Raw genomic sequence first — 72,089 nt, 5'->3', positions numbered from 1 at the left:
GTTGTTCAACCAATCATAACCTATTATACTACTCATGTTGATGATTCTTCAAACCCAGTTCAAGCTGAGTTATCAAATCCTGATTCTAAAAATATAATCTCTGATAAGCCAGAACTTACTTTTGAAGAAAAGAGAAAGTTACTATGGGGAAGCAAGAAACCCGCACCTAGAAGAGATTCCTATGAAATATTAAAGAAGATTTACAGTGGGAGTTTTCATGCTAAAAATCCTGGAATCACAAGTGGTCTGGGAAGGTTAAATGTTGATTCATATGTACGTGATGCTTTGATTCTTAGGAATCATGCCAATCTGACAAAAATTGGAGATAATGTGATGTTTGAATACTTATAGAAGATCATATCAGTACAAATTATTATTAATCTTATTGGAGAGAAAATGATTTATTTTCTGGAGTCTGGGAGAAGATTAAGGTTGACTCAAGAACATTTGAGAGACAAACCATGGCCAGAATTAGAACTTGTTGCTACAATTCTTAAGGTAACCAATCCTGCAACTTCTAGATGGTCTACATTTATATAGAACCTGATACAGTTGAAGCAGAGAAGGATGCCTTACAAATCAAACTACATTCCAAAGTATATTGATCAAACTGAATATGCTGTTGATATGCCTATTGGAGAAGCTAAGATAGAAATGAGTCTAGGAAGGAAAGTTTTAACTTTTAATCCTAATGGAAAGAAGATTGGATTTCTGGAACTGGATGATCTATCTCTTGGAAATTCAAAGTTACATGACCTTAGGGCTGCTATCTATCAGAATGATGAATCAATGAATGAACTGAAAGAACACAAACATAGGATGCAATGGTACTTGGATGTAATTGAATAAAATCTGTTGAGAAAGTTTCTTGAAGAAGCTCAGGATTGTGTTAGAGTTCAGAATGAAGAATAAAGTCTGATAATCACTGTCTGTAAGATTGTATATGGTTATCTGATTTCTGTATTTAGATAGTCTTGACATCATCAGTTAGAACTTGTACATATTTATATAATGCATAAGTTGGCGGAGATTGTTAGATATAATTGATGATATCAGAAGATAAACTATTAGGAGTTAATATCAGGATTTACCGAAGGTGACGTCATCAGTACTTGTCTATCAGTACTTGATGATCAACAGTTGATGTCATCAGGACTCAGTCACTTTAGTAGATATTCGAGAAGGAAAAGGATTGCAGAATTCAAGGCGGTGAATAACTTTATTTCAGAAGCAATCATACATGGATATGTATTAGGTTACCATATTGTAATAGAATAGGATTCCTTATTGACTGTGTAACTGTGCACTATATAAGCATAAATTAGGTTTACATTATATGTGTTACAAATTGTTACATCTTTCATATAACCTAGTAGCTCTCAAGGATAATTATTTATCCTTTTAAAGAGTACTTGTGTAACAGTTTTTATCAGATTAATATAAAAATTGTTGATTCTGTTAAAGCTTTATCGAATTGTTTGCATAAACTGTATTCACCCCCTCTACAGTTGATTACAGACCTAACACTCTTGAGTATTAAGGACATGGATAAAGCACAAACTTTCTTGTACACAGTTAAAGCTCATCCTGAAAAACTGAACCCAATCTCCTAAACATCCGGCTCTTGATTGTAACACCCCCAGATCCGGGGTCGGGGATCCGGGTCGTCACGAGTTCCATTTCCCTTAATAACATCCAATCTTAATAATTACTCAACTACTCTGCATTGTGACCCCACAATAAACACACACACCACACGTTATAGTCTCAGAGATGAACATTCAAAAAAAAAATCACAAGTCGTTTTATTCCACAATTATATGTCAATACACCTTAAAAAGGTTTCTGAATAGATTTACATTTCTTTGCCATTATTACAATTGATAAAGATACATAAGTCTGGTACATTATTAGTTGAAAACTTAGCCTATTGGTAGTTCCCACCTTAGCTACAGCGACTTCAATGCCTATAGGAAGCTGCAGAATGTTTCCTATCCGCTCACGAATTGGGAGCTTGGTCCTGTTCATCTTGTCTATCTGATGTTGTGTGATGAAAGAAGAAAGCAAGGGTGAGCAGCAAGCCCACCAAAATAATATGTATAATAATTTACAATATATGAGCCTTCTCATAATACTCATGAAAGTCTTGGTCAAAAGAAATGAACCAAGTTGATATCTTAATGCGATGAAGTCGCAAAATATTCAGTATATATATATACTTTTCAAAATATTGGAAGTCCTCTTCCATGCATAATACACACAGAGTTCCAGTGTATAACCGTATAAAAATATCGTTGCAAGGTGATCTCATATATCTAACCTTGTCTCAATGTTTTTCTGAAAATCTTTGTCATGCATAAGATAATCATTTACTAGATATAAGTTAAAAAAAATGAAGTTACAAGATACTCCAATATACTTTATATCCAAATACTACTTGAACTACCACCGTTCAAGTTATAATCAGTTTCAAAGTTCATCACCCAGATGAGACTACAAGATAAGACTTGAATAGATTCAATCTTTGAAATATCATTATAAATAATGAAGTTACGAGATACTTCATTAAGTCCTGATATATATATCCATATATATATATATATCATACATTTCTTGAAAATCTCTGTCATGTAAAGTATGAACAGAGTTTGAAACATCCAATGAATTTTGGAAAGGAAAAGAATTTTGGCATAAACCAGATATCTTGCTGATCAGGCAAAGATACCAATAAGTAACCTTTTCTACTGTAGATGGATGAATTCCTCACCGGTCATCACCCTGGCCGCATTAGGACCTCACGCTAGACCGTTACCCGGCCACTCACGCGTTGATGGACTGCCACCCAGCCACTTACACTTTCATAGACCGTACCCCGGCCTGTCGCTTATGCCGACTCAATCAGATGGACTTACTTCCCGAACATTGGGCAAGTAATCAAATTGTTTTCTCAAAACAACAACCATGTTGCGAATATAAAATACACCACAAAGCCGGATCCCCAAGATTTTTGAGCGAATATTCAAGTCTCCTTCGAAAGGAAGATCTTAAATCGGAAAACGAGTTTTGGGATCCGCTCTAACTTTTAAAATCATTTTGAAGACTCGAAAACATTTTTAAGAATGTTTGGAGTAAAGCTGATTTAATGAAATAAATCAGTCCCGATATATTAGAAAATATTTGAATATTATTATTTAAATAATATTCCCATAAAGAATAATCTTTATAAAAATAATTGAAGTAGAAGTTTTAAAACTTATACTTGAAACGAGTATTAAATAACCAAAGATACACTTATATGAAAGTATTATCTTTATTTGAATAATCGAAAATAAGTTTGATTATCGAAACATTATTCTTTAATAAAATAAAGAATATATCTCAGCAAATAATCGGAGTCATAGATCCTCAAATGAATATTCAAATAATATTCATTAAATAATATAAACTGAGTCATAAGCCCTCGAATGAATATTCAAATAATATTCAATAAATAATATAAAAGAGTCATAAGCCCTCGAATGAATATTCAAATATTATTCAAATAATAAAATAAAAGGAGTCATAAGTCCTCGAATGAATATTCGTAATAATATTCATTAAATAAAATAAAGTTATCGAATAAACCTTATTCGATTAATAGTTTAAAAACTATATCAATATATATACATAAATATATATTATACTCGGGAGCCTCGCCTCCCGGTTTAGAAATATGTTCACCTTTTATCCACTATACTAAGGGTAAACTCAAATACCGCTTATCTCTAGCATAGGTATTATGCAACTATAAGTATTTGAACCAACAGATATATAAATCAAGAATATGAAACAGGCATGCATATATTCCATATCACATGCTACAATATATCGCAAGAATTTGCTAATAACCAATATGCATTTATCGCAAGATCATGCATATACTCATATACATCACAACAACAGTTATACGGGTAGAAAACTTGCCTGAGCGACTTGGGGTGATAAAAGGCTCGGGACGAGTCTGGTAACCTATAAATAACAAGTAAGTTGGAATTAAACCAAAGTCACTTGTAAATCTATACTTTAACTAACTTAGACTCTAACGCTTGTTTTGCGCTTACTGATTTGCTTAAGTCACCCGGGTACCCTCGGCTCCACCATTTTTAATAATTTAATCCTTTACGAGTTTTTAAGGCGATTCCTTTGCGAGTGTCTTACCAACTGCCTAATACACTTACCATAAATGTTTCATGCATTAATTAACCATTTTTGGTCTTTAAGCTATGTTTCAAAGTAAGGCGAGGGGAAAAGTTTCGTTCGCGAAACGCCGTTACTTGAAACGGTCGTTTCTCCTAAACCGTGCATCGGAATCGAACGAACTATATATCAAAACGAAGCTCGTAACATGAGCTATCTAAACATGGTAGGGTCATAATCTAGCAGGGGGTTCTCGGGTCCTAATGCTATGCAAAAAAATAGTCCAAAGAAAATCGGACGTTACGACGGCTATGTTTACGCGATTTCCAATATTTTAAACCATTCAAAACCCTCCCAATTCAACCTCAAATCCAACATACAACCAACATCCATCCTTATCACATCATAACAACCTCAACCAATTCAATTTTTAACATTCATACTTATGCCTAAGCTTAACTTTAACCATACTTAAGTTCTTTTAATCAAAACCACAACATTTACCATTCCATTTCACTACCATTTCAATTCCCAAACTCTAATCACAACAACAAGCTACAATATCATTCTACTAATCCAAATCATCTTATAATACATAGGAATCTAGGGTTTGGAGATGGTATACCTTCCTTGAAGTGGTGGGAGGAGCTAGGAAGCCTTAAGAAGCTTTGAGAAGTCTTAGGAATGCTTGGATCTTCAAGGAAAACAAGAAAAACTTCAAGTTAAAAACTTGAAAACACTATTCATAGCCTTCTTCTTTGATTAAATGGAGAAGATGGGGAAGGAATTGATGGCTTAAACTCATGATATAGCCCTAACTAAGCATGAAGATGATTAGGGAATTAACTCACCAATTTAGGAAGCTTGGATCTTTGATTTTGAATTTCTTGCTCTTTTGAATAGTAAAAAGCCGAGAGCTTCTTCAAGAACAAGCCTTGGTTCTTTTTGATTTTGATGAAAATGATTTTACTTGGCTTGGTTGCTTTATTTTTGTGTTTGATTTAGTCAATTACCTTATTGCCCTTAAATTTGTGTGGTTCTCATTCAACCACACCTCCTTCCTTCCCATGTCATGCTTGTGTCATCCTCATGATGTCATCCTCCCCTCCTTGTCCTCTTTCTATTGGTTGGATGACATCATCCCCACTAATCCCCTTGATTAACTTCCTAATCGTTTGCCTAATGACCGCTGATCTGTTATACGGTTCGCTTAACTTTCGTTTTCGTTTATCGTTTGAGGGATCATACCCGGGATCTTATTACTTAGGTTCCCTTAACCTTTCTCAATATATTGTATTCCTTTTATGATCCTCTCTTATAATCCTTTAATTTAAATCCTTTTTATCCTGTTACCTTATACTCAATTCTTTCCGTATCTATTGGATTTCCGGGAAAATCAAAGTGTTCGTAATTGGATTCTGACGATCTTTACATACACTTATATACCACATAGAGTACTAATAATATTCCATAAGATCAATAACAGAACCCCTACATAGCGTGGCATGAAATTTTTTCTCATTCAGCAAAAACACTATTCATAAGGGTTTCAAAAATTTCCAAAAATTGGGGTTATTACATTGATAAAGGAGAATTCTTGATGATGAAGATACTCCTAAACATAGAAGAGCACAAAAGGATGTCCAAACTGATGACATCCCAATATAAACAGGCGAACATCCTTTAATAATTTGTATATAATTGACAAGGGTGAACCTTAAGCTCAGCTAACAAATAAAAGAATGGATCGGGAACCTCAACCTAGTCACGGAGGCTCATTTAAAAACACATAGCTTCACTCGATCCCAGTTACAAATTTTGTCGATATTGCTAAGCTCACAAACTTTATGTACAACTTGAAAAACTATACTTTTCCTTGAGTTCTCTCACATCCGACTCACTCATTTTACATGAACTCTACCTTTATTTGACCTAGCCTTGCCTCGTTTGGCCATCATCTCAGCCATGACGGCTAGAGGTGGTTTAACTTTTTCAGACATCATAGCAAACTAGAACTGAAAATGACTTCTGGATTGAAAAATCTTAGAGATTTTGACATAAATGAATTCTATATGAAGTTCAAGGCCCGTTACGAACACGAACGTGGTAATTCATGATCAAGGCCCATCACGGATAAGACCGAGACATGTTGTCCAAAATCTCAAGGTTTAACCTTGATCAAAGATTAACTGCATTAATCGTCAAGATTAGTAAAAAGATGAAGATTCGAGTTATTGGCCAACCACAACCAAGTTGGAACCTCATCGGTCACGACCAAAGGTCATTGAAAAAAGGCCAATTAGCCTCCTGGGAAGGCCTTCAGCCGACCAAGTATCCACAATCACGGTCGAAAGTTCTTGACCTACTAGGATGTCAATGGCCACGACCAAGTGTCCATGAACACGAACACCACCACGATCAAAGTGGGTCATGGGGATAACGAATAAAACTCCCAGAAGAATGGACTCAGCCGAATAGGCTCATTGAAATGCTACTCAGCCGACTAGGGCACCTACTCCGCTTACTCCCGGAAGAGCAGAGTCAGTCGAGTAGGCTCATTGGAAGGCTTTTCAGCTGACTACGATACCTACTATGATTACTCTCAGAAGAGTATGATTACATTTGAAGGATTTTCACTCGTGGGTATGACCTCGTATATTCTCGGAAGAGTGGATTCGAAAGAGTATGATTACCTTTAAAGGCTTTTCAGCTATGAGTGTGACCTCGTATACTCTCGGAAGAGTAAGTTACATTTGAAGGCTTTTCAGCCGTGGGTATGACCTCGTATACTCTTGAAAGAGTGGTCTCGGAAGAGTAGGATTATATTTGAATGCTTTTCAGCCGTGAGTGTGACCACGTATACTCTTGGAATAGTGGACTCGGAAAAGTAGGATTATATTTGAAGGGTCTTCAATCATAGGTGTGACCTCGTATACTCTTGGAAGAGTAGACTCGGAAGAGTAGGTTTATATTTGAAGGCTTTTCAGCCATAGGTGTGACCTCGTATACTCTCGGAAGAGTAGGATTATATTTGAAGGCTTTTCAGCCATGGTAGCCACCTTGAATACTCTCAGAAGAGTGGACTCGGAAGAGTGAGGTTATAATTAAAGGCTTTTCAGCCCAATAGAGCATCACAACCATGCCGAAGATCTAGGTTCAAGTACCCTTGACCGAGTAGGCTTCGGGGGATCCTCTTCGCCAAGTATTAGAAAACCACCCAACAAAAAATGGGTTTTTTTTAAAAAACAATTTAGCCAAGGAGGCCACGACCACACTCCCCGGCCGAGTAGGGGGCATGGTGCCACCCCTTGGCCAAGTGAAGTGAGCCTAGAGGCCTCCAGAGAAGCCCCTCAGCAAACTTGGCCTACACGGAGACAAAAAAAGATGGGAGTTTTTTGAAAAAAAATCATCCAAGGAGGCCATGGCCACACTCCCCCAGCCGAGTAGGGGGCATGGTGCCACCCCTTGGCCGAGTGGAGTGAGCCAAGTGGGCTCCAGAGGTGCCCCTCGACCATTTTCACCTACACGGCGATGAAAAAAGGATGAGGGTATTTTTTTAAAAAAAATCAGCCAATGAGGCCAGGACCACACCCCCGATCAAGTGGGGGCGTGGTGCCACCCCTTGGCCGAGTGGAGTTAGCCGAGTGGGCTCCAGAGGAGCCCCTCGGCCTCCGTCGCCTACACGGTGATGAAAAAAAAGTCGGGGTTTTCAAAAAAATTAGCCAAAGAAGCCACGACTACACCCCCCGACCGAGTAGGGTGTAATAACCCCAATTTTGGAGAAATTTTGAAACCCTTATGAATAGTGTTTTTGCTGAACGAGAAAACTTTTCATGCCACACTATGTAGGGGTTCTGTTATTAATCTTATGGGATATTATTAGTACTCTATGTGGTATATAAGTGTATGTAAAGATCGTCAGAATCCAATTCCGAACACTTTGATTTTTCCCGGAAATCCACAAGATACAGAGAGAATTGAGTATAAGGTAACAGGATAAAAAGGATTTAAATTAAAGGATTATAAGAGAGGATCATAGAAGGAATACAATATATTGAGAAAGGTTAAGGGAACCTAAGTAATAAGATCTCGGGTATGATCCCTCAAACGATAAACGAGAACGAAAGATAAGCGAACCGTAAAACAAATAAGTGACCAAGAGACAAGCTTGTACAAGAAGCCAGGGACTGTGACATCATCAAACCACAAGGTGTGGACAAGTGGGAGCATTATGACATGTGCAAGGTGACATAGGCATGACAAAAAAGGAAGGAGATGTGGTGACTTTTTAACCACACAAAATCAAGGGCAACTAGGTAATTTACTAAATCAAACACAAAAACAAGCCAACCAAGCCAAGCAAAATCATTTTTCATCAAAATCAAAAAGCAACCAAGGCATGGTTCATCTTTGCTCTCGGCTTTTTACTATTCAAAAGAGCAAGAAATTCAAAATCAAAGATCCAAGCTTCCTAAATTGGTGAGTTAATTCCCTAATCATCTTCATGCTTAGTTAGGGCTATATCATGAGTTTAAGCCATCAATTCCTTCTTCATCTTCTCCATTTAATAAAAGAAGAAGACTATGAATAGTGTTTTCAAGTTTTTAACTTGAAGTTTTTCTTGTTTTTCTTGAAGATCCAAGCATTCTTAAGACTTCTCAAAGCTTCTTAAGGCTCCTAGCTCCTCCCACCACTTCAAGGAAGGTATACCATCTCCAAACCCTAGATTCCTATATATTATAATATGATTTTGATTAGTAGGATGATATTGTAGCTTGTTGTTGTGATTAGAGTTTGGGATTTGAAATGGTAGTGAAATGGAATGGTAAATGTTGTGGTTTTGATTAAAAGAACTTAAGTATGATTAAAGTTAAGTTTAGGCATAAGTATGAATGATTAAATTGAATTGGTTGGGGTTGTTATGATGTGATAAGGATGGATGTTGGTTGTATGTTGTATTTGAGGTTGATTTGGGATGGTTTTGAATGGTTTAAAACATTGGAAATCGCGTAAACATAGCCGTCGTAACGTCCGATTTTCTTTGGACTGTTTTTGTGCATAGCATTAGGACCCGAGAACCCCCTGCTAGATTATGACCACTGCCATGATTAGATAGCTCATGTTACGAGCTTCGTTTTGATATGTAGTTCGTTCGATTCCGATGCACGGTTTAGGAGAAACGACCGTTTCAAGTAACGGCGTTTCGCGAACGAAACTTTTTCCCTCGCCTTACTTTGAAACATAGGTTAAAGACCAAAAAGGGTTAATTAATGTATGAAACATTTATGGTAAGTGTGTTAGGCAGTTGGTAAGACACTCGCGAAGGAATCGCTTTAAAACTCGTAAAGGTTAAATTATTAAAAATGGTGGAGCCGAGGGTACCCGAGTGACTTAAGCAAATCAGTGAGCGCAAAACAAGCGTTAGAGTCTAAGTTAGTTAAAGTATAGATTTACAAGTGATTTTGGTTTAATTCCAACTTACTTGTTGTTTATAGGTTACCAGACTCGTCCCGAGCCTTTTATCACCCCAAGTCGCTCAGGCAAGTTTTCTACCCGTTATAACTGTTGTTGTGATGAATATATGTATTTGCATTATCTTGCGATAGATGCATATTGGTTAATTAGTAAATGATGCAATATATTGAAGCATGCTGCTATGGTATATATATATGCATGCCTGTTTCGCATTCTTTCCATATATATATCTGTTGGTTCAGTTGATAATACCTATGCTAGAGGATAGCGGTAACTTGCATATACCCTTAGTATAGGGACCCAAAGGTGAAAATATTTTCTAAAACCGGGAGTTGAGGATCCCGAGTAGATTTTGTATATATGGATATGGATATATATATATATATATTTATATATATATATATATATATGGTTATAGTTTTCCAAACTATTAATCGAATAAGGTTTATTCGATAACTTTAACTTTATTTTATTATTGAATATTATTTCGAATATTCATCCGAGGACTTATGACTCCTTTATTTTATTATTGAATATTATTTCGAATATTCATCTGAGGACTTATGACTCCTTTATTTTATTATTGAATATTATTTTGAATATTCATTCGAGGGCTTATGACTCTTTTATATTATTATTGGATATTACTTGGATATTCATTTGAGGATGTATGACTCCTTTATTTTATGAATATTATTTATAATATTCATTCGAGGTATTATGACTCCGCTTATTACTGCAATATATTCTTTATTTTATTAAAGAATAAGGTGTCAATAATCAAACTTATTTTCGATTATTCAAATAAAGATAATACTTTCATATAAATATATCTTTGGTTATTTAATACTCATTTCAAGTATAAGTTTTAATACTTCTACTTCAATTATTTTTATAAAGATTATTCTTTATGGGAATATTATTTAAATAATAATATTCAGTCATTTTCTAAATATTCTGGGGACTGATTTACTTCATTAAATCAGCTTTACTCCAAACACTCTATAAAGTGTTTTCGAGTCTTCAAAATGATTTTTAAAAGTTAGAGCGGATCCCAAAACTCATTTTTATATTTAAGATCTTCCTTTTAAGGGGATTAAATACTCGCTCAAAACCTGAGGGATCCGGCTCTGTGGTGTGTTTTATATTCGCAACAAGGTTGCTATTTTGATAAATGAATTGATTACTTACCCAACACTCGGGAAGTAAAATTCTTGGAACAAGTTAATCCATTAACAGGCATCGCCTGGGAAATATCGGTGAGTTCTCCTTTCCAAATAGATACGACTTCTTGGTGGAGCCGTATCAACAAGTTTCTACTTGGGGAAAGTGGGGACGAGCTTTACGTTTCAGAGTCATGGATTTCATCTGAACTAGGAGTGGCGTAAGTAGCCGAGTAGCGCCGGCCCAGCCTTATTATATTGGCCCAAATGGCCTGGAAGTTCCGCTAAGGCGGTCTATTCCTTAGGAGTTCAGTGTTCGGTTGACAAGTAAATCCGACATGTTCTCCTCTATATGTAGAAAATGGTGGGGTTGTACTACTACGACTGATCATCGTGAGTGGTCTTCCTGGCGCGGCAAACTCCCGTAATGAGTTCATCATCCAATTGGATAATTTCTGCAATACTACCCAGAGCACTTCGATAGAAAGGCTACGGTTGGGTGATTGTTGGGTGTTGGCAGGGTCAAGTTTTCAAAATGATGTTTACATCAAATGAAGTATCTCATAACTTCATTTTATTTTGATAATATTTTAAAGATTTAATCTATTCAAATCTTGTCTTATAGTCTCATCTATGTGATAAACTTTTGAAATTAATTATAACTTGAACGGTGGTAGTTCAAGTAGTATTTGGAAAAGATATAAGTATATTGGAGTATTTGGTAACTTCATCTTTTAAACTTATATCTAATTAATAATTGTCTAATGTATGACAAAGATTTTCAGAAAAACGTTGAGACAAGGTTAGATATATGAGATCACCTTGCAACGATATTTTTTATACAGTTATACACTGGGACTTTGTGTATATTATGCATGGAAGAGGACTTCCAATATTTTGAAAAGTATATATGTATATATATATACTGAATATTTTGCGACTTCATCGCATTAAGATATCAACTTGGTTCATTTCTTTTGACCAAGACTTTCATGAGTACTAAGAGAAGGCTCATATACTATTAATCATTATACATATTATTTTGGTGGGCTTGCTGCTCACCCTTGCTTTCTTCTTTCATCACACAACAACAGATAGAAAGGATGAACAGGACCAAGCTCCCGATTCGCAAGCGATTAGGAGACGTTCCACAGTTTTCTAGAAGCATTGATGCCGCCGTAGCTGAGGTAGGAACTACCAATAGGCTAGGCTTTCAACTTCTAATGTATCAGATTTATGTATAATTATGAATTGTAATAATGGCAAAGAAATGTAAATTTATTCAGAAAACCTTTTAAGGTGTATTGGCAGATAATTGTGGAATAAAATGACTTGTGGTTATTTTTGGATGTTCATCTCTGAGACTATAACGTATGGTGTGTGTGTTTATTGTGGGGTCACAGTACAGAGTAGTTGAGTAATTATTAAGATTGGGTGTTATTAAGGGAAATGGAACTCGTGACAACCCGGATCCCCGACCCCGGATTTTGGGGTGTTACATAGGGGGCATGGTGCGCTGGAGCACCTCGGCCACCGTCACCTAGTCGACGATGAAAAAAAAATGGAAATTTAACCATGGAGGCCACGACCATGCCCCCATCCGAGTAGGTGTCCACAGATAAATCCCCTAGCCGATTAGAAGAGGCTAAATAGGCTCATGAAGGAAGCCTTCAGCCCTTTGTCGCGGCCACAAACAAAATTCTTTCCTCCGTCACGATCACGAACAATTTTGGTCTTGAAGACTACGAACAAAGTAGGTTGCCGCGACCTCTCAGAAGAGTAGACTCGGAAAAGTAGGCTCCAGAGCCTCAGCCCTCCGTCGCTTTGACGGTGGAAAATCAGGTCGCCGTTACGACCACGAACGAAAATTTTGGCTCCCCAAGGTGAACACTGACAAAATATTTTGATGATTTTTTGCCGAAAAAATAATAATTTCAGATTCAGTAATTAACCCCGATTAGCCGTGATTAAGGCCAGTTAACGAAATATAATTTATAATTAGCCTATATTAAGGTTAATTAACAAATTACGCTCGATAATTAGCCCCAACTAGGGTCGATTATTAGCTGTCACCATAATATTAACCTTTGTTAATGTTAAAGGTGATCAACACTTAATTATTAGCATGATTAGGGTTGATTAGCCGCTTTTAAGGCCAATTAGCGTAATATAGGTTATAATTAGCCTATATTAAGGTTATTTAACAACTTACGCTCAATAATTAGCCGATTAGACTCGATTAAAGCCAATTAGCGTTATATAGTTCAAAAGTAGCCTATACATAAGGTTAATTAACAATTTACGCACAATGATTAGCCCGGATTAAGGCCTATTAGCCCCGACTAGGGTCGATTATAAGTTGTCACCTTATAATTAACCTTTGTAAGGTTAAAAGGTGATCAAAGCTCGATTATTAGCCTCAATTAGGGCCAATTAACCCCGATTAGGGTTTGTTAGTGGCTTTCACCTTATAATTAACCTTAACGAACGTTAAAAGGTGATTAACGCCTGACATATAGCTCCAATTAGGGCAGTTTAGCATAAATGCTATCCAATTAGACTTGTAAAGGCCTAAAAATTGAAATATCATTTAATAATGAATAAGTCACTGTGAATTTGTAGGTCGCTCCACACTTTATAATATAACTGAACCCAAGAAGGGATGAAACTACCCCCGAGTCACGATTAGACCGTTATAACTTCCATGAAAACTCGAAAAGTTTTTCCGGAAGTTGGTGGCAAATGATATGGATGAAAAATAATCCGTAAAGACACAATTAATGCTGCATTAATAGTGTCCTAAAGTTGATTGGTCAAACCTGTGATGTCACAGCCCAAAGTAGGTCATCACAGCCACGTCCCAACATCAGTCTCGACAATCCGAGCAGACTGTGACGACCATGACCCAAAGTGGGTCATGTAGCCCACGGCCCAAAATCAGCTACATGATAGGCCCGCCGAGCAAACCTGAGAATGACACCAGAGTCTTATCCAACATGGAAATAGACTCCTCGTAGGAAGGATCCAGAATCCACCGTCTAGAGGAGTCCTACTTACCATCTAAGTAGGAGATTTGTCCACCAAGTCTCCCTACCCTAGTCTAACCCTAAACTCTGTATCTATACAAAGAGCTCTACCTCTCAACTTAGAACTATGTTTTTGGCTTGATTCTCTACAACACAGAGTTACGTAGGCATATTGCGAGGACAACTGGTCCCCACCGCGAGAAAAGCCATTAAAGCTAGAAGCTCAACAACCTTAGCATTAATTGCAATCAAAACCCTAATTTTTATTCCACATCACAAACAATATTGAAAATGATAACAATAAAGTGGATTTCTTATAGTAGTCTCTTATACACACCTCCCTCGAGCATGAAAAACACATACCTTGGGGTTTAATGAATGGGGTTAAAAAAACTGTTACTCCCTAACAACACAACAAGAATTACAGGGGGGGGGGTTGAATGTAATTCTGGCTACTTTTCAAATTTGAAGAAAGTTCTAACTTGATAAATATAACAGTGTTTGATTAGCAATGGTGCGGAATATAAGAGTGATAGAAATCAAAACACTAATTAATAAAAACAAAAGCTTTTAAAACTTTCTGGTGGATTTGAAAGTATCCACTATATATATATATATATCAAATGAGAACTCTGTGAAGCTTTGAATAGCTCACAGCTGCTTACAAGTTTGAACAACTAAACTACATAGAAATTCTTACAAAATACAGCTTGATATGTTTCTCTGAAAATAGGCTTGCTTAGTTAATTTTTCTACTTGCTACACTTGGTTTATATATCACCAAGTTTACATGACAATAAGACAAGATAATAAAACAAAACATATCTAGTCTAACTCTATGCTACTTCACTACTCTATTCCAGCATCTTTGAATATCTTCACAATTACATGGAAATGGCAATGCTTCTTTGTTGTCAAATTCCTGCTTAACAGGCTGCCACATTCCTTTTGCAAACACCCAACACATATGACTGTGTTATCACTGTCAACAGCTATTTGAATTTGATCATCTGTCAGGACTATGCTTGTCATCTGTCGGGAGCTTTGTTGATCATCTGTCGGAGTCTTGTAAATCATCCGTCGGGACTATTGGTCACTTGACTCTATTTTACTTATACAGAATTACAAGACATCAAATATTTACAATTAATCAACCTATTATGCATATCAATCTAGTAGTCAACATGACTTACAGAACCCTAAGCAATCTACTTGACTAATACAAGTTGTTTGCAGAAATATGCTACAGTTCTTATTTGTTACATAAGCTACTCACTCGATGGATATCAGTTTGTCATCTGTCGGGACTATAATGTTCATCCGTCGGGACTATGATCATTCATCGAGTGCTACAATATTTACTAAGTTAAATCTACTAAGGTATTTTGTTAACTTATCATCAAGTTCACAACATATTCCTAACAATCTCCCCCAATTTATGTCTACTGGAATTATAGCCATAAATTAAGAGAAACTTGATGATAACAAAACACCCTAAAAATACAGATTAAAACGTAGTAGATTAAACTGATAAGTGCTACATAATTTATTGAAAATTGAACAAAGCAAAGTGTACAAAGAGTTCTCACAGTTATTATCAAGGTGCTCCTATAGTCTGAGCAGATATTTCTATTTCCTTAATTGTCTGAATTTCTTCCCAAGCTTCCTGTTATTTTCCTCTATTTTATTATGGAGTTGTCTATTGATAAGTGGCATTTTACACCACTTAGAACGTCTTATAATGGCTTGAATTGATATTTTGGAATCAAGTATTTTGTGTATTTGATGCGTTTTTGAGTATTTTTGCATTTCAGGGTGTAACTTGCATATTCGGGGAGATTTCATCAAAATAAGTGTAACACCCCCAAATCCGGGGTCGGGGATCCGGGTTGTCACGAGTTCCATTTCCCTTAATAACACCCAATCTTAATGATTAATCAACTACTCTGTACTGTGACCCCACAATAAACACACACACCACACATTATAGTCTCAGAGATGAACATCCAAAAATAATCACAAGTCATTTTATTCCACAATTATCTGCCAATACACCTTAAAAGGTTTTCTGAATAAATTTACATTTTCTTTGCCATTATTACAATTCATAAGTATACATAAATATGGTACATCAAAAGTTGAAGCCTAGTCTATTGGTAGTTCCCACCTTAGCTACAGCAACTTCAATGCCTATAGGAAGCTGCAGAACATTCCTATCCGCTAGCGAATTGGGAGCTTGGTCCTGTTCATCTTGTCTATCTGATGTTGTGTGATGAAAGAAGAAAGCAAGGGTGAGCAGCAAGCCCACCAAAATAATATGTATAATAATTTACAATATATGAGCCTTCTCATAGTACTCATAAAAGTCTTGGTCAAACGAAATGAACCAAGTTTGATATCTTAATACGATGAAGTCGCAAAATATTCAGTATATATACATATATACTTTTCAAAATCTTGGAAGTCCTCTTCCATGCATAATAAACACAGAGTTCCAGTTTATAACTGTATAAAAATATCGTTGCAAGGTGATCTCATATATCTACCCTTGTCTCAACATTTTTCTGAAAATCTTTGATATGCATAAGATAATCATTAACTAGATATAAGTTGAAAATATGAAGTTACAAGATACCCCAATATACTTATATCTTTTCCAAATATTACTTGAACTACCACCGTTCAAGTTATAATCAGTTCAAAAGTTCATCACATAGATGAGACTACAAGACAAGATTTGAATAGATTCAATCTTTGAATATCATTATAAATAATGAAGTTACGAGATACTTCATTAAATCCCGATATATATATACACCTATATATATAAATTTCATACACTCCTTGAAAACCTCTGTTATGAAAATTATAAACAGAGTTGCAATATCCAATGAATTTGGAAAGGAGAAAACCTTGGCATAAACCTGATATCTTGCTGATCAGGCAAAGATACCAATAAGTAACCTTTTCTACTAGTAGATGGACGAATTCCCCACTGGTCATCACCCTGGCCGCAATAGGACCTTATGCTGGACTGCCACTCAGCCACTTACGTATTTGATGGACTCCCACTGAGCCACTTACACTTTCATGGACGCCCACTGAGCCCATGTTGCTTATGCCGACTCAAATAGATGAACTTACTTCCCGAACGATGGGCAAGTAATCAAGATGTTTTCTCAAAACAGCAACCTCGTTGCGAATGTAAAATACACCACTGAGCCGGATCCCTCAAGTTTTGAACGAGTATTTAAATCCCCTTTAAAAGGAAGATCTTAAATATAAAAATGAGTTTTGGGATCCGCTCTAACTTTTAAAAATTATTTTGAAGACTCGAAAACACTTTAAAGAGTGTTTGAAGTAATGCTGATTTAATGAAATAAACCAGTCCCAATATATTAGAAAATATCTGAATATTATTATTTAAATAATATTCCCATAAAGAATAATCTTTATAAAAATAATTGAAGTAGAAGTTTTAAAACTTATACTTGAAATGAGTATTAAATAACCAAAGATATACTTATACGAAAGTACTATCTTTATTTGAATAATCAAAGATAAGTTTGATTATCGACACCTTATTCTTTAATAAAATAAAGAATATATCTCAGCAAATAATCGGAGTCATAGATCCTCAAATGAATATTCAAATAATATTCATTAAATAATATAAACTGAGTCATAAGCCCTCAAACGAATATTCAAATAATATTAAATAAATAATATAAAGGAGTCATAAGCACTCGAATGAATATTCAAATAATATTCAAATAATAAAATAAAAGGAGTCATAAGTCCTCGAATGAATATTCAAAATAATATTCATTTAATAAAATAAAGAAGTCATAAGCCCTCGAATGAATATTCAAAATTATATTCATTTAATAAAATAAAGAAGTCATAAGCCCTCGAATGAATATTCAAAATAATATTCATTTAATAAAATAAAGAAGTCATAAGTCCTCGAATGAATATTCGTAATAATGTTCATTAAATAAAATAAAGGAGTCATAAGCCCTCGAATGAATATTCGTAATAATATTCATTAAATAAAATAAAGGAGTCATAAGCCCTCGAATGAATATTCGTAATAATATTCATTAAATAAAATAAAGTTATCGAATAAACCTTAATCGATTAATAGTTTTAAAAACTATATCAATATATATATATATAAATATATATTATACTCGGGAGTCTCGCCTCCCGGTTTTAGAAAAAGTTCACATTTTGATCCCCTATACTAAGGGTATACACAAATACCGCTTATCTCTAGCATAGGTATTATGCAACGAATAAGCATTTGAACCAACAGATATATAAATCAAGAATACGAAACATGCATGCATATATACCATATCACATGCTACAATATATCGCAAGAATTTGCTAATAACAAATATGCATTTATCACAAGATCATGCATATACACATATACATCACAACAACAGTATAACGGGTAGAAAACTTGCCTGAGCGACTGGGGGTGATAAAAGGCTCGGGACGAGTCTGATAACCTATAAACAACAAGTAAGTTGGAATTAAACCAAAGTCACTTGTAAATCTATAATCTAACTACCTTAGACTCTAACGCTCGCTTTGCGCTTACTGATTCTCTTAAGTCACTCGAGTACCCTCGGCTCCACCATTTTTTATAATTTAACCATTACAAGTTTTAAGGCGATTCCTTCGCGAGTGTCTTACCAACTGCCTAAAACTCTTACCATAATTGTTTCATACACTAGTTAACCCTTTTTGGTCTTTAACCTATGTTTCAAAGTAAGGCGAGGGGAAAAGTTTCGTTCGCGAAACGCCGTTACTTAAAACGGTCGTTTCTCCTAAACCGTACATCGGAATCAAACGAACTACATATCAAAACGAAGCTCGTAACATGAAGTATCTAAACATAGCAATGGTCATAATCTAGCAGGGAGTTCTCGGGTCCAAATGTTATGAACAAAAGCATTCTAAAGTAAATCGGACATTACGACGGCTATATTTACGCGATTACCAATGTTTAAACTTCTCCAATTAACCACCAACCAACTCATAACCATCAATACAACAAAATTTCACCTAAGCCATACCACATCAGTCCATAATCTCCAAGGTTTTCAACTCAAACAACCACAATCAAGACCTATGAACTATAATCAAGCTTCAATTACCAAAACACTTCCAAATCAAACCAAACTACTAATAATCACAATCCATGCTTCTCATTTCACAAAACCAACCATTAAACTTACTAAAAAATAAAGTAAAGGCTAGGGTTTGAAGTTTATACCTTCCTTGGGAGGTTTTAAGTTGCTAGGAAGCCTTAGGGAGCCTCCTACAAGCTTGATCTTTCCAAAGAAATCAAGAACACAAAGTTAGGCTTTGAAGTTTCTAAAAGTCCGATTTAAAGAACTGTAAATATGAGGGTCTTACCATGATTATTTGGACAAGACTTGTGAACAAGAGTTGTAGGCCATCTCAATACCTTTCCAACGAGCTATAGAACACAATATTTGAGTGAGAAATGAAGGAGATACAGCAGTTTTAGTGTGCTGGTTCTGTTTTGGCCGAGAGCAATGGAAATGGGGGAGGAAATGCTTTTGCTTTCTTGTGTTGGTGGAATAATGTGGTGGATAATGATGGGTTGTCTTGATATTTTGCTAGGTTAATAATAAACAAAGGAGTTAGTGGAAGATGATCTCACCATTTGCCATGTGTTGGTGATTTGTGGTGAGATGCGATCATCCCTAGTTAACTATATAATTAACTAGCCATTCCTTCCTAACTATCACTTGGTTTCTTGTTTGATCAACCATCCACTTGCCTTGCCACTTGCAAAGGTATTTACAAGAGTCGTTATTCATTTCTTTGTCCGGTTATCACTCAATCTCGTTGATCGTTTGGTAAAATACCTTAATGGTTTTATTGATAAAATCTTCTTGGTATTTTTAATATCTAAATTAATTCTCCTTTATAATCCTTGAATTTAAAATCCTTCATCTTAATATTAATTCCTTAAATCCATTAATGTCTGGTGGAAATCTCGGGGAAAAATAAAAGTGCTCGTTTTCAAAATCCGACAGCTTTTATATACACTTATTTTCTTTATGGAATACTAATACGATCTTAGAATTTCCATAACAGTACTCCTATATATCGTGGTCTGATAATTTTTCTTAATCAGCATTGTCAGCAAAAGTTACTATTCATCCGGGTTTCAAAAATCTCCAAAAATTGGGGTTATTACAGTCTCCCCTCCTTAAAAGGATTCCGTCCCGGAATCAGATAGAAAACAGTTGGGGATGCTTTTCTAGCATTGTGCCTTCTAACTTTCTAGTCAATTTTCCACATTATGGTTCTACCACCAAACTCTGACTAGTTTGATAACCCTTCTCCTAAGCACTTGTCCCTTTTCGATCTATAACCCTTCCTGGTTGCTCCATATAGGTTACGTCTGGTTGCATGTCTATGCGCTCATATGCCCCTATTTATCTGGCATCCGAATTACATTTTCTTAACATTGATACGTGGAATACATTATGAACTTGCTACATATTCGGGGGTAGGGCTAGCTCATAAGTTATCTTCCCAATATGTCTTAATATATCCAAGGGTCCAACAATTCGTGGACTTAGCTTCCCTTTCTTTCCGAACCTCATCCTTCCTTTCCAAGGGAATACCAATAACAACACTAGGTCCCCCACTTCCTATTCCTTGTCCTTTCGTGTCAAATCAACATACTTCGTGTTCCCATCTTGGGCTACTACCAGCCGTCCTCTGATTAAAATCTATTATATCCTTGATCCTTTGGACTACTGCGGGTCCGAGCATCTTGCGCTCTACAACTTCATCCTAACATAAGGGAGATCGACATTGTCTTCCCTCAAGGATCTCATAAGGCGATATCTCAATACTGACATATGATCTATTATCGTAAGAAAACTCACTCCGTGTTAAGTGATCATTCCAAATTCTTTCAAGTCTATTGCACAGACTCTCATTATAGCTTTTAACATTAGAGCTTTTGCTTCTCAATACCCATTCTTTTCCAGTTCGTAATCGCTACTACCTTCCGTTCCTAATATTATACTGGTTATACTTTTGCTCGTTAGCGTTCTATAACCTTTTAATAACCATGCCAACCTTAGTATCACGAATGTGTTTCCATTCCGAATACTACCATAACTTTATTTCTCCTTTTTCAGCTGTTTCTATTTTTGAAAGCTTAATCCTTCATATAGAAGTAAAAGAATTTATTGAGAGATCACTATGATCATGAACACTTGTTATATCGCATAGTTAGTACAGAAGGTGGCTAGCCTTTAGTACTTGACAAGCAATTAAACAATAGACGGTATCCTACTAGGCTTCTATTACACAGATAGATAGTCATTCGGCAATACCTCCCCTTTCTGGAAGGGTTGTTCTTCTCAGCTTACATGAAATGAAAAGAAGAGAAAAGAACGAATTGAAGAGAATTGTATATATGAAAAAATATACTGCCACAAAATATCTGGCTTGGAACCTACCTCTGAACTATAGAGGTTTGTCATAGGAGAACAAAACATATATGTATTTATATCAACATCAAGTATTATAGCATCGCATTTCACATGCCTAAATATTTTCGCCATTCCGTCCATCATTCTATGGACCCATGCTCTTCCTCGAGCTTATGCACAATCACCTTTGAAACTCCCTCGATATCGAAAATCGAATCTGGGATCTCATTGTAATATCCCATATTTTCAAATATTATTATTACTATTAATTGGAATTATTTATGTGATTTTACGTGAATTTTGGTGAATTATTTGATAAGTGGAATTGATGTTTGGATGTTTATATGTGATATTATTTGAGTAGTTGAATTATTATATGTCCAGAATAAAAAATAGATAATTGTGATATTTTTCTGGTAAATTTTGGACTGTTAGATGATTTTATATTAATTTATGAATTATTAATTATTTTCTGAATAATTACCAAAATTATTTTATAAAGCCGGGAATCGTCCGACTTCAATCGTTTTTGCGTTTTTACAACCCGAAACTCTTCCGAAAACTCCTTCCTAACCTAATCGGGTAATTCCGGACATTTTCCGTGTTTTGACTTTTTCGATTTGGATTACGGTTTAACCCGTGCGCGGCCCGGCGCAAGATTTTCGATACGATAGTTATTTCGGTAATCAATAAAACCCGTATTTTCGAGAGACGGGATATTTTTATATTATCCTCGTATATAATGTTTTATAAAAAGCTCGGTTTTGATAATTATCCAATTTTGGTATTAAATTGGATCGTTATTGCAGTTACTTAGCGGCTAAGCAAATAATTTAATGATCCAAAATGATCCAAAACGATCCAGAACGATCCAATAATTCCATAAATATAAATAGCCTATTTCTTATTTCGTTTATTCCGTTTATTCATTTGCAACCAGTTAAAATACCGTAAATACGGAGAAAAACCCGAGAAACCGATACGTTCCCGAGAATCAAACACACGAACGAAGGCGTTATCGAACTCCGATTCGGGCGTGCAGCATATCAAAACGAAGCTCTCGAAATCTTCTTTCTGAATCAATCATCAGTTTCTTCCCAGAAATCATGGTAATTTTCTTATTTAATTATTTATATTCGAATTATTTGATAATTAAATTACGAATTTTTGTTCTTGATGTTGTTGATGTGATTTGATGCTTCCATGTTGTAGAGTATGTTTTTCTGATCGATTTGGTATATTATACTTCAAAAATAGAGTTCAATATCATGTAGTAATTAAGGTTTTAATTTCTGAAAATTTCTTGAATATGTGTTCTTGGTGTTCTTGGAGAATTCTGAATATCAAAGCCAATTTTGAAGGTGTTATTGAACACCAAATCACAAGTATGAATATCCGTTTTGAAGCTCTCAACATCCTCTTTCCTATTTGCTCAACAAAATTATCAGAGGATTAATAATTTGTAAAGTCGATTTTTAAGGGTAATATTCGAATTTTGGGGGTTTATGATTTAGTGGTTTTTGATTGTTTGTGATGACATGGATGGATTGTAGATGTTCAGGGGTTTGATTTGAGATATAAATCATCGATTTTGGTATAGTATTGAATGAAATCAGACCTGGCCGGAAAAGCTTGGTGGCCGCCGTTAATGGCGGCCGGCCACCTGAGAAGAAGGACGGAGAAGACGATGGCAAACTACAGTTTAGCCATCGTATTTTCCTCCTTTTCACACAACAGTCCCTGGGTTTTAAAAATTCTTAAAAATCAGATTAATGTTTTAAAATGTTTAAAAATCATTTTCCTGTTTTATTATTTTCAAAAGTTGTATTTTCTTTTTATGTTAATTTCAGAAATTGTTTTTAATTATTTTAAAAATTCCAAAAAATTTATTATTTTTATTCTGAAAAATTTATTTTAATTCAAAAATAAATCCAAATTATTTAGTTAATTAATTTTAGTTGATAATTAATTATTTAATTAGTCAATTAATTTAAATATTAATTGATTAATTAATTTAATCAGTTATTAATTAATTTTAATTGATTATTTAATTAGACTTAATTATTTAAAATTGATTTAAAAATTCTGAAAAATAGTTTCGAGCTTTAAAATATTATTTTAAATTATTTTCCAAGCTCGATAATTCTTATAAAATTATTTTAGGGTGTTCGAACCCTATTATTTTATTATTAAATGATTCGGAGATTGTTTTTATTCCGAAAAATGTTTAAAAATTCATAATAAATCAACCGTTCGTCCGTTTAATATGAAACGAACGCGTACAGACTCAGAAAAATATTCCGCTTTTATTAAAAATACTTTCGAGACCCAAATCCTTTTTTTTCGAAAGGTCGCTTGTTTTACGAATGATTCTAAGTCGATTATTCATCAATAAATCATATTTTGACCCGATTTCAGTTTTAAGCGTACCGAGTCGAATGTTTTGACGAACCGAGTTATATGTGATGTGAATTATGTGATACGTGGATTATGTGATTACGTGCTATGTGAATTATGTGCGTACGTGGGTCAAGATTCCTGTATTTGTCTGTCACAATTATGTGTGGGCTATCGTATGGGTAGACGATAGGATTTTGACGCGCAGTTCGTCGAGTGATTATCGTTTAGACAATTAAAGTTTTATATTTTAATTATAGATGCGGATCTCTTGAGTTGATCGGGACAAGACGTTGAATAAGGAATGAGATGGAATGGTATTGGATAACTGGCTTCTAGCGATTGCAGGAGCAGCATATCAGTCAAGTGTTGAAAAGAAAGATGATGATATTTTGAGACAGAATGTCAGAATTGATGCGTTATTGCGAGTGTGCTAACTGCTAAAAACCAAAGGCAAGTACCCTAACCTCACTTATCATTCAAGTGACGTTTATTTCGAATTTCATTTTGCAAGTATTTCTATCATCACTTATTGTTCAAGTGATATTTATTTTGAATCGTATCATGCAAGTATTGTTTTCCCTGTTCAGTTCAAAATAGATAAATGTTTTACATATCGCTGAATTAAATAATTCTGTTTATGCAAGTATTCTTCTGCTATTCTATGTTCAGAATAGCTAAGTGATTTTACTTATCAACTTATTGGATTTACAAATGTTTTGGATTTTGAGAAAGATGACGTTGTTTTGGTTTTTCTGCCCAAGTAAATGGGGGAATAAAAGTTTTTAAGGGTGTCGAGTATTATGACCCCTCTCAATAAAACGTTTTAAGATTGGATGGTTGCGTAAGAGGCCGCGGCGGCGGTCCAGCCGAGAGTTAGGTATTATACAGGATATAATACCAATAGGCCGATATGTGCCTTGGGTGCCCCATTTGTTTAGTTGGATATGCTTTGGCATACCGGTGTTGCTCCGCGGCTGATCACCGGCGGCAACACACCGTCGTTCGAGGATTCCAATCTAAATTATGATATTGTTTTGATATTCATAGAATAAATGATTTATCAACTGATTCTGTTTTGGATTAGAAATACTGATTCTGTTTTGGATTAAAGTGAATTGTGGTTTTGATTCAGTTTCTTATTTTTTTGCTGATACTTACGTTGTTGTTAAATATCAAAGGTGGTATTAGTATAGATGATTGATGTTGACTTCAGTATGGAATGTTGTGAGCATCAAAGTTCGTATTTATATCTAATTTGATATAACAACAAAATAAGTATTAATTTCAAGAGTTCGGTTTTGAGTAAAGTTTATGATTCATTCCATGATCATTGTTTCATGTTATTGTGGTTTACGATATTTCCGTAAACACTGTTTTTATGAGTTTTATTCTCGTCAAGATTCAAAGTATTGCTGAAGCCTTTCGCTGGAAAGTATCAAAAAGAGTTTTATGATTCAGTAATTATGATTTGATTTTAAAAATGTTCTGCGCTTATGCAGATGCCCATTTTATATCAAAACGACCCTATATATGCTATAATGAACTTGCTGAGCATTTCTTCCGCTCATACTTGCCTGTTTTTAAATTTAACCTCCAGTGAGGATTAGCTCGTGCTGTTTAACTCCGTAATTCAAGGAAGCAAAGAAGAAGCTATTGGAAGGTGGTTGGTCCAGGGTTTGCGATCTAGTGTAAGTTTTATTGTATAAATTTGTTTATATTATATTATATTATAGTTGTATATTTTATTTGGGCCTAGTATACTTCATTTCGAAGTTATACTAGTGGGTTTAATTGTGAGTTGGAATTTATTGAAACGAGTTTTAAAAGAAAGTGAGAAAAATTTATTTGTGGAATTTGGATGTCTTGTTTCTAGAACTGTAACCTTAAAAGGTCTTGGATTAGTTTGGGGTCATAAATGATAAATATCTTCCGCTGGCATTTATTATTTGATTTAACAGGTTATTTTGGATTGAGGTTTCATCATGACGACCAAATCCCCTGACCCCGGATTTGGGGGCGTTACAGGTTGGTATCAGAGCTGAGGTTATAGTAAACTAGAAACGAGAGTGTGTAGGAGTGTGTATAGCTATGTGAGGACGTTTGAGCTCATATCGAGTTCCTGTTGGACTATTGGATATAGTACCAACGAGTAAGTTAAGATAAGGCGTATTCGTTTGAGATGGTTGTGTTGAGCTGGACAAAACTCCTGGAAGCTGCAAACTTCTATTGTGGAATCTTCCGAGGCTACTACGATTCGACGACAATATCGACGACGATAGAGATTATCGATATCCTTAGAATATGAAGAAGTATCTAGAATTGGATGATGAGTCAACAGAAGAGTTCAAATTGAAGATAAATATTAAGACTTTGGCAATACCTTCTCTTTCTATAATTTCTTTTGGCCTCTCTCAAAAGAAGTAATTGTTAGAGGATATATTCCCTAACACTCATTTTCAATCATAACTGTGTTTTAAATGTGCCAGAGGTTGTCATGAAGCCTATTTTTTTTCAGGTTTTGATAGCTCTGTCAACTTATGATAATTAATTCCAATTTTCTTATTTGGTGGATAGTTTCTTGATGACGTGACACCATTTGCTTATTTGGTGACATAATTTTGTTCTCTGGATTTCATTTCCTTCAGGAATGTCAGCTTTGAAATCTTGTCAGCTTTATTCATTTGAATTTCAATTTCTTTCATATTCTTTTATTCTGACTGAGATGAACAACCCTAACTATAGGGGACGCAAGGTATACCTGTCTGTGTGATAGGAGTTGGATGGGACGCCATCACTTGTGTGTATTGTGAATACATGAAGGTTAACAACCTTTAGTAGTGTCTTAATTTGGACACGCAATACCAAGTTCATTTGATCATATTGATCTCTCAGTTATTCTTTTATTTCAACAATACTTTTTCTCAAATTCAGATTTTGGTCCCGTTATGGTATCAGATTCTTTTCTTTTTGAAATTCCATGATTTTATCATTCCAAATATTCAAAGGTATGCTAATCAAGTTAAGCTGAGTTATCTTGGTCAAGTCAAAGCAGGGTTATGTGATGGGATTATCAAGAGCAACAGTGGATTGCAATGCGATTAAAATATCAGTGGTGTATAGCGAAGTCATTCTGTTTCTTTATTTCTCTATCTTTCTCTTTCTTTTCTTCTCTCTATCTTTCTCTCTATTCTTCTTTCTCGCGATCAGTAAAAAATGATTTTATTGAAGAATTGGTCAAATGGTGTGAATGGAACAATGGTGCACAACAAAACTCCTGTAAAAGTTTTATTATACAAGGAATATAAGATTTATTTGAGATTATGGAAAATTGAGGTTATTTGGAAATGGAAAGTTGGTTAGAAAACCCTTAGTGCTTTTTTCTGCTGATTCCGAGGACGGAATCCTTATAAGGTGGGTAGATTGTAATATCCCATATTTTCAAATATTATTATTACTATTAATTGGAATTATTTATGTGATTTTACGTGAATTTTGGTGAATTATTTGATAAGTGGAATTGATGTTTGGATGTTTATATGTGATATTATTTGAGTAGTTGAATTATTATATGTCCAGAATAAAAAATAGATAATTGTGATATTTTTCTGGTAATTTTTGGACTGTTAGATGATTTTATATTAATTTATGAATTATTAATTATTTTCTGAATAATTACCAAAATTATTTTATAAAGCCGGGAATCGTCCGACTTCAATCGTTTTTGCGTTTTTACAACCCGAAACTCTTCCGAAAACTCCTTCCTAACCTAATCGGGTAATTCCGGACATTTTCCGTGTTTTGACTTTTTCGATTCGGATTACGGTTTAACCCGTGCGCGGCCCGGCGCAAGATTTTCGATACGATAGTTATTTCGGTAATCAATAAAACCCGTATTTTCGAGAGACGGGATATTTTTATATTATCCTCGTATATAATGTTTTATAAAAAGCTCGGTTTTGATAATTATCCAATTTTGGTATTAAATCGGATCGTTATTGCAGTTACTTAGCGGCTAAGCAACTAATTTAATGATCCAAAATGATCCAAAACGATCCAGAACGATCCAATAATTCCATAAATATAAATAGCCTATTTCTTATTTCGTTTATTCCGTTTATTCATTTGCAACCAGTTAAAATACCGTAAATACGGAGAAAAACCCGAGAAACCGATACGTTCCCGAGAATCAAACACACGAACGAAGGCGTTATCGAACTCCGATTCGGGCGTGCAGCATATCAAAACGAAGCTCTCGAAATCTTCTTTCTGAATCAATCATCAGTTTCTTCCCAGAAATCATGGTAATTTTCTTATTTAATTATTTATATTCGAATTATTTGATAATTAAATTACGAATTTTTGTTCTTGATGTTGTTGATGTGATTTGATGCTTCCATGTTGTAGAGCATGTTTTTCTGATCGATTTGGTATATTATACTTCAAAAATAGAGTTCAATATCATGTAGTAATTAAGGTTTTAATTTCTGAAAATTTCTTGAATATGTGTTCTTGGTGTTCTTGGAGAATTCTGAAAATCAAAGCCAATTTTGAAGGTGTTATTGAACACCAAATCACAAGTATGAATATCCGTTTTGAAGCTCTCAACATCCTCTTTCCTATTTGCTCAACAAAATTATCAGAGGATTAATAATTTGTAAAATCGATTTTTAAGGGTAATATTCGAATTTTGGGGGTTTATGATTTAGTGGTTTTTGATTGTTTGTGATGACATGGATGGATTGTAGATGTTCAGGGGTTTGATTTGAGATATAAATCATCGATTTTGGTATAGTATTGAATGAAATCAGACCTGGCCGGAAAAGCTTGGTGGCCGCCGTTAATGGCGGCCGGCCACCTGAGAAGAAGGACGGAGAAGACGATGGCAAACTACAGTTTAGCCATCGTATTTTCCTCCTTTTCACACAACAGTCCCTGGGTTTTAAAAATTCTTAAAAATCAGATTAATGTTTTAAAATGTTTAAAAATCATTTTCATGTTTTATTATTTTCAAAAGTTGTATTTTCTTTTTATGTTAATTTCAGAAATTGTTTTTAATTATTTTAAAAATTCCAAAAATTTATTATTTTTATTCTGAAAAATTTATTTTAATTCAAAAATAAATCCAAATTATTTAGTTAATTAATTTTAGTTGATAATTAATTATTTAATTAGTCAATTAATTTAAATATTAATTGATTAATTAATTTAATCAGTTATTAATTAATTTTAATTGATTATTTAATTAGACTTAATTATTTAAAATTGATTTAAAAATTCTGAAAAATAGTTTCGAGCTTTAAAGTATTATTTTAAATTATTTTCCAAGCTCGATAATTCTTATAAAATTATTTTAGGGTGTTCGAACCCTATTATTTTATTATTAAATGATTCGGAGATTGTTTTTATTCCGAAAAATGTTTAAAAATTCATAATAAATCAACCGTTCGTCCGTTTAATATGAAACGAACGCGTACAGACTCAGAAAAATATTCCGCTTTTATTAAAAATACTTTCGAGACCCAAATCCTTTTTTTTCGAAAGGTCGCTTGTTTTACGAATGATTCTAAGTCGATTATTCATCAATAAATCATATTTTGACCCGATTTCAGTTTTAAGCGTACCGAGTCGAATGTTTTGACGAACCGAGTTATATGTGATGTGAATTATGTGATACGTGGATTATGTGATTACGTGCTATGTGAATTATGTGCGTACGTGGGTCAAGATTCCTGTATTTGTCTGTCACAATTATGTGTGGGCTATCGTATGGGTAGACGATAGGATTTTGACGCGCAGTTCGTCGAGTGATTATCGTTTAGACAATTAAAGTTTTATATTTTAATTATAGATGCGGATCTCTTGAGTTGATCGGGACAAGACGTTGAATAAGGAATGAGATGGAATGGTATTGGATAACTGGCTTCTAGCGATTGCAGGAGCAGCATATCAGTCAAGTGTTGAAAAGAAAGACGATGATATTTTGAGACAGAATGTCAGAATTGATGCGTTATTGCGAGTGTGCTAACTGCTAAAAACCAAAGGCAAGTACCCTAACCTCACTTATCATTCAAGTGACGTTTATTTCGAATTTCATTTTGCAAGTATTTCTATCATCACTTATTGTTCAAGTGATATTTATTTTGAATCGTATCATGCAAGTATTGTTTTCCCTGTTCAGTTCAAAATAGATAAATGTTTTACATATCGCTGAATTAAATAATTCTGTTTATGCAAGTATTCTTCTGCTATTCTATGTTCAGAATAGCTAAGTGATTTTACTTATCAACTTATTGGATTTACAAATGTTTTGGATTTTGAGAAAGATGACGTTGTTTTGGTTTTTCTACCCAAGTAAATGGGGGAATAAAAGTTTTTAAGGGTGTCGAGTATTATGACCCCTCTCAATAAAACGTTTTAAGATTGGATGGTTGCGTAAGAGGCCGCGGCGGCGGTCCAGCCGAGAGTTAGGTATTATATAGGATATAATACCAATAGGCCGATATGTGCCTTGGGTGCCCCATTTGTTTAGTTGGATATGCTTTGGCATACCGGTGTTGCTCCGCGGCTGATCACCGGCGGCAACACACCGTCGTTCGAGGATTCCAATCTAAATTATGATATTGTTTTGATATTCATAGAATAAATGATTTATCAACTGATTCTGTTTTGGATTAGAAATACTGATTCTGTTTTGGATTAAAGTGAATTGTGGTTTTGATTCAGTTTCTTATTTTTTTGCTGATACTTACGTTGTTGTTAAATATCAAAGGTGGTATTAGTATAGATGATTGATGTTGACTTCAGTATGGAATGTTGTGAGCATCAAAGTTCGTATTTATATCTAATTTGATATAACAACAAAATAAGTATTAATTTCAAGAGTTCGGTTTTGAGTAAAGTTTATGATTCATTCTATGATCATTGTTTCATGTTATTGTGGTTTACGATATTTCCGTAAACACTGTTTTTATGAGTTTTATTCTCGTCAAGATTCAAAGTATTGCTGAAGCCTTTCGCTGGAAAGTATCAAAAAGAGTTTTATGATTCAGTAATTATGATTTGATTTTAAAAATGTTCTGCGCTTATGCAGATGCCCATTTTATATCAAAACGACCCTATATATGCTATAATGAACTTGCTGAGCATTTCTTCCGCTCATACTTGCCTGTTTTTAAATTTAACCTCCAGTGAGGATTAGCTCGTGCTGTTTAACTCCGTAATTCAAGGAAGCAAAGAAGAAGCTATTGGAAGGTGGTTGGTCCAGGGTTTGCGATCTAGTGTAAGTTTTATTGTATAAATTTGTTTATATTATATTATATTATAGTTGTATATTTTATTTGGGCCTAGTATACTTCATTTCGAAGTTATACTAGTGGGTTTAATTGTGAGTTGGAATTTATTGAAACGAGTTTTAAAAGAAAGTGAGAAAAATTTATTTGTGGAATTTGGATGTCTTGTTTCTAGAACTGTAACCTTAAAAGGTCTTGGATTAGTTTGGGGTCATAAATGATAAATATCTTCCGCTGGCATTTATTATTTAATTTAACAGGTTATTTTGGATTGAGGTTTCATCGTGACGACCAAATCCCCTGACCCCGGATTTGGGGGCGTTACACTCATTCTAGACCTCATCGTTACTAGAATCCATTTCTATATCGCAACCTTCTTCGTATGGGTAATACTACTCTTTATCGATAAGAAGGAATAAATATATCATAGGTAGATAATCGACTTAATTAGTCTATCAATGATAACTTATACACCACCACGACCCGATTAGTGGTACTCAATCTCAACATCCATTCCAATACAACTCTCATGGTTGTAATCAGCTCATTACTCGAAGAATCATTGCTGCATTACTATGGTCCACCACTGACCTACTGTCGTCATTCACTTTCCATGAAATCTTAATATCTAACCATACGGAGTCCATACATGTCGTATCAAATCCTTCTAAGGAGGTAACATAATCACCATTCATGATTCATGAAGAACACTCCTTATCCTGCCATACATACATGACATGAAGCAGATAAAATTGCAGAAGAGTTTCAATCAAAGCAACGATAGCAGGTTAATACCATTCTTAATCATATGCCTTCGATAGAAGACTTAACTCAAAGGTTCGTCTAGTCCTTTTTGAAATATTGTCCTGGATTATTCTCAAGATAGTACCTTCTGAGATAGATAGCCCGCTCATGGTGATTACACGAATTAAACCTTTACCAACTACTATTACGGTTGGGTATTGCACAGTCATCAGAAGGAATGTCAATCTTCCAAACCATAATACAACCTGCATAGCTTTAACCATCATCACTGTATTCCTTTGACACAAGCGCCTATAATTATCCTCTTACCTTTAAAGTGTCGGCCACCTCTTTGGCCTTTCCTGATAGTAAAATTTCCTTACAGTCAATGTCATTTTAACCACCTCCAAATAAAATTTCTACCTTATTTCAATCACAGCTTATGTGAAGATGTTTTCCTTAAAATCTGATGAGTAAAAAAAAAAATACCATTTTTCCATAAGTTATTGCCTCAGTCTTTAGAGGTTAATCACTGTCACGACTGTCTCTCAATCATAATTAGAACATCTTTTTATCTTAAGTCCTAATTGCCCTGAACAACTTCGACCATTACTGGTTCGATCCATACCTTCTCGTGGTTTAACACGTGCCCCACTTGGCATCATTATAATTACGTCATATTTCCTTTATCAAAATTTCTATTTTTGAGAATTTTGAATATTACCTTTCTCCTTGTAAAACCTCTAAGGTTATCCTTGAATCGTTCCTCCTGTATTCCCTAGATACAGGGCATATCAAGATACCATTTATTAATACCAGAATCATTGTCTATATATTTCTAAAAAATTTCTCCACTGATTCTTAAAGGTTGTTATTACCTTAATCCTTTCCAATTCATACTGTCAAAACTCACACTATCCCTATTAAGGGTGAAATTCCAACCTTTATGCATTCCCCGAGGATTCATTTTAAGTTACCGATGTTCTATCCTTAATTCCACCTTTAAAAGGTACATGCATCCTTCCATGGATAAATCAAGTCATATATCCCTGATAAGGGTATCTTATTCAATCATTGCCACCTCGATAGTATATGCCTAATTTCACAATAACATCTGTATTCAAAATGAGGTCAATCAATATGGCCTCCAAAAGATAAGAACGGTTATCCGCTTTTCTTTCCTGATTCAGTAATGATAACAGGGATGTTCTAGAAGATGTTTGTCGTGTTCAATGTGAACCTTTTAGTTCTAACTACTCATTTACCTCTTTTATTTATCTCAACAGTCATCTCAATGTTGGGATATCTTTCATACCCGGCGTCTCCCTTTCTGGGTATCATGCCCCCGGTCTTACACTTTACATTCTTGAAGGTCACTTCCTTCATCCAATTTTCCTAATTTCTTACTTTCTTGTCTCCTCAGTCCATCCGTGTTTCCTTATTAATCAATCGATCTTTCTCAAATTTTCATCGAATACTGTCAACTTCAAGGGAATTAACTTTATATATCGCTTACGCCTTCAAACCTTGAATTTATCTCATGATCAGTCACCATCGCGCTGATGATGACACACTTCTCTATATTTATTGCAAGGGTTTCTTAGGGTTTCCCATACCTAACTCCCTTATCACTTCTCAACTCTATTTCCTTTATATCCCTTTATACCCCTTCCCTTTTCAGTCTTTTATTTTCGTTTCCATTACAACCATTACATGAACCAACACAACATAAGCATTGATTTCAAACATCCCGTCATTCTGGATTCGTGTCCTCAGAACGAATCTTGACAACTTTTACAACTTAGATTCATAATTCATCATACTCATCCGCTTTTGTTCTAGCTCCAAAGCTTTTACACTACCTCCATAACCTTGAGAAGTACTTTCCCGAAAATAATTGTCTAAACTTAAATCAGTTTATTATAATCTCTTGCTCCGTGCCTTCCTTGGCCTTTCACCAGCGGGTGGCCTCTCTCTTAGGAGGGTAAGTGATAAAAATAGTCTTTTGTGATTCGTCAATCATTTAGAATCTCAAATGATTCATGTATTTCCTTTAGCCAGGCTCTTGCCTCGACTGGGTCAGCTTGTTCCTTGGAACTCTGAGAGCTTAGCGACTTAAAGGTCCTGAAAGAATTTCTCACCGCATTGTTTCCTTAGGGTGGTGGTTGGGGATAATAGTCTAAGTTCTGTCTAGACTGGTCCATAAATTGTCGTATAGGAGTACCATCTCGGGTCTCCTTTCCTTACTCGACTTTCTGTTTCCTTAGTATGAAATGTTTCAACCTTCTCCCATAATCGGGGTTATTATATACATTAAAAACCTTGTTTTCCACTCTATTATGTTATGGGTTCTTTCTTTCTTGATGGCAACCTCCCTGACTATCACATTCAGGGTTTGCCCTAAATCTTATTCCTCAAACTATGGCTCTCATCTAAGTTCTCATCCTTAAGCTCTTGAACTTTTGGAACCCAATTTCTGTAGGAACACCTCACTATCCCCTTATCATCTTTCTCGGTGTGGATCTCTTCTCCAGTCATTGACTCTCTGCCTTCATTCATCACTTTTTCTGGCACAATATGTTCTTTTCCAAAAATTCGGTCTGTATTGTAATCTCAAACAGCTTTTCGGTACCGGCTCCGGTTACCTTCACTTCTATTTCCATTTTCTCAAAATCTCTTATAAACTATCCCAAAGACATTATCATCTTGGGCCTCTCCTTTTTACTAAGGGCATCAGCCACCACATTGGCTTTCCCCGAATGATAAAGAATCTCCCAATCATAATTCTTGATTAGCTCTAACCGCCTCCTCTGGCGTATGTTGAGCTCTTTCTACGTAAAAATGTACTAGAGCTCCTATGGTTTGTGTAAATCTTGCACTTCTCTCCATACAAGTAGTGCCTCCAATCTTTAGGGAAAAACTATTGCCACGAGCCCAAGCTCATGGGTGGGGATATCGAATTTTATATTCCCTTAATTGTCTTGACGCGTACACGATTACCTTACTGTGCTGTATATGAAGCACCCTAATTCCTTATGCGAAGCGTCACTATACATCACAAAATCTCATTTTCCATCCGGCAACGCCAACATAGGGAACGTCACCAACCTTTGCTTCGGTTCTTAAAAGTTGTTCTCGCATTTCTCTGTCCATTCGAACTTCTCAGTCTTACGAGTAAGCCGCGTTAAAGGGGCTACTATCTTTACAAACTTAAACGAACCTCCGGTAGTGACCGGCCAATCCTACCTCTGGTAGTTTCCCTAACCATGGTCATCAATTCCTCAGTGGTCCTTTATTCATTCTTGTCAGGATCCTCCACGGGATCCTCCTCAGCAACAATCCCTTCTAGGACAGCATCCTCAACCACTACATCCTCAATATGAACATCATCCGGTCCTGCGTTAGGACGCTCTATCGGATCCACAATCCAATATCCAATTAGTAATAAAACATCATCGCATTGTTGCTCCTCAACCTCAGGGTTCGGAGTCCCGCTACCATATACGATAACGAACTACTCTTCTATCACGATATTTATAAGGGTTTCAATAGGGTTTTAACTGTCAATACTACGTTAGGTAGCCCGACTATGAACTTGGCAAGAGTTCTTATTATATTAGTTATTATCTTAACATCACATCATCTCTGAGGTTTATAACGCTTAGCTCTGATACCACTTCTGTAACATCCCCAAATCCGGGGTCAGGGATCCGGGTTGTCACGAGTTCCATTTCCCTTAATAACACCCAATCTTAATAATTAATCAACTACTCTGTACCGTGACCCCACAATAAACACACACACCACACGTTATAGTCTCAGAGATGAACATCCAAAAATAATCACAAGTCATTTTATTCCACAATTATCTGCCAATACACCTTAAAAGGTTTTCTGAATAAATTTACATTTTCTTTGCCATTATTACAATTCATAAGTATACATAAATCTGGTACATCAAAAGTTGAAGCCTCGTCTATTGGTAGTTCCCACCTTAGCTACAGCGACTTCAATGCCTATAGGAAGCTGCAGAACGTTTCCTATCCACTCGCAAATTGGGAGCTTGGTCCTGTTCATCTTGTCTATCTGATGTTGTGTGATGAAAGAAGAAAGCAAGGGTGAGCAGCAAGCCCACCAAAATAATATGTATAATAATTTACAATATATGAGCCTTCTCATAGTACTCATGAAAGTCTTGGTCAAACGAAATGAACCAAGTTTGATATCTTAATGCGATGAAGTCGCAAAATATTCAGTATATATACATATATACTTTTTAAAATCTTGGAAGTCCTCTTCCATGCATAATATACACAGAGTTCCAGTTTATAACTGTATAAAAATATCGTTGCAAGGTGATCTCATATATCTACCCTTGTCTCAACGTTTTTCTGAAAATCTTTGATATGCATAAGATAATCATTAACTAGATATAAGTTGAAAATATGAAGTTACAAGATACCCCAATATAGTTATATCTTTTCCAAATATTACTTGAACTACCACCGTTCAAGTTATAATCAGTTCAAAAGTTCATCACATAGATGAGACTACAAGACAAGATTTGAATATATTCAATCTTTGAATATCATTATAAATAATGAAGTTACGAGATACTTCATTAAATCCAAATATATATATACACCTATATATATACATTTCATACACTCCTTGAAAACCTCTGTTATGAAAATTATAAACAGAGTTGCAATATCCAATGAATTTGGAAAGGAGAAAACCTTGGCATAAACCTGATATCTTGCTGATCAGGCAAAGATACCAATAAGTAACCTTTTCTACTAGTAGATGGACGAATTCCCCACTGGTCATCACCCTGGCCGCAATAGGACCTTATGCTGGACTGCCACTCAGCCACTTACGCATTTGATGGACTCCCACTGAGCCACTTACACTTTCATGGACGCCCACTGAGCCCATGTTGCTTATGCCGACTCAAATAGATGAACTTACTTCCCGAACGATGGGCAAGTAATCAAGATATTTTCTCAAAACAGCAACCTCGTTGCGAATGTAAAATATACCACTGAGCCGGATCCCTCAAGTTTTGAACGAGTATTTAAATCCCCTTTAAAAGGAAGATCTTAAATATAAAAATGAGTTTTGGGATCCGCTCTAACTTTTAAAAATCATTTTGAAGACTCGAAAACACTTTAAAGAGTGTTTGGAGTAATGCTGATTTAATGAAATAAATCAGTCCCAATATATTAGAAAATATCTGAATATTATTATTTAAATAATATTCCCATAAAGAATAATCTTTATAAAAATAATTGAAGTAGAAGTTTTAAAACTTATACTTGAAATGAGTATTAAATAACCAAAGATATACTTATACGAAAGTACTATCTTTATTTGAATAATCAAAGATAAGTTTGAATATCGACACCTTATTCTTTAATAAAATAAAGAATATATCTCAGCAAATAATCGGAGTCATAGATCCTCAAATGAATATTCAAATAATATTCATTAAATAATATAAACTGAGTCATAAGCCCTCAAACGAATATTCAAATAATATTCAATAAATAATATAAAGGAGTCATAAGCACTCGAATGAATATTCAAATAATATTCAAATAATAAAATAAAAGGAGTCATAAGTCCTCGAATGAATATTCAAAATAATATTCATTTAATAAAATAAAGAAGTCATAAGCCCTCGAATGAATATTCAAAATAATATTCATTTAATAAAATAAAGAAGTCATAAGCCCTCGAATGAATATTCAAAATAATATTCATTTAATAAAATAAAGAAGTCATAAGTCCTCGAATGAATATTCGTAATAATGTTCATTAAATAAAATAAAGGAGTCATAAGCCCTCGAATGAATATTCGTAATAATATTCATTAAAATAAAATAAAGGAGTCATAAGCCCTCGAATGAATATTCGTAATAATATTCATTAAATAAAATAAAGTTATCGAATAAACCTTAATCGATTAATAGTTTTAAAAACTATATCAATATATATATATATATATATATAAATATATATTATACTCGGGAGTCTCGCCTCCCGGTTTTAGAAAAAGTTCACATTTTGATCCCCTATACTAAGGGTATACGCAAATACCGCTTATCTCTAGTATAGGTATTATGCAACGAATAAGCATTTGAACCAACAGATATATAAATCAAGAATACGAAACAGGCATGCATATATACCATATCACATGCTACAATATATCGCAAGAATTTGCTAATAACAAATATGCATTTATCACAAGATCATGCATATACACATATGCATCACAACAACAGTATAACGGGTAGAAAACTTGCCTGAGCGACTGGGGGTGATAAAAGGCTCGGGACGAGTCTGATAACCTATAAACAACAAGTAAGTTGGAATTAAACCAAAGTCACTTGTAAATCTATACTCTAACTACCTTAGACTCTAACGCTCGCTTTGCGCTTACTGATTCTCTTAAGTCACTCGAGTACCCTCGGCTCCACCATTTTTTATAATTTAACCATTACAAGTTTTAAGGCGATTCCTTCGCGAGTGTCTTACCAACTGCCTAAAACTCTTACCATAATTGTTTCATACACTAGTTAACCCTTTTTGGTCTTTAACCTATGTTTCAAAGTAAGGCGAGGGGAAAAGTTTCGTTCGCGAAACGCCGTTACTTAAAACGGTCGTTTCTCCTTAACCGTACATCGGAATCAAACGAACTACATATCAAAACAAAGCTCGTAACATGAACTATCTAAACATGGAAATAGTCATAATCTAGCAGGGGGTTATCGGGTCCAAATGTTATGAACAAAAGCATTCTAAAGTAAATCGGACATTACGACGGCTATATTTACGCGATTACCAATGTTTAAACTACTCCAATTAACCACCAACCAACTCATAACCATCAATACAACAAAAATTCACCTAAACCATACCACATCAGTCCATAATCTCCAAGGTTTTCAACTCAAACAACCACAATCAAGACCTATGAACTATAATCAAGCTTCAATTACCAAAACACTTCCAAATCAAACCAAACTACTAATAATCACAATCCTTGCTTCTTATTTCACAAAACCAACCATTAAACTTACTAACAAATAAAGTAAAGGCTAGGGTTTGAAGTTTATACCTTCCTTGGGAGGTTTTAAGTTGCTAGGAAGCCTTAGGGAGCCTCCTACAAGCTTGATCTTTCCAAAGAAATCAAGAACACAAAGTTAGGCTTTGAAGTTTCTAAAAGTCCGATTTAAAGAACTGTAAAAATGAGGGTCTTACCATGATTATTTGGACGAGACTTGTGAACAAGAGTTGTAGGCCATCTCAATACCTTTCCAAAGAGCTATTGAACACAATATTTGAGTGAGAAATGAAGGAGATACAGCAGTTTTAGTGTGCTGGTTCTGTTTTGGCCGAGAGCAATGGAAATGGGGGAGGAAGTGCTTTTGCTTTCTTGTGTTGGTGGAATAATGTGGTGGATAATGATGTGTTGTCTTGATATTTTGCTAGGTTAATAATAAACAAAGGAGTTAGTGGAAGATGATCTCACCATTTGCCATGTGTTGGTGATTTATGGTGAGATGAGATCATCCCTAGTTAACTATATAATTAACTAGCCATTCCTTCCTAACTATCACTTGGTTTCTTGTTTGATCAACCATCCACTTGCCTTGCCACTTGCAAAGGTATTTACAAGAGTCGTTATTCATTTCTTTGTCCGGTTATCACTCAATCTCGTTGATCGTTTGGTTAAATACCTTAATGGTTTTATTGATAAAATCTTCTTGGTATTTTTAATACCTAAATTAATTCTCCTTTATAATCCTTGAATTTAAAATCCTTCATCTTAATATTAATTCCTTAAATCCATTAATGTCTGGTGGAAATCTCGGGGAAAAATAAAAGTGCTCGTTTTCAAAATCCGACAGCTTTTACATACACTTATTTTCTTTATGGAATACTAATACGATCTTAGAATTTCCATAACAGTACTCCTATATATCGTGGTCTGATAATTTTTCTTAATCAGCATTGTCAGCAAAAGTTACTATTCATCCGGGTTTCAAAAATCTCCAAAAATTGGGGTTATTACAATAAGCCTAGGGAAGTACCTAGGATCAGTCTCGGGGGAATGTGTGAAGAATTCAGCAATATCAGGAGCAGAAAATCAATTTTTCCAGAAGCCTGCCAGGCACCCGCCCAGGATCTGGGGTGGCCGCCCGGGAAGCTGGGGCGGCCGCCCAGAGTCGGGAATTTTAATTCTGATTTTTATAAGTCGTGTTCTACTGGACTTCTGAGACGGCTGATTCTTGTGGACTTAATATAAGTAATCTTCAGAGACGTTTCACAACACAAAGTATTCATCAAGTAAGGAGAGAAGGAAAGAAGACCGTTTTAGCACACTGCAACAAAGAAGAGGAAGCATACGTTAATTTATGATTCTTTTATTCATTGTAACAGTGGATGCTAGTTTTCTTTACTTTGAACATATTTACTCTTGTGACGTACTCTGGTTTTAATAAATAGTTAGTTAGTTTATATTGTCGTGTTATTATCATATTTTCATATGAACCCATGGTGACTATGAGTTCTATCATGGGCTAATCGTGATCATGGGGTCGTAGCGGATTTACCATGGATTTCATTAGTTAATTGTTTAATACCTTAGTGTGTGATGATTGTATGATATCTAGTATAGGTTGTGCTTATTCATCTTATGTGCATCGCGAACATATAAGATAGCCTGTTAATCTCTTGTGAAGCGACAGTGAATCTTGAGATTTAGAACTTGCCATGCTAGCATAGGTTCATGTATTATATGCATGATTAGTGGGTAACTCTAACCGTTTTACTTGCCCTGTGTAATCATAATGAATAACTTGCGCTTAAATCATTATGTTGTCAAATTCTGTAGATATATAGGGTCTCAACATAATTGATTCCTATGCAACTTCTATCTTAATTGTGGATATTTGGTAGAATGGTACTAGTGCAACGAAAGTTGGCTTTTATCAGTTTTGTGTTGTTCGATTAATATCATCACCGTTACATGCTAAGGGTAGTAACAATGACTATTGAATGAAGTAGTAATGAAGTTATGATCTCATGTGTGTTTAATATTGTTAATTTAAGTAATAATTTAAGTGTTTTATTCTCGTAGTTAATTGTAGTTAATAATTAGTTAATCAACCTTAAGTGTTATTATCTTGACATTGAGAAGTAATCATACATTGGTGAGTGAGTGTTAATTAAATAAAATTAGTTTGAGTCTCTGTGGGAACGAACTAGAAATCATTCTATATTACTTGCGAATGCGTATACTTGCGTGAATTATTAGTGTGTGTTTTGTGCCTAACAAGTTTTTGGCGCCGCTGCCGGGGACTCGGTGTTAATTTGTTTAGTTTATGTACTTGCCATCAGTGGTCATTAGGACTTATTGATTAAGACTTGTACTTATTATTTCCGGTTGTGTTTCAGGTACTCTAGCGAGCGTTTATGCAAACACGTTCTCGCACTCGCAAGAGGACTTTAGATACGGCTGAGGAGACAGACTCAGTTCTTGATATTCCGGAGAAGATAGATTTTGAAGATTCGGATAAAGAGAGTGAGCAGAAAGAATCGATAATCATGGGTGATCGTATAGTTCCAGCAGCAAATCCAGATCTTATGGACTTTTCTCGGCCTAAAATTGATGACATTCAGTCAAGCATCCTTCATCCCGCTATTCAGGCTAATAATTTTGAAATCAAGCCAGGCACTATTCAGATGGTGCAGAATTCTGTTTCTTTCGGAGGTGCTGCTACTGAAGACCCCAACATGCATATCAAGAATTTTATCGAGATCTGTAGTACTTTCAAATATAATGGTGTTACTGATGAGGCTATCAAGCTGAGGCTTTTCCCATTCTCTCTGAGGGATAAAGCTAAGGACTGGTTACATTCTGAACCAGCTGGGTCCATCACTACTTGGCAAGATCTTGCGCAAAAGTTTCTGGTGAAGTTTTATCCAATGGCCAAGACTGCAGCTATGAGGAGTGCTCTTACTCAGTTTGCACAACAACCAACAGAATCTATGTACGAAGCTTGGGAGCACTATAAAGAGATGTTGAGAAAGTGTCCACATCATGGTATGCCTGACTGGATGGTGATCACTAGGTTCTATAATGGTTTGGGGGCCCAATCTCGGCCCATGCTCGACGCAGCAGCTGGAGGCGCCTTGTGGGCGAAAAGCTATACTGAAGCCTATAATCTTATTGAAACTATAGCTGCAAATGAACATCAAAACCCAACTCAAAGGATGATGCTTGGGAAGGTAGCAGGTATTTTGGAAGTTGATGCAGCCACAGCTATTGCAGCGCAGCTCCAAGTGCTGTCTATGAAGGCCGATTCTTTAGCCAACTATGGAGTCAATCAGATAGCTCTGGTTTGTGAGCTTTGTGCAGGCTCTCATGCTACGGATCAGTGTTCTCTCGTTAATGAATCTGTTCAGTATATGAACAATTATCAGCGACAGCAGCAGCCTGTGCCAGCTACTTATCATCCTAATAACAGAAATCATCCCAATTTCAGCTGGAGCAATATTCAGAATACTGTTCAGCAACCATATCAGCAAGGTGTAAGTAAATAGTTTAATCCACCTGGATTCACGCAACCTCAGCAATATGCTCAAAGGCAATCATATCCTCAACAAGGAGGTGCTGCTCCACCTTCTAGTGCTGATTTCGAGGAGCTAAAGCTATTATGTAAAAGTCAGGCTGTTTCTATTGCTCAATACCTTGGAAAATCAAATCGGTCAAATAGCCAATGCCGTGCTCAATCATCAACCTGGCACACTTCCCAGCGATACTAAAGTGCCAGGCAGGAAGGAAGCTAAAGAGCAAGTCAAAGCTATTACCTTAAGGTCTGGAAAAGTTGCTGAGGCTGAAAAAGGAAAAGATGAAATAGCTGAAGTTGCAGATGAAGAGGAGGAGAAGCAAAAGGAAAAAGAGGCGGAACCAATGAAGACTACTGTTGAATACACTCTGCCTAAGGGTAATACAGGGGAGAAACAGCTCTATCCTCCACCACCTTTTCCTAAGAGATTGCAAAAACAAAAGCTGGATAAGCAATTTGGTAAGTTTCTGGAGGTGTTCAAGAAACTTCACATCAACATACCTTTCGCTGAGGTTCTGGAGCAAATGCCTAGTTATGCGAAATTCATGAAGAGTATTCTTTCAAGGAAGGTGAAACTGGATGACCTTGATACCGTTGCTCTAACGGAAGAGTGCAGTGCTGTGCTGCAACAAAAATTACCTCCAAAGCTTAAAGATCCAGGTAGCTTCACCATTCCTTGCACCATTGGCAAGTTGTCTTTTGACAAGTGCCTTTGCGATTTGGGAGCAAGCATCAATCTGATGACGTTGTCTATCTTCAAAAAGCTGAATTTGCCTGATCCAAAGCCCACCTATATGTCTCTATAATTGGCTGATCATTCTATTACATACCCACGGGGCATCGTGAAAGACGTGTTAGTAAAGGTGGATAAGCTCTTCTTCCCTGTAGACTTTGTCATTCTGGATTTTGAGGAAGATAAGAAGATTCCCATAATCTTGGGAAGACCTTTCTTGGCTACAGGCCGTACCTTGATAGATGTACAGAAAGGTGAACTTACTATGAGGGTGCAGGATCAGGATGTGACATTCAATGTATTCAAGATGATGAAATTCCCTACAGAAGACGAGGAGTGCTTAAAGGTTGATTTGATTGATTCTGTGGTAACTTCAGAACTTGATCATGTGGTAATGTCTGATGCCTTAGAGAAAGCCTTAGTGGGGGAATTTGACAGTGAAGATGAGGAAGGCAATGAGCAACTACAATATCTAAATGCTTCTCCTTGGAAGCGAAAGCTAGACATGCCATTTGAATCTCTTGGTAATACTGATCTCAAGAATGCTGAGGGAAAGCTCAAACCATCTATTGAGGAAGCACCTACCTTGGAGCTTAAACCATTGCCTGAACACTTGAGGTATGCTTTTTTAGGTGATGCATCTACTTTGCCTATTATTATTGCATCTGACCTTTCAGGTAGTGAGGAGGACAAGCTCTTGAGGATCTTGAGAGAATTCAAATCGGCCATCGGATGGACAATAGCAGATATAAAAGGGATCAGCCCTTCATACTGTATGCATAAAATTCTGCAAGAAGAAGGTAGTAAGCTGACTGTTGAGAAATAGCGAAGACTTAATCCTATCATGAAAGAAATGGTGAAGAAATAAATTCTAAAGTGGTTGGATGCAGGAATTATATATCCTATTTCTGACATTTCTTGGGTGAGCCCCGTGTAATGTGTACCTAAGAAATGAGGTATTATTGTGGTAGCAAATGAGAAGAACGAGCTCATCCCCACTCGAATAGTCACAGGATGGAGGGTACACATAATTTACAGAAAGTTGAACAAAGCCATAAGAAAGGATCACTTCCCTCTTCCATTTATTGATCAGATGTTTGACAGGTTGGCTGGTCATGAGTATTATTGTCTTCTGGATGGCTATTCGGGTTACAATCAGATTTGCATTGCACCAGAAGACCAAGAAAAGACTACTTTCACTTGTCCATTTGGCACGTTTGCTTTTCGCAGAGTTTCTTTTGGCTTATGTGGTGCACCTGCCGCTTTTCAGAGATACATGATGGCTATATTCTCTGATATGATTGGAAACAATATCGAAGTGTTCATGGATGACTTCTCCATCTTTGGACATTCGTTTGATGAATGTTTGAATAATCTTCGTTTGGTACTCAAAAGGTGTGTGGAAACTAATCTGGTGCTCAATTGGGAAAAATGTCACTTCATGGTGCAACAAGGCATCATTCTTGGGCATAAAGTCTTTAACAAGGGCCTTGAGGTTGATAAGGCCAAGGTGGGGGTCATTGAAAATCTTCTGCCACCTATTTCTGTGAAAGGAATCCGTAGTTTCCTTGGTCATGCGGGTTTTTATCCGCGTTTTATTAAGGATTTCTCTAAGATATCTAAGCCGTTGTGCAACTTGCTCCAGAAAGATGTGCCTTTCAAATTTGATGATAAATGTTTGGCAGCATTCGAGACTCTCAAAAAGAGTTTAATAACTGTACCAGTTATAACGACACCTGATTGGATAGAACCTTTTGAGATGATGTGCGATGCAAGTGATTATGCAGTGAGAGCAGTTCTTGGGCAGTGCAAAAATAATATCTTTCATGTGGTCTACTATGCTAGTAAGACGCTTAATGGAGCTCAATTGAACTACACCACTACTGAGAAGGAGCTCTTGACTATAGTTTTTGGTTTCGAAAAATTTCGATCTTATCTACTTGGGACAAAGGTGACAGTATTCACTGATCACGCTGCCATTCGCTATCTAGTCTCCAAGAAGGATTTGAAGCCTAGACTTATTCATTGGGTGCTCTTGCTACAGGAATTTGAGTTAGAGATCAAGGATCGTAAAGGTACTGAGAATCAAGTAGCTGACCATCTCTCTAGATTGGAGAATCCCGATTCTATTTCACATGATAAGACAATGATCAACGAATCTTTTCCGGATGAGCAATTGTTCGCAGTTCAGGAGGAAGAACCATGGTTCGCAGACATTGTGAACTATCTTGTCAACAATATAATGCCTCATAATATGAATACAACTCAAAAGAAGAAGTTTCTGCATGAGGTGAAGTGGTATATGGGGGATGAACCATATTTATTTAGACAAGGAGCTGACCAGATCATCAGGAGATGTATCCCATTTTGTGAGACGGAGGGGATATTACGAGACTGCCATTCCACAGTTTATGGTCATGGTGGTAAAAAGGGAGCAGCTCGTATTCTGTAAGTAGGTCTACATTGTTTAAGGATGCATATCAGTTCATTTTAAGGTGTGATCGTTGCCAAAGAGTTGGGAATCTTACTATAAAGGATGAGATGCCTTTAAATATGATGCTTGAAGTTGAGGTCTTCGATGTTTGGGCAATCAATTTTATGGGACCATTTATCTCGTCCTGCAATAATCAGTCCATCTTGCTGGCAGTCGATTATGTCTCCAAATGGGTAGAAGTCAAGGCTCTGCCGACGAATGATGCAAAGGTAGTGTTGAGTTTTCTTCATAAGAAGATATTCACAAGGTTTAGAACACCACGAGTAATCATAAGTGATGAGGGGTCGCATTTCTGCAACCGTAAGTTCACTTCAATGATGCAGCGCTACAATGTGAATCATCGTATTGCTACTGCCTATCATCCGCAAACTAATGGTCAAGCTGAAGTGTCTAATAGAGAGATCAAGCGCATTCTAGAGAAAGTCATTTGTCCGTCAAGGAAAGATTGGTCTTTGAAGCTCGATGAAGCTGTTTGGGCTTATAGAACAGCATACAAGACTCCACTTGGGATGTCCCCATTTCAACTTGTCTATGGTAAGGGATGTCATTTACCTGCGGAGCTTGAGCATAAGGCGTATTGGGCCTTAAAGAAGTTAAACCTTGATCTAGATGCAGCTGGGAAGAAGCGAATGCTTTAGTTAAATGAACTTGATGAATTTTGACTACAAGCGTACGAGAACAACAAAATGTACAAGGAAAAAGTGAAAAGGTGGCACGATAGGAAGTTATCTCCTAAGTCATTTATGCCGGGGAAATAAGTTCTTTTATTCAACTCTCATCTCCAACTTTTTCCTGGAAAGTTGAAATCAAGGTGGTCTAGACCATTTATCGTCAAAACTGTGTTTCCATATGGAGCACTGGGGAATTTTGAGAACGATCCGGGCCAAGCATTCAAGGTTAATGGTCAGAGATTGAAGCATTATTATGGGGACACGGCAAACCGGGAAGTGGTTAGTGCCGTTTTATTGTCAACTTGATCGAGCTACTCTACGTCAAGCTAATGACGTAAAAGAAGTGCTTCTTGGGAGGCAACCCAAGATTTGAAACTATAGGAACCCTTAGAAGTTGGTACTCTATAAAAAAAACCAAAAAAAATCATAAATTTTTTTTTCCAGAGACCCCCCGGGCGCCCGCCTGGCAATCCCGGGCGGCCGCCTGGAAGCTGGGGCGCCCGCTTGGAAAGCCCGGCGGCCTCCTGGAGCCCTTCTGCTGGAAATTTTTTTAGGCCTTAAAAAAAATAAAAAAATACACAAAAACATAAACCCACGACCATAATCCCATTACCCATGAATTTCCCCCACAAACAAGCCACAACCCCACTCCTATTCTAATTCTAAGCCTACATCCTACCCTATATATACACACATCCTCCCATATACATCTCCCACATACTTTCAACTTAAAAAAACTCTCTCCTACACACAAAACATAAATCTCAAACACTAATTCTCAAATTCAATGGCCCCAAAGAGATCTCGAACTGTTGATAGCAGTAGCACCATTCCTACTGCTGATTCTTCGAGGGGTACTGCTGCGAGACCCCGATTGGTGGATAGGGCTGCTGAGGAGGAGTATACTAGGCTTTTGACTAAGACGATTCTAAAGGAGAGGGGATTTTTACCATCGGGGAGGGATGGTGAGTTATTGCCTATGATTGCTGAGAAAGGGTGGATTTCTTTTTTCGAGGCACCGAAGGCGGTCCCGATTAGTGTGGTTCGTGAGTTTTATGCGAATGCAAAGGCTGACAAGAATGGGTATACTGTTGTTAGGGGGCTTACGGTTGATTACCAGCCTGAGGCGATTCGCCGTGTTATTGGGCAGCGACAAAGGAAGCCCGAGGAGGAGAATTGGAATGAGAAGACCCCCGAGGATTTTGATTTGGATTTGATTGTTGCTTCAGCCGGGCACGGTGTGGAAGTTTAAGACGAGATCTAATTGGTATCGTTCTTTTCCGGCTGTTGCGATGAACAGGTATGCCCGTGCATGGAATGCCTTTATTTGTGCTAATATTTTGCCTTCTTCACATGCACATGAGGTTACAGTTGAGAGAGCCAGGTTGTTATGGGGGATCTTGAATGAGGAGTATTATGTGGACCTTGGTGAGTTCATCTACCAAGGGATTTTGAAGTTTTTGAGGGGGAGGACGCAAATCAACATCCCTTATGCCTCTACTGTCACGAAGCTGTACATGGCAGTCGGAGTCCACTAGCCTTCTTATGAGCAGCTGCAGATGCCGGCCGCTCCTATTGATTCATCGACTCTGAATGCAATGCAGGAATGGACGGGTGGAGAGCCCGAGGAGCATGGTTTGGGATATCATCTTCCAGGAAGACGTCCAGCAGCTGGTGCTACGATGGCTAGGCCCAGTCAGGCTCATGATGAGGCAGGTTCTTCTAGAGCCCAGGGAGGTCCTGGTTCAAGGATGACTGATGCCCAGTATAGGAGGCTATCAAGGAGGATGAATGCGATGTACGAGTCGCAGAGTAGGTTTGCTCAGGAGCTCACCCTAGCACTTGGGACTGCTTTCAGAGGCCTTGAAGCTGATATCCAGTGGCCCGTTTTTGGTGAGTACTCTGCTTATCTGCCTCTTGACACTCCACCCTCTGAGGGTGATGATGATGATTTATCTGAGTAGGTATACCCTGTGTTCCTTTCTACTACCTTCACTGGGGACAGTGAAGATTTTAAGTCTGGGGGTGGTAGTTAAGGAGTATATTTGTGTGTGTATGATGTAATTGTATATTCATGATAGTTTAGTTCATATAGTTGCATATTTTTGCCATATAGTATTTTTTTAATTATTTTTTATTTATTTTATTTTTTATAGCTTTGTGTATCATGTCATTTAGCTCATGCATATACCATGATCCCTTTTGTGTTGCTTTACCGATTAATATGTGATAGTGATACGAGTGTAGTGATAGCGGTAGAGTGATGTTGAATCTTGTAGATTGACATGCATGCTAGAAATACTTATAATTTCACTAAGTTTTAGAGTATGCTTAAGGGCTAGATTGTTGCCATGGTTTGATGGTTTTTGAGGTTAATCTATTGATTATGTTTAGAATTTATGATAGGCTCTTAATGATAAAAGGCTTAATAAAATAAAAATTGGAGTAATTTTTTTTTTGGAATTCATTACTAGTCATGGATAGGCGTCAATTGTCTAGTAGCCGGCTCGTATTTTATGCGAGTAGTCTAGGGTTGAGCAAGATGGAGCGAAACGCACTTGCTCAGAAATTTGAAAAAAAAATTCAGAAAGAAAAAAAGAAAAGAGAAAAAAAAGAAAAAAAAATGGTTTAATGCATAATTGATCATGAGTGAGCTCTTTGGTATTCGAGTTATTAAGTTCTTAGGGGACTTTGTGCCTAGTGAGCTAAGGCTTTTATAGTCTGGGATCCGCTAACCTAACGCTCATTAAATGGATGCCATTGCATAAGTCTTTTGTGGACCTCATTCATTGCACGATCAAATAAGCATTTGTGTATTGTGTTGAATAAAAGCATGATTCCGTAATAAGCTTCAGTGATCTTGAAGTGTTATAAGTCATTTTGTGTCTAGAATTTATTCTTCGTATAATCATGTGATTGACTTGAGGATAATTGAGTTATGATAATTGATCTAGTTTCGAAGCATATCTGTTAAGCATTCGCACACACCACGTTTCTAGTTGTATGTTAGCTTGCGTGATTTGATTGACCTTTAGTCACCTAACTGTATTTATTGAGATGTCATGTGTTGGTTGGTTCAGTCATCGCAAAGGGGGATCACTGCATTTTATGTAGTCTGCATTCATGCATGTTTTATTTTGTTTTTGATTCTGTGACGCTTGAGAACAAGTATCGATTTAAGTTTGGGGGTGTGATAAGTGGCATTTTATACCACTTAGAACGTCTTAAAATGGCTTGAATTGATGTTTTGGAATCAAGTATTTTGTGTATTTGATGCGTTTTCGAGTGTTTTTGCATTTCAGGGTGTAACTTGCATATTCAGGGAGATTTCATCAAAATAAGCCTAGGGAAGTACTTGGGATCAGTCTCGGGGGAATGTGTGAAGAATTCAGCAAAATCAGGAGCAGAAAAGCAATTTTTCCAGAAGCCTGCCAGGCGCCCACCCAAGATCGGGGCGGCTGCCTGGGATTTGGGGCGCCCTCCCGGGAAGCTGGGGCGGCCGCCCGGAGTCGAAAATTTTAATTCTAATTTTTATAAGTCGTGTTCTACTGGAATTCTGAGATGGCTGATTCTTGTGGACTTCTATTTAAGTAATCTTTAAAGATGTTTCACAACACAAAGTATTCATCAAGCAAGGAGAGAAGGAAAGAAGACCGTTTTAGCACACCGCAACAAAGAAGAGGAAGCATACGTTAATTTGTGATTCTTTTATTCGTTGTAACAGTGGATGCTAGTTTTCTTTACTTTGAACCTATTTACTCTTGTGACGTACTCTGGTTTTAATAAATAGTTAGTTAGTTTATATTGTCGTGTTATTATTATGTTTTCATATGAACCCATGGTGACGATGAGTTCTATCATGGGCTAATCGTGATCATGGGGTCGTAGCGGATTTACTATGGATTTCGTTAGTTAATTGTTTAATACCTTGGTGTGTGATGATTGCATGATATCTCGTATAGGTTTTGCTTATTCGTCTTATATGCGTCGCGAACGTATAAGATAGCCTGTTAATCTCTTGTGAAGCGACAGTGAATCTTGAGATTTAGAACTTGCCATGCTAGCATAGGTTCATGTATTATATGCATGATTAGTGGGTAACTCTAACCGTTTTACTTGCCCTGTGTAATCATAATGAATAACTTGTGCTTAAATCGTTATGTTGTCAAATTCTGTAGACATATAGGGTCTCAACATAATTGATGCCTATGCAACTTCTATATTAATTGTGGATGTTTGGTAGAATGGTACTAGTGCAACGAAAGTTGGCTTTTATCAGTTTTGTGTTGTTCGATTAATATCATCACCGTTACATGCTAAGGGTAGTAACAATGACTATTGAATGAAGTAGTAATGAAGTTATGATCTCATGTGTGTTTAATATTATTAATTCAAGTAATAATTTAAGTGTTTTATTCTCGTAGTTAATTGTAGTTAATAATTAGTTAATCAACCTTAAGTGTTATTTTCTTGACATTGAGAAGTAATCATACATTGGTGAGTGAGTATTAATTAAATAAAATTAGTCTGAGTCTTTGTGGGAACGAACTAGAAATCATTCTATATTACTTGCGAACGCGTATACTTGCGTGAATTATTAGCACGTGTTTTGTGCCTAACATCTATGGAATTCAAGTTCATCAGCTTTAGATAGATCCAACATTTCTTGCATTTCCAATAGAGTCTCATTGCTAGAGATACTCAATTGGTCATCCAGTATGAAGAATCTTCTAACTCCCTTATCATCCATGAATTCCATCAGCCAATAAGGCCTCAAATACACTCTCTTCCCAGTGATAGGAATTGATAGAGTTTTTGGAAGTGCATCTTTGGCTTTATTACTCCTTAGCTCTTCAATCTTCTTCAGAACCAATCTCCTTGCAGTCATATAAAATCTAAAGTTCTTTTTGAAAGATGAGTAGATCTTTATTAGTACAGATTGGCTTTCTTCTAGAATCCTGTGAAGAGGCCATGTGATTTCTTCCCCTGCCTTGTACTTAAACACCAATTTTTCCGGAAGATGTCTGTGAGCATCAATTCCTCTTACTTCTACCACTTCATCCAAGTAGAGATTTAAATCTGAAAACTCCTTGATGTCACAGATGTATAACAGATATTCCTTATTGACTGCAGCTTTAGATTTGGTTAGAGTCTTGGTTCTGAGAGTTACAGGCTTGCTTTTCTTGGTAGCTCTTATCTTTGTCTTCTTTGGTTTGTTGAAAATAGGTAAGTTAAACTCAGGAATTGGCATACTTTCCCAGTCGAATGGCTTATCCTTGGGAATAATAGGCTCACCATGAAAATTCTTAGTTGGATCCACCTTGAATTCTTCATGTACCACTGAGGCTTGGATGTCTGAGTTGAAGTTGTAGGCTTTTTGGGAATGTAGTCTTCTTTTTTCTCATCACTAAAGTCCAATTTGCTTTAGGAATGGAGCTTGTATCTGAATCTTCTTTTCTGTTATGGTTCATGTTGCATTTTCTGATCTTGAGGTTCAACAATCATAGATGGTTGTGTAGAGATCTCAGTTGTAGTCTTCACAGCTTGAAGTTTGGCCAAGATAGCAGCTTGCTCCTTCCTTTGTTTGAGCTTCTTAGTACCTAAGGCAGCCTGCTTCTTTTCTTGCCTGATTCTTTCCTTCTCTTCCTTCTTTGCTTCTACAAACTGAGGGTGTCCAGCCACCACACAGATTTCCTTACCATTTCTATAGATTTTGGCAATCCTTCTTTTAATTTTTGAATCAGTTGGATCTTTGTAAAATGCAATTGACCTAGCCAACAACTTCTTCTCATCTGGCCTATGTGTCTCAAACACAAAATCCACAGGATTTTTATCTGAGAACTTTTAGTAGTTTCTTTTAGGCTTCAAGACTAGATTTGCTTTTGGAGATTTGATGCATGAGGTTTGGCTTTTTCCAAGTTTCTCAGACTCATTTCATGCACTAAGATGTGTTTGACTTGAGAATGATGATGAAAGGTCTTGTCTGGCTTCTATAGCCGACCAAATTTCTCCTGAATAGCTGCATCAATCTTCTTCCATTTCTCATCTAGTTCCTTCTCAACAGCTGCAATATCAAGCATCTTGGATTTGTCTTTGAATCAAGTTTAACAGCTGCTATTTGGATCAGATCAATGCTGTCCAATACTGGTGGCTTTGGCAAAGTAATTTCTGGAACAATTACTTGACTGATCTGAACATTTATCACATGCTCCCCCTCACTTGTTGGCTCTGCTTGACTGACTTGAATTGTTAATTCTTTCTCCCCCTTTTTGTTCTCATCAAGTAGAGTGGAGGTGGAGGTTTGTGTAGCCATCAGCTTTTACAGCAACTGAGTTTGCTGTGCTTGATAAAGATGAATAGCTGTTAGAAGAGGCTTCTATTACAGTCAGCCTTGTATCCAGGGAATTCACTTTAGTGGCAAGATCAGAATTCTTCCTTAGCTGTCTTTTAATGTCAAGCATTGTTGCATCTGGAATTTTAGCATCCAATCTTTCAGAGACATCTTTCTTGACTTGGTCAATCTCAGTCTTGATGGAAGTGATATCTTGGTTGTGTTGAAGAACTTGGATTTGATGGAGTTGCAGAGAGTTAAGATGTGCCTGTAGAAGCTTCTTGGTGCTAGCATTGGTAGTGGCCTGTAGAGCATTGTGTGTCTATTGGATGATGTCAAAAAGAGTTGTCTTGAAATGATGCTCATCACATTCTTTAGAGAACACCCAAGAAGGAATGTTTCATCTAGAGCTAGGGTCTACTTCTCCCCCTATGTCCATGAGCTCTTCACTATCACCATCATCTCAAAAAAATCTGTAGACTCACTAGTACCATAGTCAACATCATCACCAGCTCTAGGTGGTATGGCTGTGATGGCATCCTTTGCTCTTTGCATTGACCGAGTAGTATGCACCAAGTTCATCATCTTTTCTGCATTTTCATTGCCCTGTCCAGCCAAAAGTTGATATGATGGAACATGATGAGTAAATGCCTCAGCATCCAAAAAGATGGAATCTATGACAACTTGATCATGCTGAGATAGTTTCTCTCTATCTGCATCATTGGCATTCATTGACTCACTAACAATGATGTCTAACCTTATTTCTCCTGTACCTGCATTTCTCTCATGATCTCTCTGTTCTTGCATCAAGGGCTCCCCTTGGCTTCCCACCCTCACACCCTCACCTTCACCATCTAAGGTGGGACTCCTCTCACTCACTTTTGCCAGACCTGAAGAAATGGTCTGCATTGGTTCACTCCTTTCCTCTCATTTTTCCTGGGAGCAACCCAGCCTCTCACTCAATTCACTCCCTGCTCTCAGTCCTAAGAGTGATTGTACTACTACTAGGTCATCTGCACTTGTGACAATTGTTGGAATTTGAAGTTGTGCAGAGAGTACCGATGGATGATAAACATCCATCGGGATAGTAGTTTGGCTATCCGACGGATGACTGCTGTTAGGCACATCTGTCGGGATACAATCACTACTCGACGGATGAACAATATCCATCGGGATAGAAGAAATGAATGAGTTTGGAGTGGAGACTATTGTAGACTCTGTGCAGATTGATGAAAATTTGGGCACATATGTCTCAATAGACTCAGAAAGAATTGGCAAGTGAGCCAATAAATCATCTAAAAGATGATGCTCACTTGCTTGGATTTTGGCTTCTCCAATAGAGTTAAAGATAGAGAATTTGGAAGTGATGTATGAATCATGTCTACATCCAGTGAGTGTGTGGGTGAATTTGGTGTTTCATGTGCTTCAATTGTCAATGATTTTGGCTGTGACTCCACATTTATTGGAGCCACATCAAGCTGACTTTGAGATGGTGCAGTGACTGAGTCTTTAGCTCCAGTTTGCACTGTGTGTGTTCCCTGTGCATCCCCAAGGGTTTTAGATCTTTTCTTTCTAGCATAAGTCTGTGGTGAACTTGTGTCACTAACCCTCTTGGTCTGTGCTCCTGGTTGGGAGCTTGTTTTAATAGTAATATCCTTTTGGGAGGATGAAACTAGAATTGAGCTAATTTTCTTATTAATAACCACAGCTTGTTGGGAAACTGTGGTATGGCTAGGCTTGGGTACACTAATCTCACCAGCCTTATCCTTAGGGTTTCTTTAATTTTCACCCTGTCCCTCACCTAACTCACTCTCCTTCACACTCCCCTCTTTGTGTTTGGTAGTTTTTGCAACTGATTTCTTTTGAGAGAAACCAGAGGGGGCTTTCTTTGTTTTGGGTTTTGAAGTTGTTATTTTGATAGCTTGGGTAGGCATCTGTTGGGTCATTGACACAGATGCCATAGCTACACTTAAAGGCAAAGAAATTTGTGAGGTTGGAAGAGTGGAGACAGTGGTGCTTACCTTACTTACCTGAGGGCCCTCCATGATTGGAAAGTAGAAGAGGGGCACTTCTTTATGGTGACTTGCTCTGTTGAGATCTATAATGATTCTCCTTTCTTGAACCCAACAATTCAGCTTGTTGGTTGGGTTCTCAACAATAATGTTCTCAATAAGATGGTTAGCAAGCATCATAAATAATCTAGCATAATAGACACTTTTACCTCTCTTATTAAGTTCCCCTAACTTATAACCTAACTCAAACATGATCATGTCACTGAATTTAAAGTATTTATCAGTAATTATCATATAAAGCATGTTAAGCATGACAATGTTAACAGAATTAAAATGACTCACTTTACCAGAAAATACCTTAGTTACCACATCACACAGACAACTCCATTCCTTTTTAAGACCTAGCTGTCTAATCTCACTTAACTTAGAAGTTGAAAGTGCATAGCCCATAGAATTTAGCATGGTAACTAAATTATCATCAGTGTGTGGAACAGTAGCAGTGTTATCTGGAATTTTAAAGCATTCTTTGATAATGTCACTATTAATGCAAAACTGCTTACCTTTAAGAGAGAAAGTTATGGTCTTGTCAGAAGATTGGTACACAGCAGTTGTCCATATCTCCTCCACAACTTCACAGTAGATTGTGGGTGACTCCAGCATAGCAAAATTGAGTTTACAGCTCTTCACAAAGTCCATCATTTTATGAAAGTCTCCACATTGTGGAATCTCTTTGTTCACAAGAGCTACGGAGTTGTTCTTTTCATAGATGAATCCAGACTAGGACATGATTTTGACAACTAGTGCCACTGTTAAGATATGGAAATTTGTAGAGAGCGTATCTGCTTTTGAGAAGAAATGAGTTAGAGCAATTGATTTGAGAATGATGAAAGAATAGAATAAAAATGAATTCTGCTTTTATACTATCTCAGAAATAAACTGTCAAAAATAATAAAGTGAAATAAAGTAACCAATCAAAATCGCCCAAAATAGCCTTTTAAAAAATAAATAAACTGTCAAAATTCTGTCAATTATCCGTCATGTTATACTTACAAACTGTAAGTATACCCGATGGATAATGTTCAGAGTTTTAACGACCAATATTGAGACCATTTAACGGATGAGAATAGAACAATTATCCATCGGGTTGTAAAATAATCCAGAAAAGTAATTAATTTTTATTAATAAATAATATTTCGACGGATGATCAAACTCGATGGATAATGAGCATCCGTCGGGATGTAAATTTTGACTTAGCCAAAATTCCATCCAAAACATGAAAAATCAATTAAGTTTCTGGCTGCATTATAACTTGCAAAAATATCTGAAATAATTCAAGAATAATTAAGAATACCTAACTCACCTACCAACCTTAAAAAGGTGGATTCATCAAGTGGCTTGGTAAAGATATCTGCAAGCTGCTTTTCACTTGGAACAAAATAAAGTTCCATAATACCATTCATCACATGTTCCCTAATGAAGTGGTACTTGATGTCTATGTGCTTTGTTCTTGAATGCTGTACTGGATTTTCAGTGATGGCAATTGCACTTGTGTTATCATAGAAAATGGGAATTCTGTCCACTTGTAGACCATAGTCTAACAATTGGTTTTTCATCCACAAAATCTGTGCACAGCAACTACCAGCAACAATATATTCAGCTTCAGTTGTAGAAGTAGAAATAGAATTTTGCTTTTTACTAAACCAGGACACAAGCTTGTTCCCTAGGAATTGACAGGTTCCCGTTGTACTTTTTCTGTCTATTTTACAACCTGTATAATTTGTATCTGAATAACCAGTTAGATCAAAACTAGAATCTCTAGGGTACCAAATGCCAAGTTTTGGAGTTCCCTTGAGATATCTGAAAATTCTCTTTACAGCTACTAAGTGAGATTCTCTAGGATCAGCCTGAAATCTAGCACAAAGACAAGTAGCAAACATTATATCTGGCCTACTAGCTGTTAAGTACAGAAGTGAGCCAATTATGCCCCTATAGCTTGAAATATCCACAGATTTTTTAGTAGTATTTAATTCAAGATTAGTTGTAGTGGCCATGGGAGTTTTTACAGATGTGTAATCTATTAGATCAAACTTCTTTAAAAGATCATGAATATATTTAGTTTGACTAATGAATATTCCATCACTAACTTGCTTAACTTCTAGACCAAGAAAGTAAGTTAGTTCTCCCATCATGCTCATTTCATACTTACTTTGCATCAATTTGGCAAACTTTTTGCAAAGTTTTTCATCTGTAGAGCCAAATATAATATCATCTACATAAATTTGAACAAGTATACTAGAGCCATTAACATTTCTAAAGAATAAAGTAACAGTATCTCTGGTGAAGTAATTTTCCAAAAGAAACTTTGATAAAGTGTCATACCAGGCTCTAGGTGCTTGCTTCAGTCCATAAAGTGCTTTCAAGAGATAGTAGACATCTTCTGGAAAATTTGGATCTTCAAAACCAGGAGGTTGACTGACTTAGACTTCCTCCTCCAAATCTCCATTCAGAAAGGCACTTTTGACATCCATTTGATAGATCTTGAAATTGGCATGAGCTGCATAGGCTAAGAAAATTCTGATGACTTCAAGTCTTGCAACAGGAGTAAAAGTTTCATCAAAATCCATTTCTTCTTGTTGACAGTAGCCCTTAGCAACCAATCTAGCTTTATTCCTGACCACTATGTCATTTTCATCCATCTTGTTTCTGAATACCCACTTGGTGTCAATTGGATTCTTTCCTTTAGGTTTGGGTACCAGCTTCCATACCTTGTTCCTTTCAAATTGGTTTAGCTCCTCCTTCATAGCTAAAATCCAATCAAGATCCAACAAAGCTTCTTCTACCTTCTTTGGTTCTTCCTTAGAAAGGAAGCTACTATATAAACATTCTTCTTGAGTTGCTTTCCTTATTTGAATTCTAGAAGATACATCATCAATGATGAGTTCAAAAGGGTGATCTCTAGTCCATTTTCTTTGTTGAGGTAGATTAGCTCTAGATGAAGAGGCCTCATTGTTGTCTTGATGTGTGACTGAGTTTTGATTATGAGAAACTCCCCCCGAGTTTGTGAATCTTTGATTTGAGAAAGGGGAACTTTTCGGTAGGTGATCCATTATGACTTTCAGCTTCTCTCATTGTTCCAACATATGATGCACTTTGTATCTCGATGGATGAAGCTGATTGTCTCCCGATGGATAAAGCAGATTGTCTCCCAACGGATGAAGCATTTTGTAACTCGATAGATGTTGAATTATGTGCTTCATTAGTTGTAGATTTTTATGCATTATCCTTAGACACTATTTCTTGATCACTTTCATCATCACTGTCATCACTAACCATCTCCACATTATCAAACTTGAGGCTTTCATGGAAATCTCCATCTTGCAGTCCTTCAATCTTTGTATCATCAAACACAACATGTACTGATTCCACAACAATGTTGGTTCTTAGATTGTAGACTCTATATGCTTTTCCCACAGCATATCCAACAAAAATTCCTTCATCTGCTTTAGCATCAAACTTTCCATGTTGATCAGTTTGATTCCTTAAAATATAACAATTGCAACCAAAGACATGAAGAAAATTTAGAGTTGGCTTCCTATTCTTGAACAATTAGTAGGGTGTCATGCACTTTGCTTGATTAACCAAAGAAATATTCTGAGTGTAGGAGGCAATATTCACAGCTTCAGCCCAAAAATATGTTGGCAATTTTGATTCTTCAAGCATTTTCCTTGCAGCTTCAATAAGAGATATGTTCTTTCTTTCTACTACTCCATTTTGTTTTGGAGTTCTTGCTGCAGAAAACTCATGCATAATTCCATACTCTTCACAAAATGATCTCATCACAGAATTCTTGAATTCAGTTCTATTGTCACTCCTGATTCTTCTTACTTTAAAGTCAGGATGATTATTGATTTGCCTTATGTGATTGATGATGATTTCACTAGTTTCATCTTTAGACTTTAGGAAATATGTCCAAGAGAACTTTGAGAAATCATCCACAATTACTAGGAAAAATCTTTTCCTTGAGATGGATAACACATTGACTGGTCCAAACAAATCCATGTGTAATAATTGCAAAGGTTCTTCAATCGTTGAATCAAGCTTCTTTCTGAATGATGCTTTGATCTGCTTTCCTTTCTGGCAGGCATCACACAATCCATCCTTAGTAAACTCTACTTGAGAAATACCTCTAACCAGTTCTTTCTTGACAAGTTCATTCAAGGTCTTGAAGTTTAGATGGGACAGCTTCTTGTGCCAAAGCCAACTTTCATCTTGACTTTCTTTACTGAGAAGATAAGTTACTGATTCTGCATTTGATGAGTTGAAATTAGCTAAGTACACATTTCTTTTTCTCACTCCAGTGAGAACCACTTTGTTGCTCTTTTTGTTTGTCACAACACATGCTCCTGAATTGAAAGTAACTGAGTTGCCTTTATCACAAACTGGCTGATACTCAACAAATTATGCTTGAGACCATCCACTAGGGCAACTTCTTCAATGATGACATTATCTTTTGAAATCAAGCCATATCCCACAGTATAACCTTTGTTGTCATCTCCAAAAGTAATACTTGGGCCAGCTCTTTCCTTGAACTCAGTGAGCAGGGCAGAATCTCCAGTCATGTGCCTTGAGCAACCACTATCCAGATACCAAAGATTCTTTCTGTTTCCCTGCACATATCAAAATCAAATCAAGTTGATTTTGGTACCCAAGTTTCCTTGGGTCTTGCCTTGTTAGATTTCTTCTTGGTTTCTCAAGTTTGATCTCATTTGACCTGGGAATTTCTGATTCATCCTTAATCATCTAAGTTGGACCTTTAAAACCAGTCATTAAAATAGAATTATCATGCACATTTTGATTAACAGGAAAAGGCATGTTATTTGCAAACATGTTATTCCAGTAAGGCATGCTAAATGGCATTTAAGGCATAGTAAATGCAGCATCATAAGGATTAGGTGCAAATGGCATATTAGAAAATTATGCATTCATATTCTGAGTAGACATAACATTTATAGGCATGGTAGGCATGACAGTCATGTTGGGAAAAGAAGAGGGTGCAGACATGGAAGTAGGCATAGCAAGTTTGCAATTAACAGACAAGTGATTAACACTACCACACTTAACACAGGTTTTTCTTGGTGCATATTTATCAGGTGTGTAGTTGTTATATTTGTTAATTCCTAATTTCCCATTTCTATTGTTTTTATTTTTAGCTTCTATTTTAACCTCAATCTTTTCTAATCTGTCATTCAATTGCTTGATAGACAGATGACCAACATTGATTTTATTTTCCTTCCTGACTTGACTTGATTCTCATAGAATAAAGTTCTTAGAAACTGATCCATATTTCTCATTCAACTTAGCTAGCTTAGCTTTGCTAACTGGTTTACTCACAACTGACGGATGTTGCTCCTTGTCATTCAACGGATAATCCTTTTTATTATCCGACGGATGATTTTCATCATCCATCAAGTCCACATCTGTAAGCAATCCTTCAACCAAATTGGACTCAAGCTTCTCTTTACTCTTCTTCCAGGATGCATCACAAAAGGACTCAATACCTTGAAATTTAGTGATTTGAGCATTGACATCTCTAGATGATTTCCATGCTTTAATCACTTACTGTTCTCGTTCAAGCTGCTTCTTTAAAATATCTTCTTTCTTCAAGGACTCAGTTAATTCATCCTTAGCAATCTTACACTCAATTCTCAATTTCTAAAATTCAATAAACTGAGAATCTAGCACATTATTCCTCTCACTTAAAAACAAATTGTTTTCTTTAATTTTAGCATTTTCCTTAGTGAGGGATTTAAATGTAACACGCAGTTGATATAATTCTGTGGACATGTCATTTATTGCATCATTATACTCAGCTTTAGATAAATGTGCTAGGTTAGTGGTGATTACCTGATTGTTTCAAGAACTTATTTCTATTTCATCAGATTTGGCCATTAGGGCTAGATTGACATAGCTTGTTTCTTCATCTTCATCCAATCCATCTGCAGCCCAATCATTCTCCTGTGTGATTAAAGCCCTTTCCTTTTGTTTGAGCAACTCAAAGTATTTCTGTTTATAATCAACAGGCTCAAACTTCTTTTTTCTGGAATCGGACTTTCTACATTCACTGGCAAAATGACCAGCCAAGCCACATTTGAAACACTTGAATTTTGACCTATCAACCATGTTTCTGTTTGGCTTAGCTGCTCCAAAATTCTTCTTGAATTTGAGCTTGGCAAATCTTCTGAATAAGAATACTAGATGTTCATCAACGTCATCCATGTCATCTTGGCTCAAGTGATCTTCATTTTCAGCTACCAGCCCTTTACCCTTGCTTTCACAGACCTTTGATATAGACTCAACAGCTTCTACCTTCATCTTTTTCTACTTCTCTAACTCAACAACCAGCGCTATGGACCCTCCTTTCTTCCTTCCTTTTTCCATCCTCTCATCTTTCTCTATTTCAAGCTCATAGGTTTTCAAAATGCCATACAATCTCTCCAAGGTGAACTCCTTGTAATCTTGTGAATTTCTCAATGAGACTATCATTGGCTTCCACTCTTTTGGAAGAGATCTAAGGAACTTGAGGTTAGAGTCTTTTGTTTGATAGACTCTTCCATGAAACTTCAGAGCATTTAGTAGCTTTTGAAATCTACTAAAAATATCAGTGAGAGACTCACTTTCTTCCTAGTGGAAATGCTCATATTGCTGAATCAGTAGCTGGATCTTTTTCTCCCTTACTTGCTCAGTACCATCACAAATAATCTGGATTGTGTCTCAAACCTCTTTGGTTGTTTTACAGTTAATGATGTTATCAAACATATCACCATCAACTCCATTGAAAAATATATTCATGGCCTTCTTATCTTTCCTGACTTGCTCAATATCAGGGTCTGACCATTCATGCCTAGGTTTTGGAACAGATGGCGCATTGCCAGTTGCAGCTCTCATTGGTATATGAGGACCTCTCTCTATGCAGTCCACATAGGCCTCATCTTGGAAAAGAAGATGTAGGTGCATCTTCACCTTCCAGTGGTGATATTTTTCTTTGTCCAGAAATGGAATCTTTACTCCAACATCCTTTTTGTTCATCTTGTTGTTTGTTGTGATCATTATACTATTTGTTCTTCAAGAGCTTGCTCTGATACCATTGTTATTCCCTAACAATACAACAAGAATTACAGAGGGGGGGGGGTTGAATGTAATTCTGGCTAATTTTTCAAATTTGAAGAAAGTTCTAACTTGATAAATATAACAGTGTTTGATTAGCAATGGTGTAAAATATAAGAGTGATAGAAAACAAAATACTAAGTAATAAAAATACAAGCTTTTAAAACTTTCTGGTGGATTTGAAAGTATCCACCAGATATACATATACAAATATATCAAATGAGAACTCTTTGAAGCTTTGAATAGCTCACAGCTGCTTACAAGTTTGAACAACTAAACTACAGAGAAATGCTTACAAAAAACAGCTTGATATGTTTCTCTGAAAATAGGTTTGCTTAGTTAATTATTCTACTTGCTACACTTAGTTTATATATCACCAAGTTTACATGACAATAAGACAATATAATAAAACAAAACATATCTAGTCTAACTCCATGCTACTTCACTACTCTATTCCAACATCTTTGAATATCTTCACAATTGCATGAAAATGGTAATGCTTCTTTGTTCTCAAATTCAGGCTTAACAGGCTGCGACATTCCTTTTTCAAACACCCAACGCATGTGACTGTGTTGTCACTGTCAACAACTATTTGAATTTGATCATCCGTCAGGACTATGCTTGTCATCCGTCGGGAGCTTTGTTGATCATCCGTCGGGAGTCTTGTAGATCATCCGTCGGGAGTCTATTTGTCACTTGACTCTATTTCACTTAAACATAATTACAAGATATCTCATATTTACAATTAATCAACCTATTCTGCATATCAATCCAGTAGTCAACATGACTTACAGAACCCTAAGCAATCTACTTGATTAATAAAAGTTGTTTGCATAAATGTGCTACAGTTCTTATTTGTTACATAAGCTACTCACTCGGTGAATGTCAGTTTGTCATCCGTCGGAACTATATTTGATCATCCGTCGAGTGCTACAATATTCACTAAGTTAAATCTACTAAGGTGTTTTGTTAACTTATCATCAAATTCACAACATATTCCTAACAAAAACACCCAGCCAAATATTAGGTATAAAATTTTAATGTCCAGTCTCACAACTCTTTGAGTATTCATATATATTTTTAATGAAACACTTAATAAAATCCACCTAGATGACACGTACAATTACATGAAGATTGGAAATAATTTATTCACACAAATAAGTTATTTATTATTATTAAAAAAATAAAACAAAACACATCTACGTAAACACACCGATCTTGGAAAATGACCATGAATTCTATTTTAATTACTAGTTTAATTTGAATGAAATATTTAATAATGAAGTTTATCATTTAGTTGTTTATATTAGTAAGTTATTTTAAACTTACCAAAAACACCTAAAGAGGATATGAACTTATAAATTTCTACAAGATAAAAACTAGTTAAGGAAATTATGTTTTAAAAATTTAAAAATAAACATAAATAAAATGATCTTATATTAGATGTACAAAATAATTATCATAATTTTGTGTTAAAAAATACTTAAGAGAATCTTGTATTGAAAATGTTCAAGTGAATCTTGAACTAAAAAGGTAAAAAAACACGGTATGAAATTTTTAATAAATTGAATGATGTATATTTAATTATTTAGGTATTTTAAGTTAAAATTGTTCAATATTTATTATTTTAAATAACATTTTGTGACATTTCAATACAAATTTTATTGTGCATTTCATTATTTTTATCCCTTTTAATAATAAATATTAATTAAAAATCACAAAATATGTATTTTAACTTTTCATTGAAATTATAACACCTAAGAGAACCTCATGTTTAAATAAGTTACTTATAAATTTATATTTGAACTTAGAAATTATATTTAAAATTTTTGATTTGAAATACCTAAAAGAATGTTATATTTACTTTTAAATATATTTTATATACCGAGACTTGTTAATAAACACTGAGATTATTTAAATTGATTTTCTTAAAATGATTGTTTTGATTTTTTTTTTATATTTTGATGTAAAATAATATTCGCATATTATAATTTTCTTAGAAGTTTTTGATAAAATTATTGATTTTAATTTTATTTTTGAACTTTTAATAAAAAATTTGACTTTTATTGTTAGATGAAACACTTGATAAAATATCAAGTCAACTAAAAAGTAACATTTCATGACAATTTTCGTACCAACAAAGAAAATATTTCTTTTTCTCAAAATAAACCTCATTTCAATTTTAAATAAACTAGAGAAAAAATAGTAGATAATTAAGGTCTTATGGTATAAATATTTAAGCAACACAAGTATTGAAAAGAACATAATATAATTGAGAAACAAGAAACTTAAGCATAACTTTCAAGCCATGTTCACCTTGTACTAGTCATCTAAAGACTTGTTTAATGTTGTCTTTTTACCTTTTTCACACTTCTCATTAGCAAAAATAATGTGTTATACCTCCACCACATGTTTCCAACTATGATATAGTTATGGCAAGGGTACCTCCACCACATGTTTCCAACTATGATATAGTTATGGCAAGGGTAGCCTGATACATTATCTTACTAATTTTTTTTCCCAAATAATATTACACTCCAAACAAATACAACATTAACCAATCTTAATTATAATACACCCTCTGCAAAATACTTTAAAGAATCTGCAACCACACACCTTATTAACATCTAGTACAACACCTTAATAAATCTAAACACATGATACTTAGTAGAACACCTTACAAATATTCATCTGTTATCAAAAGTTAATATTCACTTGGTGGCAGAAAAAAAGATTCAATACTTGTCAAAAGATGGGGTTGAAAATCTTTCAATATTCTCATGACGGCGATATTTTAAAAATTGTCCTTATAACGTGCAATATAATCTTGGGGTTCTGATTAGTGTTCTAACATCATTAATTAATGAGGAAGCTTGTATATTATTTTACAAATATACAACGTTAATAAACCTATACAATGTCTAAGTCATCATCACCTTTTTTAACCTAATTTTCAAATCAAAAATGTATAAGAGCAATGACATGAAAAGAATGTCTTGATATGTAGTTTTGTATATTATGCATACTAGTCAATTAAAAAACCAAATCAGGGTTAATTTGAGTGAAAAATCCAACTATTTAAAAATAAGTAGATCAATCAATTCAATAAAAAAATCTTGAAAGATTATTTCCATTTTATTGATTATGAAAACGTTTTTATACGTTTTATGAGTTGTAAATTGACCATGTATTTAAAAAATTAATTACAATAATGCCATCAGATTTTTATTTATAAAAATATTTTCAAAAATAATAACGAATGACCATAATCTAAATATATATATATATATAGAATAAAGTTCCCGAGATTACCTTAAGCAACTTTTCCTGAGATATGTATGTAAATCAAGTTAAAGTATTATACATTTTTCTTATTACATAATTTCTAGTTATTTTATTTCATTGGCACATATACAATTGACCCTAGACATGCTCTGTGTCATCCTTGTATTGGATTTTTTAATATTACCTCAGGAAAGTTCCTTCAGGTAACCTTAGGGAACTTTATTCTCATACATATATATATGGGCTACTCTAATATAAATCAATATTAGAATATAAATAAGAAATCAAATATATTTTTTTTTAAAATTACCTCAAAATATAACACATATGGTATATAAATCGATCGTTGAGAGATGGAGAAAAATACAGTGAAGTCGGATTTAAAAAGATTATCGTTTGACAGGAAAAATCAAATAAAAAATGAAGGGGAAAGTTGAAGTTGTGTGTGGGAGGGTGCAGATTAGTTGGGTGTGGTGCTTCTAGGGGGACCATTACATTAGATTGGTCTAATGTCTTAGATTAGTTTCTAATTTTTATTTTAATTTTAGTTTCCATTTGATCATTCCCCTATATATATATGAAAAGATGGGAGGAGGAGGCTCAATGTTGTTGTACCTACTGTTGATATGTATAAAATTTTCTCCAATAATAAATTTATCATTTTATGTTAGGTCGAAAAGGTACATAAAGAGGGGGGTGAATGTATGTTTTTCGTTTTTTAAAATTAATTACAGCGGGATATCAAAACTAAAATAAAATAAATAAACAAAGAGATTCTGGGTAAATATTCTTTTTATTCAAAAGTATAAATACCCAGAGGTTTTCTTACAACTTCAAATACAAAGATCCGAAGCAGCAAATATAAAAAGAACTAAAGCAATAAGCTATAAATTTAGGGTTCTTCTTATCACTCTAAAAATTAAAAGCTCCTATCAAAAGGTATAAAATACAATCAAGGGAGCTTTAAATAATGAGTGTTACAAGTTACTTGTAAGGCTTTAAATGGTGTGAAACAAATTGGACATGACATCCCCTTGTCAAATCAAGCTTTTAAAGTGAGCTGAGATAAATTTTCAAGAGCTTCGCACTTTGTAAAAATTGAGGAGTTTTTAATTTCAATTTGTTGCTGTTGATAATATAGAGTGGTAGGCTGGAGAGAAAAGATGTACACGTGGCAGCATAGTAACCATATATTTTGAATTCACAGCTTGCACATTTTTTACTTGCGTCCTTTGAGTGCCATTTGCTTTGTTAACTTGCGACTACAGACTCACATGTACATCACTTAAATTCTTTTGCTGATTAAACTTAGTTGCGATTCCTATTTTTTACCCCGTGCTTGAGTTATATGCGACTCAGCAAAACACAGTGTATGCCTTGTGATTTTTCTAAGTTAAATACTTAGTTACGACTTGGCATGTACTCCTCTTTGCTCACTGTCGTTTCTTGCGACCACATAACACATCTTTACTTGCGAAGGTCTTGATTCCTGAAGTTCACATGCCTTGTTCTTTTCTTTTATAAACTAAGATCACTTAACAATGTAGGCCCCGCATGAATTCAATCAAGACCTGAATTCTTTTACTCCATCTCCTTGCATTCCTTTGCATATCAATTTTTAAAATAATATCCTTCCATGTGCATGATAGATATGTAATCATTATTTTCTTAATTTGTTTTTCTATTATTTCTTTGCAAGGCAGACTCAAGCTGTTCATGTGGTTTCTTTGTTTTTTCAGTTTCGAACAGATCAAAGCAGCTAGATAGTCTCTTCCGGACGTGTAGCACAACCATGGATTTAAACAAAGAAAATGAACCCTTCCAGAATTTGTTTTGCAAGTGCAGCTTGATAACTCCTGGTGGTGGGGCTGCTCCTTCGACGCCGTGCCTGGATCCTTCGCCGCTGTGGGGGTGTAGCTGTGGTGGGGTTCCTACAAAATAACACTGGAAGGGGGGTTTAGGTCCCGCGGCGCCTCCGGTATGAGAGTAAGAACTCGCTTTTGGGGAAGATGAAGATAAATATAAATGCAAGGTGGCTGTGTGTGTATATGAGTGTGAGAGTGTGATTAACCCCAAAACCTCAACTTCTTAGGCTATTTATAGGCCAAGGATAGGGTTTTGGGGTTGGTACCTTTAAATCCTAGCCCTTGGTTCTGGGAGCGGAGGACACCTGGCTGGAGTGGATGCTTTACACGTATCAGTGCGGGACTGGCTGAGGAATGTTCTGAGGATCTTCTGACACGTGCCCTGATTATTTACATGATTGACAGTTGTTCCATCATGTGCTTGGGCCAGAGTCTCACGTGCTGGGATTCATCAAGGTTGGGCTTGCGGGACTGGGCCAGTCAGGACTGGTAGTGTGCAGGACTAGTCCTTCCAGGAGCTGTATGGAGTTAGGAGTCCCGGGCTAGTCCTTTCAGGAGTTGTATGGAGTTAGGAGTGTAGGACTAGTTCTTCCAGGAGCTATATAGAGTTAGGAGTCTGGGGTTAGGCTCTGCAGGAGCTATATGTCCTATCATGTGCCCCCACTCCCTTATGCAGATTTTCTGGATGGGGGAGTAAATTTGGGCCTGTTTGTAGAACATGAGCTTTTGATTGTTGTGTTTAAAAGAATTTATGCTTTTCTTGCCCCCTAGTCCGGATTGCGTCGAGTTCGGCGAATCAGGACAACAACAGTTGTCTCTAGAAGGAGCTGAGCTTTTCTTGGCCCCCAGTCCGGATTGCTTCGAGTTCGGCGAATCAGGACTAAAGTGGTTGTCTTTAGAAGGAGTTGAGCTTTTCTTGCTCCCCAAGTCCTGATTGTTTCGAGTTCGGCGAATCAGGACTAAAGTGTATGTCTTTAGAAGGAGTTGAGCTTTTCTTGCCCCCCAGTCCGGATTGCGTCGAGTTCGGCGAATCAGGACTAAAATGGTTATCTTTAGAAAGAGTTGAGTTTTTCTTGCCCCAATCCGGATTGCGTCGAGTTCGGCGAATCAGGACTAAAGTGGTTGTCTTTAGGAGGAGTTGAGCTTTTCTTGCCCCCAGTCCGGATTGCGTCGAGTTCGGAGAATCAGGACTATAGTGGTTATCTTTAGAAGGAGTTGAGCTTTTCTTGCCCTCAGTCCGGATTACGTTGAGGGAAGTAGTCCGGACTTAAAAGTTGAAACGGTTTTTGGGATTTCCCCCCAATGATTTGAATTGTTACAGTTGTCTTTTTTCAAAAGACGTGCTATAATAATGACTCTTCATTAATCACCGTATGTGATGGGTGGTCAGGATGTTGCCACGTGGCGTGGCCCTTTTTATATTCACCACGCCTATAAAATGCGCCCCTACTTTCTCACTTTATTTTTTACCTTTACTCTTACTCGAATTCTTTTCTCTGCTTTCTCTGTTTTCTTTGAAGCTTTTCTTCGGGTTTTCTTGCTGTTGTGCCGTCGTTGGTCGATCTTCTTCAGTCTCTTCGTAATTCCTTCGTCTATAAGTACTTTTGTTTTTCTCTCCTTTTCTTTTTGTTTTGCTTTTATTTTGATATTTTGTTGTTTGTTTGCTTTGGTTTGTATTGGTTTGTTTCGTAGTTTTATTTTGTTTCTTGTATATATTCATGTATGTAAATGTGTTTCTGGTATGTTTTGGTGTTTTAATTTTGGTTCGTAGTGTTTCTGGAAGTAGGGTTTTCTGTTTGGGTCCGGGCTTGGTTGCTTTGTCCGGACTGATGTATTTTAGTGTTTCGCTGTTTCTGTTTTTGTGGTTTTTATGTCCGGAGTAGTAGGTTAGTTTTAGGGGTTTGTAGTCCAGTGTGGGTGCTGTTTTTTGGGATTTGTTTTGTATTTGAGCTGGGTCTCTGGACTGTTTGCTCTTGACTTAAAATAAAATTGAACAGAGAGTCCAAGGGTTTGTGGGTTGAGACCCCGGGTTATTTTATCACGAAGAGCAATGAGATAGATAACAGCTTCTACTACAGGAGTATTAGGTCCGGGTACGCTAGACAACCAAATGCGGGTCCGGGGCCTTACGATAAGGAAGCATTCGACAGGAAGTTCGCGGATAGTATAGTGGCTAAGGAGCACTATGAGCTAAATGATGAGTACGCTGCTTTAGATCACGCGGCGCATGACTCGTCAGTCAGGGCTGCCTTCCAGCTTGATTCCCGGATTGAATGAAAGTGGCCTGAGCCCGGAGAAAGGGTATACCACAGGCCAGTTGATGGGTTTGTTCCAGTGTGGCTGGAGCATCTTCGGTCCGGATGGAATCCATACCGGCACTTGTTCCTTAAGCATTTATGTAAGTATGTGTATAAGATTTCTCCGATGCAGATAACCCCGAATGGTATAAACTGGATGACCTGGTTTATTACGAGCTGCAACCAGTTTAAAGTGCATCCCACTTTCAATTTATGGCATCATATCTTCCATCTGGTCCGGTCCAGCCAATTTCCTCTCTATGAACTTCGGTTCCGGGCTCCGGAGTATGGGTACGGTGGCTCCTATAGGCCCGTAATTCAGCAGTCTTCATTGAAGTACTGGAATGGGGAGTTGATCATGCTGAGGGGGTTGGACTTGCATTATCTCCCCCACATTGTTTGGAGGGAGTCCGAACTCGGTTCCGTAGGGATGTACTCCGGGGAGATGCTATTCGGATGGTATTTGCGTTTTGTGAATGTCTGGGCTTCCAAATGACCCGAGACACTTTCATAATTCATAGGACTATGCATAGGCTAGGCTGTAAGTTTTTTTCTTTGTGTCCGAATTGCGTATTGTTATGGATTAAAAACTAATATATATAATTGCTGTATTTAATACTAAGGAACGTGAGCTCCAAGGCTCGATTTGACTGCTCTTGTGTTTCGTGACTCAATCTGCCTTAACAAGATGCCTACGTACCTTGCTGATTGCCAAGGATCAAGTCAAAAAACGTAGTTCTGATTTGTGGGGTGAGGCCCCTTATATAGATGTTGGGAGTCCTTGAATTGGACTTGGTATAGGAGACTTGGTGGGCAAGTCTCATAATTAGAATGGACTTTGGAGTCCTAGATAGTAGGAAACTGATTCCTTATCCTTTTAGGTCCCCTTGAGGCTTATCTATAAGGATTTATATCCTTATCAGGACTCTTCTCAACAGCTGATTTTTCCCTTATTAATTAATTACGAAATTAATTAATAATCAGGGCTTTTGGGCCTTTTTTATTCGACCAGACCTGATCTGGTCCATCAAGCTTAACCTTTCTGGTCTGAATATCAAACACCTTCTTATTGGGTCCAGCAGCCCATTATCAGGATTTATTTATCCCTATCATTTGCCCCCCAACTTTTGGGAAACATTGATTATGTTTCGCAGAAGTTAAGTCTATTCATTCCCTTACAGGGTTTCGTTCTTGCGTAAAGTGTGGAGCGACCTACACCTTTACAATGAATCTTCCTTTTATTCAGAAATTATCTTAATTTCCTGGAATTTTTCCCTAATTTTCTGGGATTTTCCCTAATTTCTGGATTTTTCCCTTAATTTCTGGGATTTATCCTAATTTTCTGGGATTTTCCCCTAATTTTCTGGGATTTTTCCCTAATTTCTGGATTTTATCCTTAATTTTCTGGGATTTATCCTTAATTTCTGGATTTTTCTAATTTCTGGATTTTTCCCTTAATTTCTGGGATTTATCCTAATTCTCTGGGATTTTTCCCTAATTTTCTGGGATTTTTCCCTAATTTCTGGATTTTATCCTTAATTTTCTGGGATTTATCCTTAATTTCTGGATTTTTCCCTAATTTTCTGGGATTTATCCTTAATTTCCTGGGATTTATCCTTAATTTCTGGATTTTTCCCTAATTTTCTGGATTTTTCCCTAATTTTCCGGGACTTATCCTTAATTTCTGGATTTTTCCCTAATTTTCCGAAAATATTAACATTTTTCGGAAAATATTTAAGGAATTTCCTTATTTTTCTGGATTTTTCCCTAATTTCTGGGATTTATCCTTAATTTTCCGAAAATATTAACATTTTTCAGAAAATATTTAAGGAATTTCTTTCTTTTTCTCTAATTTTTCAGATTTTTTTTTTATATAAAAATTTCGACCAGGAATCCATTCGACCAGGATCCTGGTCGAATTAACCTTCAGTATGCCTTGGTCGACTGAATTTCGAGCAGGTTCTATTCGATCAGGAATCCTGGTCGATTTTCGGCCAGGATTTTCAATTTCGGTCAGGATTTTCGGTCAGGAGTCCTAGTTTTGACCGAATTAACTTCCCTTGGTTGCCCAGGTCGATAGAAATTCGGGCAGGATCCATTCGGCCAGGATTTGGCCTTGCTTTCTGGTCGACAATCTTCTCAGGGTTAAGAAAAGAGGATCAGGATTTTCGGTCAGGAGTCCTAGTTTTGACCGAATTAACTTCCCTTGGTTGCCCAGGTCGACAGAATTTTGACCTCAATGATTTCGACCAGGAATCTTTCATGTTTCTTGGTCGAATGGGTCTCATTTCTAGTCGAATTAAGCCTCTTTTTCAACCCTGATCGACTTGATTTCGAGCTCAAGCCATTCGACCTGGACTTCTTTGTGTTTTTTGGTCGAATAAGTCAAGATCATTTGCATAAATTTTTGTACATACTTGGATTTAGGCCCCTAATGCTGGGCTAAAACTTGGGTTTTGTTTTTTAAAATATAGTGGGCCTTATCCTGGGCCTCCCACTTTTAATTATATAGGCCCTTTTCTGGGCTCGCTTCTTATTGACCATCTTTTCCACAGGCCTTTTAATTGGGCTCCCAACTCTGGGCTTTCAATTTGGGCCAAAAATTTAGCTGGGCTTCTTTTCACCCTTTTTTCCTAAAAATCAAGTGGGATTCATACAAGGCTTTTCAAACACTTGGGTTGTCAACTGGGCATGATTATTTCCTCAGGAACATTTTGGTCTTGATAAATATTTTTGACCGAATTAACCTCCTTTTCTAGCCTTGGTCGAAGCCTTTTCGATCTCAACTAATTCGACGATGAATACAACATGAAACTTGA

Source organism: Apium graveolens, chromosome 5, assembly GCF_009905375.1.
Source record: "Apium graveolens cultivar Ventura chromosome 5, ASM990537v1, whole genome shotgun sequence".
Lineage (NCBI taxonomy): Eukaryota > Viridiplantae > Streptophyta > Magnoliopsida > Apiales > Apiaceae > Apium > Apium graveolens.
The sequence above is the reverse complement of the archived record's forward strand: the minus strand, read 5'-3'. Positions refer to the sequence as shown.